Source organism: Lotus japonicus, chromosome 6 (assembly GCF_012489685.1).
Source record: "Lotus japonicus ecotype B-129 chromosome 6, LjGifu_v1.2".
NCBI classification, from domain to species: Eukaryota; Viridiplantae; Streptophyta; class Magnoliopsida; order Fabales; family Fabaceae; genus Lotus; species Lotus japonicus.
Window position 1 is genome coordinate 39,831,359 of NC_080046.1, and position 63,129 is coordinate 39,894,487.

A 63,129-nucleotide genomic window follows, 5' to 3' on the forward strand; every position below is an offset into this window, starting at 1 on the left:
TCCAATCCATCGGATTGAATATACAGATTCGCGCGTGTCGAAAAGTTGCCGCTGAATCGATCCAATCCCTCTGATTGAACATACGGACTCACGCGTGCCTGAGTGACTACCGCCGAATCGATCCAATCCATCGGATTTGATATACGGATTCGCGCGTGTCGAAAATTATTGCCGAATCGGCCCAACCCGTCGGGTTTGGACATACGGATTCGCGCCGCAAAGTCGAAGATACACCCAACAACATAGCTGCTCCAACAGCACAACCACAATAGCTGCTCCAACAGCACAACAACAAACGCTGCTCCAACAGCACCACAACATCTACATACTCGAAGCCCCTCAACTTTCTCAATGCTGGGATCCGACGACACTTCTCGTTTTCCAAAACTATGATTTGCATCCAAAGCTTCCTTCCGAGATTATTACCATTACGTAAAGATTTAGAGGTTGTTTAATGTCTTATGAGTTTTCTTTACAAAATAATTATCCTTTTAGTCTTATCGCGAATCCTATAAGTTCTCGGGATCTCCTAATCCCCAAATGACTCCAGAGAATGTCTCGATCCATAAACATCATAACAAGGCCCGAATCTCATTCGCCCTATCAAACTTTCTCAAAACTCTCAAAATAAAATCGGCATGACCTGCCCGCTTTTCTCACCGTTCAGAAACTCAGATTATAGTGCAAAAGCAGAATTAACTCATCATAATCAATCAACATGTCATATGTCAATATCTTAAGCAATAACCACATAGCACCTAGCATATAAGGCATGCACCACACATCCTAAATTACCCAATTAGCACTTAGCATGTCATTCACTCATCAAAAACATTCAGTAGATGCATCATCTACATTGTCAGCCGAAGCCTCAGAAAACATTTTCCAATCACACACAATTCCAGTGCATAAACAGTAAACAATGTCAAAACATCGACCCTAAGCATTAACTAGAGATTCAGTGAGAAGCCCTCACCTGTAGATTCTCCAGGACGATCTCCTAACACTTGTTCACAATCAAAGGCTTGCTCCTCTGGGAATTCCTCAAAATCACCTTTAGAGCAAAACCACAGAAATACTATCAGAATCTATCGAAAACTAAGTTATCGATACTTACTAAGGTTACTCGAAGTAATCTATACTCTAAGGTACGATAATCTAGCGCGAAAGACAAGTTTTCGGAAAAGGAAATTTTCCTCCTCCTCCCCTATAGGGCTCGGCCACTTTTGGTAATTGTGGGGCTCGATTTTTCTTCGATCAAACTTGGTTCCTATGCTTTCATAAGCCGTAACTAAGGGTATTCTGAACTCGGAAAAATTATCGGATCAAAAACTGTCGCAGGGGTATTTTGGTCATGATTTTTAACTTAGGATTTTCAAAACTGAAATCCCAAAAATAAAATTTTGCAGGGACGTCACCAACGACGTTTATGACAACTAATCCTACTAACACTAAGCTAAGGCGATAGTTTTTAGCCTAAAGGTTGAAGCTTTACCTCAAAAACTCCAAAAATGGGTATTTAAGGCTAAAATTGATTCCGGCGGAATTCCGGCGACATAACGGAAAATCTAATCCGGCAGAAGTGATCTTGGGCACATATAGAAGAGGTTTAGAATCAGAAATGAAAGATTCAGGATAGTTTTGCAAAAACCCATAAACTATCCGCTCAGAAAACTCTACAGAAAAGCTATGGAAAAAGCGATCAGAGGTAAGGATTAGCGACTATACCTCGAAGCCTTGAAGCAGCAACTGATTGATCGACGATCAAGCAAGAAATGAACAAAAGCTCTTCTTCCTTCTTCCTCTTAGCAAATTCGCAGGTTTTGGAGAGAAATGGTGGAAATTTGTGATATTTTCTCATTTCTTGGCTATATATAGAGGTTGGCAAAACGCGGTAAAATGAAAGTTTCGCGAATCTGATTTTTCCGGCGTCATTCTCCGTGAATTAATAGTTATGTTTTGGCAAAAGAATTCCAAAACTATAAAGAGGTCTCCTTGTATTTTTGGCAACTAATGCATAGTCGGTATAAAACTATTTTACCCGATAAGTTGCTTTTTGCATCGGATGTCGGAATGAAAAACTTCCTTCTGAAGAAAGATTGAAATCATCAAGAGAAATGGGTGTATGCGTGTAGAATATTCATTTGAAGCTCTGAATAGAAAAAGTCTTCATTGTCGAGTGATTCTAGGGTTTTGAAATACCAGGGTTTCGGTTTCGGCAAACTTCCGATGATTGGAATCGGACGTTCGTAGATCCTAGAGTTTCGCCTCGAAATGATTGTGATATATGGAAAAAGAGAAGTTCTAATATTTCTCTAAAGATTTTTGGACTAAATTCCTACAGTGTTCCAAAGCTGGAAGTTTGTTGGAAATTATATTCCTATAGTGTTCCAAAGCTGGAACATAGTTTTGTTTCCTAAGGTTCTTGTCCTAGGTTTTAAATGCGAATATTAGTCGTGCTATAACTTAAATCGACTTCGATACAATCCTTTGGCTTTTCCTGAACTTTCTCCTTCATAAATTTATTTCATTTGGTAAACTCTTGTTCAGGTTTCCTTTCACGATACATCAAGCCTAATCGTAAATGGAAATCTCTTCCACTTATTCTAAGCTTAAAAACTTGGGTCTTACACCTTCTCCAGACGATCCAATGCATACTGGATGTTGTTGAGTCTGACGTTAAGGTCCTCCCTCTCCAGACTATCTTCTGTCGTCTTGAGCATCTTTTCCACAACTTCCTTCTCTTCCAGAAATTTTAGCTCAAGCTGGCTGAGTTCCTGGACTTCCTCCACGAAGGCAAGGAATTCTTTCAGATCCTTTTCCAGCTCTGGACAAAGGTCCTCTTCCAGCAGTGTCGTTGTCAGCTCGTGTATTGTTCGTGTACCATCAGGGTGCCGGATATTTAGGAACAAGTCTTCCTCGAAGGCTTTCCTTCTGAGCTCTTCTAGTGCAACCATGTATGAAGCCATTTTTGTTTATGGTATTGATCGAGTTTTGAAGCTTACTCTCCTCTTAATCGCTTTATATAGGCTTCACTTTCTCTCTGTCAGTTAATGCTTTTACAGTTTCTCGAGGATAAGTTCTTGGTAACTGACACTTCTCTTTACTTCCTTGGCCGGTGGTATACGTTCCTCTCTTGCATTAACTCTTCTCTTTAATTCGCATAACTCTTATTCATGCATTGTTTTATTCTCTTCTTTTTTTTTTTTGAAACTTAGACCTTCTCTAAGGGGGAGTACCTTGTACCTCAAACTAAGTTTTTCACACCCCAAACTTTTTGCTTATGACAAAAAGGGGGTGTACAACCCAGTTTTTGATGTGTAAGCTGTGTTAGTGTGATTTAATTTTATTTTGGAGAATTTAAGAGTTCCACCTTTATGACCATAGATTGTCACTGGGCAAATACAAGGAATACATTTCACTTCTTCTGAAGTGATTTTAGTTTGACTCTGATACCCAAGACTCTGATACCTTGTCCGTTGACTCTGAATACTTATGCGCTCTGATTATTCTAATTCATCTATGTCATAAGTTTTTCACTCTGAACTCTTATATTTTTTAGCTCAGAATCTAGACTTTACTAACGTTTTCATCAAGTATTAGATTCAGGGGGAGCTAAGCTCAGAATCAAGCAGTGACTTGAATTCAGAATGAGCAAGATAAACTATTCACATCACGATAAGTCTTATTCTATATCTCTAAACTCTGAGTGAATTCGGTTTATTGTTTAAGAATTGTTCATAAAAAATCTTAGTTTTGTCATCATCAAAAAGGGGGAGATTGTAAGATCAAGTTTTGATCTAGTAGTACAACTCTATGTTTTGATGTTTACAAGTTAACCTTTTGATATGAACAATTATGGTACTCTAACGTGTTTTTCTGAGTGTGCTATTTACAGGCTCTGACCTCTATTTTATCTCACACAAATCAGAAGCACTGTGCTTAAAGAGTGACCCAAGCATCGCTTTCGCATTCTCCATGTTCAGTCTGAACAGTGGAAAAGCTTCAGAAGATCTGAAGTAAATCAAGCTCTGATAAGGACTCAGCTCACTTAAAGCTCTGATGATCCAGAAGATCTGACAACCAAGAGACTCTGAAGGCTCAGAAGCTCTGATGGTGTAGAAGACTCTGACGATCCAGACTCTGAAGAGTGAAGACTCTGAAGTCCAGAAGCAAGATGACTCTGAAGACTGTGTACTTCCCTCTGAGTTCAGAATCAGAAGATACAACGGTCAGAGGATCTGTGCTTCCCTCTGACTCTGATCAACGAGCTTCACAAGTTCCAACATGAAGCATTCCCCTGATCAGAAGTCTACTAGGTTTTAAGGTCATGTCACTATCCAAGTACAAAAGCAAAGTGTACTATCCTGACGACCTACCTAACATCCTCAGCCACAGCAGAAGCTGGAATTTCCAGAACTGCCCTCCAACGGTAGCATTTCCATGCAACGTTCAACCCTAATCCTTGGAGTATAAATAGAGGCTGAAGATTGAAAGAAACGGCTAGAAGCATTCACATACGCGCAAGAAATATTCATATCCTTCTAAGCTTTCTTTCATCTTGAATTTCATTGTGTTTACTATAAGCTTTTTAGAAGCACTTTCTTTGTAAACAAGAACTTCATATACAGTTGTATAGTTTGCCTTTAGGAGATCAAGGTTGATCGGATCCTAGAGAAGACTAAGAGAGTGAATCTTAGTGTGAGCTATGTCAGTGTATTGTTAGTCACTTGTAGGTTTCAAGTGCAGTTGTAACACATACCTGATTAGTGGATTGCCTTCATTCTAAGAAGGAAGAAATCACCTTAACGGGTGGACTGGATTAGCTTGAGTGATTTATCAAGTGAACCAGGATAAAATCCTTGTGTGCTTTTCTATCTCTTATCTTAAGCACTTCATTTGTTTCGAAAGATTTGCTAAAATCCTTAAGGTGGAAGTTTTATCTTGAAAACGTTATTCAAACCCCCCCTTTCTACCGTTTTTCATACCTTCAGTGGTGGTGACAGTTAATTAAATATTTTCATGTGGCTTATACATCACACTCTTATCATGCTTTATCCATGATCTATATGGTGGATTAAATAATCCATCATTTTAATGTATAAGAGGAGTTTGATGTATAAGCTAATACAATACAATATTAGCACCAAACAATGGATAAGTCCATAGTGAATTGTGTGAGCTTATACTATCATGCCTAATACGACGTGCCAAACGAGCCCTATAAGTATAGATGCCTTTGCCCCATTGCATCTTAGTTCAATTTACCAATTTCCTAACCACTCGTGCTTTATACTCTACTAGTATTGATCTCGCTCCATTCACAGATAAAATAAGAGTACTTTGCGAAATACATCATACATTTTCATATTTTCTCTCTCGTTTTTCTTTTTTAAATATGTATATCACATATTTAAGTTTTTGTTTTCTAATCCTAGTTACATTCTAATATTTTTACAACAAAACTTTTTTTTTCTAATCCTAGTTACATTCTAATTCCCTTTTTTTTTCTAATTTTTATGCTTTGAATCAATATACTAATTTTTTTTAATATTCTCGATGTATATACGAAAACATAAAATACAAATTTTTTGAGTTAGTTTTCAAATCAATTCTTTAAAACTATTTGATATCAAGTTTTTTGATGACACATTTGATATTATTTTGAATGTAAGATATTACATTCAGTTATTTATTTAATTTTTATATAACCATAATCATTTAAAAAAAGACTGTCAGCATACATCTTAATGGTAAAAAAGTCACCATTGATTTTTATTAATTATTCTAATATTATTAAATGTCAAATTAATACATCAATTATTTTTGAAAAAAGTTACAATTGACTTTTGTTAATTAGTTTAAAATTATAAATAACTATTAAATGTAATTCTAATACATTAATTATTTTTTGAAATTATGAAATTATTTAATATATAAATTACTAAAAATCAAAAAATATAAATATGAAATCATCTACCCAAGGCTTTTGGGTGGTCCTTAGTTTTTCGGGTGTTAGGGTTCTGGCTTTTAGGGCCTTTTGGTTTGGTTGGTGCCTAGGGCAGGTTGGGTTGTTACTGGTTGGTTTTGATGTTTTTTAATTCCTTATTGAGGAGAGTTGTACATCTCTATTATTTCTTCTTTAATTAATATATTTTTACTTTTGAAAAAAAAATTATAGTATGAGTAAGAAAGGTTATAAGGAAAGACATAGAATAAGAGGATGACACTTGTTGAAGTTATCAGTTTTTATTTTGGAAATAGTATATAGCAGTGATGGATGCAAGTGTAGTGTTGTGAGGGCACTCACTTAATTTTGGAAAAAATATTAGAAAAAAAAATTGAGTAGTAAAAATATGTGATTTTCTATGGCTCTTTTGATAAAAAATGCTCTCACTTATGTCCTACATTGCTAAATGCCCTCACTTGTGTCCCACAATTCTAAATGCCCTCACTTGAGTAGTAAAGTATGTGATTTTTAATGGTCCCTTTGGTAAAAAAATGTCCTTACTTTTGTCCCCTTTGGTAAAAAATGTCTTCACTTCTAATGGCTTATGTTATAGTTTTTTTGGTTACGAATTTATATGTATACCCCACTACAACAAATTTCTGGATCCGTCACTAGTATATAGTGTAGAATGTTGAATGCTGGCGCGAATTGATGGAAGCATTTTCTAATGTTCCATGTGTAAAACTTTTATTTATGTATGAAAATTGTATTTATTTTGTATATATATTGAATTATGTTGTAAATAGAATGACCATCATGGGTCAATGGGCCAAACCCATGTATTTTGCCTCCCTATGTTAATCTAGCTCTATAAATAAAGGAGATTGCATCAAGTAGCCATTACTCCTCATTCACACTATTCTCTCTTCTTTTGCTCTCTTCTTTACTTATTTCTTATCTCTTTGCTTATGTTAGTTCCTCCCTTAATTCATACCAAATTATATATTTCATGTTATTAATCTCTGTAAATGTTGAATGTCAAGAATATCATATTCTATATAAAGATTTTAATGGATAGCCCGGAGTAAAAAAATTTGATATTGACATTCAACCATTCTATATCACATAAGACAAAATATTACATTTCTCTTTTATATAAATTAATTAAAATTATATTATTTATGTTATGAAAAATGATTGGATACAAGTCTAAAAAGAGTTATACCAAGGATATAAATGTGTGGACTTTACAAAAAGGAATTTCTTCATAATATAGAATAGAGCAATAGTTTTTTATGACTGTAATCGATCAATGAATTAATAGTGTATCTTCACGTACGGTAAATAAATTATTTAAATTAAGTTCATAAATTTTATTGATAAGATTTAAGAAGATGACCTTTTTTTGGTTACATGGAGGGCTAAGCCCAAAACAGAAAGGAAACTACACTAAGATAGAGCGAGGGAAAGTAACTCCTATCCGATCAAATAGCAAGAGGTTCAAGAAACTAGGAGGAGGCACATCATAGCAATGCAACCCCAAATCAAGGGTATGAGCAGCATTAGCAAGGCAATCAGCAACTTGGTTGGCCTCACGATGAACATGAGCACAACGGGCATCCTAATCCCTCTCCAAACGAACTCGAATCTGGTTAGCTAAGGATGCATATGGATGTAGAACCACACACCCCTCAGTGACCAATTTCACAACAACTTTCGAGTTGCTTTCCACCATGATTCTACGCACACCACGGTCCCAAGCAAGATTGATCATGGTGTAGATAGCCCACAGCTCAGCCCATAACACGTTCGAAGAACCCATGTTGCGACTAAAACCAAACACCCAATTGCCCATTGAGTCTCGACAAACCCCGCCATAACCAGCTGAATTATCCTCACCTCGGATCGAGCCATCAGTGTTACACTTCATCCATAACGACGGGGGTGGCAGCCAACCAATCTGAACTTCTTGGTAGCGACGGACACCACCTGTAACTGGTTCTTGAAGTACGCGAAGGTTGTGTGAGTAGTCTAGCTTTGTCTTCATCGCCATAGGCACCATGTGGCCTAGGTCAAACGACACATCCTGAAAGACAAAGTTTGCCCGAGCCTTTCAGATGGTCCGAGCCTTCCCGATTGCCCTATGGGGGAAAGCGACTCAGAATGCAGGTTTTGCATGACCCACTCACGAAGGCCACCTGCAAAGAAGGAGCTCACATGACGCGGATCCACCAAACGATGCCACAGCGGTCTCACCCTAACACAGTCACGGAAAAGATGAAGACCCGTCTCATCCTCACCATTACAGAGGGGGCACGTCGGAGTCGCTGTCAAGTGTGATTGCCAATGCCTGAAGTTCACCCATAGCCAATTATTTAGCAAACGCGATAGGAAATTGCAGACCTTAAAAGGGCCCTCCTATCCCCATACCTGCCTCCATTCCCTAGAGAGATGATTATTCACAGAGGGGCAGCTCAAAGCCTCATACGCTGACTTGGAGGAGAAACTCCCCCATCGCTTGTTAGACCCCAAATCACTCAATCCACGCCTATATTTGGAGCTAGTGGCGGCATGGTTAAAATTTCAGAGATAGTATTTGCTGGAAGGAGATTCATGAATTCACCCAGCTTCCAAGAGCCACTACTGTGATCAAAATAATCTGCCACACTCTTGACCGAGTCCACAATATGCACTAGAGATAACGCGGCATTAGCCAGGATTGTGCCAGAATGCAGCAAGGTATCAGTCCAAAATTTGATCAAGCTACCATCTTCAATCCTCCAGCGGAGATGTTGTCGCAGGTCTTCCCAAGTTCCTCGAATTTCTCTCCAAACATGAGATTCTGAGTTTCTCCGCTGAACTGTAGGAATAGATTGGTTACCGCAGCCGTATTTATCATGGATAACTCGTGCCCACAATGCATTTGGATTAGCTACCAGGCCCCATCCCAATTTCATGACTAAGGAACGATTGAAGTCATGCATGCGATGGATCCCCAGGCCTCCCTCTTGTTTTGGACGACAAATCTTAGACCAAGAAATTGGGTGGGCCGCTCACACTCTATCAGAAGAACCCCAAATGAAGTCCCTTTGAATCTTTTCAAGCTTATGACAAACCTCTTTGGGAAGCAGGCTAGTCTGCATACAGTAGGTTGGCAAGGCACTAATAACCGACTTTGAAAGCGTTGTTCTTCCTGCAAAGTTGAGGACATGAGACCTCCAAGTAGACAAACGTTGTTGGGTTTTGTCCAGGATATACTGGTAAGACCTTGAGGTTACACGTTGATGTGCTAGAGGGACACCAATATACCGACCAAGGTCATCTGTCCGAGATATCCCTGTAACTTGTGCAAGTTGTTGAGCTATATTCGGGTGCACATTCGGAGAGACCATCAATTAAGTCTTTGGCGAACTCACCTTCATACCTGAAGCTTGGCAAAAATATTCAAGACAAGCCACTGTGGATTCCATTTGGCTTACCGTTGCTTTTCCAAATAAGAGAAGATCATCAAAAAAAATAGATGTGAAGGGGGGGGGCATTCCTAGACAACTTTATTGGTTTCCACCCTCCATTCCCTAGCTCATCATTGATCTTATGCGCTAGTCGTTCCATGCATAAGACAAATAAATAAGGTGATAGTGGGTCGCCTTGGCGAAGCCCTCGTTGCAGGCTGAAAGTGGGGGAGCAGTCTCCATTGAAACTGAAATTCTGGTTCACGCACACGACAGATGTCGAACCAAATGTCTAGGACATCTGGCACAACGTACAACAGATAACAACACAGTATTAAATCAACAAAAACAGTAAAGAACACAGAGAATTGTTAACCCAGTTCGGTGCAACATCACCTACATATGAAGGGCTTCAGCCCGAGAAAGATAATCCACTATTATAGAGAATCAAGTACACAAAAGGTCTTAATTGAACAACCCCTGTTCACAGCCTTTCCTACTTATTCCTAGCCGTGGTTTATTACTAAGGTCCCCCCCTAAGTATGAGAATCCCCTCTCACCTTCTCACACACAATCACTGCCACAGTGATTAATCTCTTACAATGAGAGTAAAGACGATCTCAAGATCAAACAACTCACAAAACAACTCTCAGCTTAGAAGAATACCATAAAGCTGCTAAGAGAACAATACAAGTGTGTACTGACAAGAGTAAACCCTAATTTACTCAACATGAAGCCACACCTAGCAACTAGGTTTAGGTCTTCTTAAGTAGCAGTCATCCAGGCCTTGTCTTCAATGGGCTTGGGCAAGCAAAGAGTCCACACTAAAATCAGGAAGTTGTTAATGAAACAGATCTGCATAAAATCTTCAAAGATACGTTTTCAGTTGCAGATAAAAACTTCCAAAAATATCTCCAAATCAAACCCCCTTGAACCGGGTTTGATTACACAAAGAATACTCCTTGGCAGCACACAGAAGCTTCCAACAAAACCCTAACTTGATTACCATGTAATCAAAACAACGCTTCACAAATAACTTAGCCAACTCACAACAGATTCGCAGGGACGCATGTCATAGTCAAGATGTTATGACATCGTGTCCGACATGATGGCACACAACATACATTAGCTAAAATGTAGACAATCATAACAAAGGAACAACAATCTCCCCCTTTGTCATATTTTAACTAATACAATCTACTACCATAAAGCTCTTCAGAAAACTTGCAGCTTGAAATATCAGATCAGAGAAAATAGAATTTATCAAGGTAGCTTACACAAACGAACATCTTTAACATAGCTATTGTCAGCAGTTATGTACATCACCAATCTCTTAACCATACTGCAGATACCCATCCAAATGCAGTAACAACCAGATCAGAGTTCAGCACAACAGATCACACACTTAACACATCATAAGCAGCAAGATGCTGCTCGAAAACAACCACAGCTAACCTCTTCACAGTAGCAAGATGCTACCAAAACCACAAACACAGCAGCATAAACTACACATACTATTACTCCCCCTTATTAGCACAATTTGACAAAGGTAGCTAGATGAAACCAGGAATTATGTTGAGACTAAATACACAAATGCTTACCTTAGATGTCCGTTGTAGGCAGCCAAAATGCACATAAGAGATAGTCATAGAGTTATGACAACCCAACATCAGCAAGAAAGTCCATGATATCCTTGCACTCCATAGCTTCTTGACTGCACTCTTTCTCACAGGCAATCTTTTCCTGACAAACATATTTTCACTTCTGAACATTTGCTTCAGGATGGAATGACACATTATCCAGAGGAGCTGGGGGAACATTAACAGGAACTCCCTTGCCACTTATCTGTTTTCTAGGAGAGGGCACAATGTTCTGCACATCTGGTTCAACATTTGTCTATGAATCATTAACATAAACTTTCTTCCACTTCAGAGATCTTGTCTTGGTATGCAGATTCTCATTCTTTCCTTCCTTCTTATCCAGTACAGCAGAAACATCCTTGTTGGTCCTGGGAAAATGACTAGGAGCCTTCACAATCTTTTTCTCTTTAAGCCCTCTTGGTTTCCACTCTTTCCTTGCTTGAACAACATGTGAATTGATCCTTGGTTGATCATGTTGCTGAGGAAATCCATACAAACTGTAACAGTAGGGCCTTATATGTCCATATATTCCACAATGATGACATCTCCAGCTCAAGTTCTTTGCCTTCTTTCCTTGTGGGTAAGTATATGGTATTTGTTGGTACACATGTTCGACACCATGTTGTGGCATCTGGTTTGACATCTTGAATTCAGTTTTTCTTTCTGCAGGAACAAACTTACGAGTGATCGTTTTGGATTCTTCTGGTGCAGAGTCACTCTCATATCCCAAACCTTTCATATCCTTGGCTATCTTTCCTGTTTCTAACATCAGATCAAACATATCAGTACCATTATTCAACATACGTACAGATTTTATCATACCTTCAAGTTTAGATTTCAGCACATATACTTCCTCTTGAAGATTGTTGTTGATATCCAGCAGATTATGTTTTTCATTTTCAAGACCTTTGACAGATCTCTCCAACTTCTTACCATAGTCACAAGCTTCTTGCCATTTCTTGAATAACAACTTGTATGTTTCAGCGAGTTCTTCTTCTGAAATTTCTTCATCACTGGACTCAGTATCAGAATTGTATTTCATAGTAAGTCCCAAGACTTGATTTCTAGTTTTATCTCCTTCAGAATCTTCACCAGACCAAGTGACCATCATCCCCTTCCCTTGTTTCTTCAAAAACGTTGGACATTCTGCTTTGATATGACCATACCCTTCACATTCAAGACACTGGACCCCTCTGCCTGTGCTAGATTTATCTTCATCCATGCCTCTACATTGAAAATCAAAGTTCCTGATAATGTCGGACGACTTGTCTTGAACATTTGTCCTTGATATTTCGTCAAATCTCTTCAAAACTTTGTTAAAATTTCTACCAAGAACTGCTATAGCTTCTGAAATACTTTCACCAGTATCCTTCTCACTCTGAACTTCATCTTCTTCAGCTTTGGACACAAATGCTATACTTTTCTTCTTCTTATCAGATTTGTCATTGAGAGACATCTCAAGTGTTTGTAAAGACCCAATGAGTTCATCAACCTTGATGTTGCTGATTGAGCTTCTTCAATTGCAGTAACTTTCATATCAAACTTCTTAGGTAGAGTACCTGAGGATTTTTCTTGCCAACTTTTCTTCAGACATTTGTTCTCCTAACGCAAAAGATGTGTTGGCTAGATCACGCAAGCGTATATGAAAGTCAGAGATGGATTCATATTCCTTCATTCTAAGATTTTCAAACTGGGTTGTGAGCAACTGAAGTCTTGACATTCGAACTCTTGATGTGCCTTCATGAGCAGTCTTGAGAATCACCCAAGTCTCCTTAGCCACAATGCATGTGTTGATTAGCCTAAACATATTCATGTCTACCCCATTGAAAATAACATTCAAGGCCTTGGAGTTTCCTAGAGCTTCTACATCTTCTACTTTCGTCCACTCTTCTTCGGGCTTAAATTCTTCTGTTGATGTTCCTTCTTTGGATACTACCACTGGATGTTTCCAACCTTTGACAATTGCTTTCCATATTTTGCTATCCATAGAATTATGAAAAACAACCATACGAGCCTTCCAATAATCATAGTTGGTACCATCCAATAAAGGTGGCCTAAGGAGTGATCCTCCTTCTTTAATGTTGTCCATGAAACCAAAATACATATTCCCTGGAACTCACCCAAACAGAATAGGGTGCCTGCTCTGATACGAATTGAAATTCTGGTTCACGCACAAGACAGATGTCGAACCAAATGTCTAGGACATCTGGCACAACGTACAACAGATAACAGCACAGTATTAAATCAACAAAAACAGTAAAGAACACAGAGAATTGTTAACCCAGTTCGGTGCAACATCACCTACATATGGAGGGCTTCAACCCGAGAAAGATAATCCACTATTATAGAGAATCAAGTACACAAAAGGTCTTAATTGAACAACCCCTGTTCACAGCCTTTCCTACTTATTCCTAGCCGTGGTTTATTACTTAGGTCCCCCCCCTAAGTATGAGAATCCCCTCTCACCTTCTCACACACAATCACTGCCACAGTGATTAATCTCTTACAATGAGAGTAAAGACGATCTCAAGATCAAACAACTCACAAAACAACTCTCAGCTTAGAAGAATAACATAAAGCTGCTAAGAGAACAATACAAGTGTGAACTGACAAGAGTAAACCCTAATTAACTCAACATGAAGCCACACCTAGCAACTAGGTTTAGGTCTTCTTAAGTAGCAGTCATCCAGGCCTTGTCTTCAATGGGCTTAGGCAAGCAAAGAGTCCACACTAATGAAACAGATCTGCATAAAATCTTCAAAGATACGTTTTCAGTTGCAGATAGAAACTTCCAAAAATATCTCCAAATCAAACCCCCTTGAACCGGGTTTGATTACACAAAGAATACTCCTTGGAAGCACACAGAAGCTTCCAACAAAACCCTAACTTGATTACCATGTAATCAAAACAACGCTTCACAAATAACTTAGCCAACTCACAACAGATTCGCAGGGACGCATGTCATAGTCAAGATGTTATGACATCGTGTCCGACATGATGGCACACAGCATACATTAGCTAAAATGTAGACAATCATAACAAAGGAACAACAATCTCCCCCTTTGTCATATTTTAACTAATACAATCTACTACCATAAAAGCTCTTCAGAAAACTTGCAGCTTGAAATATCAGATCAGAGCAAACGGAATTTATCAAGGTAGCTTACACAAACGAACACCTTTAACATAGCTATTGTCAGCAGTTATGTACATCACCAATCTCTTAACCATACTGCAGATACCCATCCAAATGCAGTAACAACCAGATCAGAGTTCAGCACAACAGATCACACACTTAACACATCATAAGCAGCAAGATGCTGCTCGAAAACAACCACAGCTAACCTCTTCACAGTAGCAAGATGCTACCAAAACCACAAACACAACAGCATAAACTACACATACTATTACTCCCCCTTATTAGCACAATTTGACAAAGGTAGCTAGATGAAACCAGGAATTATGTTGAGACTAAATCCACAAATGCTTACCTTAGATGTCCATTGTAGGCAGCCAAAATGCACATAAGAGATAGTCATAGAGTTATGACAACCCAACATCAGCAAGAAAGTCCATGATATCCTTGCACTCCATAGCTTCTTGACTACACTCTTTCTCACAGGCAATCTTTTCCTGACAAACATATTTTCACTTCTGAACATTTGCTTCAGGATGGAATGACACATTATCCAGAGGAGCTAGGGGAACATTAACAGGAACTCCCTTGGCACTTATCTGTTTTCTAGCAGAGGGCACAATGTTCTGCACATCTGGTTCAACATTTGTCTATGAATCATTAACATAAACTTTCTTCCACTTCAGAGATCTTGTCTTGGTATGCAGATTCTCATTCTTTCCTTCCTTCTTATCCAGTACAGCAGAAACATCCTTGTTGGTCCTGGGAAAATGACTAGGAGCCTTCACAATCTTTTTCTCTTTAAGCCCTCTTGGTTTCCACTCTTTCCTTGCTTGAACAACATGTGAATTGATCCTTGGTTGATCATGTTGCTGAGGAAATCCATACAAACTGTAACAGTAGGGCCTTATATGTCCATATATTCCACAATGATGACATCTCCAGCTCAAGTTCTTTGCCTTCTTTCCTTGTGGGTAAGTATATGGTATTTGTTGGTACACATGTTCGACACCATGTTGTGGCATCTGGTTTGACATCTTGAATTCAGTTTTTCTTTCTGCAGGAACAAACTTACGAGTGATCTTTTTGGATTCTTCTGGTGCAGTGTCACTTTCATATCCCAAACCTTTCATATCCTTGGTTGTCTTTCCTGTTTCTAACATCAGATCAAACATATCAGTACCATTATTCAACATACGTACAGATTTTATCATACCTTCAAGTTTAGATTTCAGCACAGATACTTCCTCTTGAAGATTGTTATTGATATCCAGCAGATTATGTTTTTCATTTTCAAGACCTTTGACAGTTCTCTCCAACTTCTTACCATAGTCACAAGCTTCTTGCCATTTCTTGAATAACAACTTGTATGTTTCAGCGAGTTCTTCTTCTGAAATTTCTTCATCACTGGACTCAGTATCAGAATTGTATTTCATAGTAAGTCCCAAGACTTGATTTCTAGTTTTATCTCCTTCAGAATCTTCACCAGACCAAGTGACCATCATCCCCTTCCCTTGTTTCTTCAAAAACGTTGGACATTCTGCTTTGATATGACCATACCCTTCACATTCAAGACACTGGACCCCTCTGCCTGTGCTAGATTTATCTTCATCCATGCCTCTACATTGAAAATCAAAGTTCCTGATAATGTCGGACGACTTGTCTTGAACATTTGTCCTTGATATTTCGTCAAATCTCTTCAAAACTTTGTTAAAATTTCTACCAAGAACTGCTATAGCTTCTGAAATACTTTCACCAGTATCCTTCTCACTCTGAACTTCATCTTCTTCAGCTTTGGACACAAATGCTATACTTTTCTTCTTCTTATCAGATTTGTCATTGAGAGACATCTCAAATGTTTGTAAAGACCCAATGAGTTCATCAACCTTGATGTTGCTGATTGAGCTTCTTCAATTGCAGTAACTTTCATATCAAACTTCTTAGGTAGAGACCTGAGGATTTTTCTTGCCAACTTTTCTTCAGACATTTGTTCTCCTAACGCAAAAGATGTGTTGGCTAGATCACGCAAGCGTATATGAAAGTCAGAGATGGATTCATATTCCTTCATTCTAAGATTTTCAAACTGGGTTGTGAGCAACTGAAGTCTTGACATTCGAACTCTTGATGTGCCTTCATGAGCAGTCTTGAGAATCACCCAAGTCTCCTTAGCCACAGTGCATGTGTTGATTAGCCTAAACATATTCATGTCTACCCCATTGAAAATAACATTCAAGGCTTTGGAGTTTCCAAGAGCTTCTACATCTTCTACTTTCGTCCACTCTTCTTCGGGCTTAAATTCTTCTGTTGATGTTCCTTCTTTGGATACTACCACTGGATGTTTCCAACCTTTGACAATTGCTTTCCATATTTTGCTATCCATAGATTTATGAAAAGCAACCATACGAGCCTTCCAATAATCATAGTTGGTACCATCCAATAAAGGTGGCCTAAGGAGTGATCCTCCTTCTTTAATGTTGTCCATGAAACCAGAATACATATTCCCTGGAACTCACCCAAACAGAATAGGGTGCCTGCTCTGATGCGAATTGAAATTCTGGTTCACGCACAAGAAAGATGTCGAACCAAATGTCTAGGACATCTGGCACAACGTACAACAGATAACAGCACAATATTAAATCAACAAAAACAGTAAAGAACACAGAGAATTGTTAACCCAGTTCGGTGCAACATCACCTACATATGGAGGGCTTCAACCCGAGAAAGATAATCCACTATTATAGAGAATCAAGTACACAAAAGGTCTTAATTGAACAACCCCTGTTCACAGCCTTTCCTACTTATTCCTAGCTGTGGTTTATTACTTAGGTCCCCCCCTAAGTATGAGAATCCCCTCTCACTTTCTCACACACAATCACTGCCACAGTGATTAATCTCTTACAATGAGAGTAAAGACGATCTCAAGATCAAACAACTCACAAAACAACTCTCAGCTTAGAAGAATAACATAAAGCTGCTAAGAGAACAATACAAGTGTGAACTGACAAGAGTAAACCCTAATTTACTCAACATGAAGCCACACCTAGCAACTAGGTTTAGGTCTTCTTAAGTAGCAGTCATCCAGGCCTTGCCTTCAATGGGCTTGGGCAAGCAAAGAGTCCACACTAAAATCAGGAAGTTGTTAATGAAACAGATCTGCATAAAATCTTCAAAGATACGTTTTCAGTTGCAGATAAAAACTTCCAAAAATATCTCCAAATCAAACCCCCTTGAACCGGGTTTGATTACACAAAGAATACTCCTTGGCAGCACACAGAAGCTTCCAACAAAACCCTAACTTGATTACCATGTAATCAAAACAACGCTTTACAAATAACTTAGCCAACTCACAACAGATTCGCAGGGACGCATGTCATGGTCAAGATGTCATGACATCGTGTCCGACATGTTGGCACACAACATACATTAGCTAAAATGTAGACAATCATAACAAAGGAACAACAGAAACAAACTTGGAACCTGCAAGAAGTTATACAGTACTTGATAAGAGAGCGCAAATGATCATCAAGGCCAATCATTCGCAAGGTCTCATGGAGAAAAGACCACTTCAAGCGGTCGTAAGCTTTCTCCAGATCCACTTTGATTGCCATCCAGACAACCTTCTTCTTGTGGAACCTCATTGAATGGAAGACTTCTTGAGCAATAACAATATTGTCAGAACTATGCCGCCCTGGTACAAAGCTGCATTGATTAGGAGAAACAAGTTCCATTATTACCCTACGAAGCCTATTTGTGATGACTTTAGTAATACTTTTGTACACCACATTGCAAAGTGAGATGGGTCTATACTAGGTAATTCGCCCAGGCGCATCAACCTTTGGGATAAGCACCAGGAGAGTTTCATTAACCTGCTCAATAAGATTAGGGTTAGGATAACAGTCAGTAACAAAATTTACCACTGATTTTCCCACAATGGGCCATTGGGATTGGAAGAACACCGGTTGAAGGCCATCCGGTCCTAGAGCTTTGAGAGAGCCCATCTCAAAGATAGCATCTTTAATTTCCTCCTCCACAAAAGGGACATGGATTCGCTGGATTTTTTCCTGGCCAAGCGTTGGAAATGTGCTCACGCAAGGGAGAGGATTGCTAGTACCGTCATCCACATAGCTTCGTTCAAAAAAGCTCACGGTATGGGCCAAAAGCTCATCATAATCGGTGATTAGATACCCATTATCATCCAAGAGAGCTTCAATTTTATTCCGCTTGTGACAGATAATGGTTACTGTGTGGAAAAAGTTAGTATTACGATCTCCATATTTGAGCCACATGCACCTTGATTTTTGGGCCCAAAGAAGCTCTTCCTGGATAAGTACAATGTTATACTCTTTCCACAATTGGCGTTGGAGATTATCAAGTCCTCTATCAAAGGTCATATTCAACCTCCGATTAATGCCCTCTAGCCTCTTCATCAACCTCATTTTCCTGTGAAAAATATTCTCAAAAACCTCATCATTCCAAATAGACACCTCCCTCCTAAACTCATTCAAATTGGATATCCAATCTCGGCTCTAGTCCCAAGTGCTCTCAACCACTTTATGAAAGTCCTCATGAGTAAGTCAGCTAGCAAGGAACCTAAACGGTCTTGAACCTAAACGATCAGATTTTAATTAGGGGAGATGGAGAATTGATGATTCTGGAAACTGCAAGAGCCATTGAGTGTTGCACACTCCTCTATCCAGGCGCTCCTTCACGCCTCTGCCTTCCCAGGTGAAAGGAGGTCCCTTGAACCCCATGTCGGATAGGCCACAGCTCAAAAGACACTCCTGGAAACGCTGCATCGAAGACAAATTAAGGTTTGCACCTCCAGACTTGTCAAACGCTGTCAAGTAGGCATTGAAGTCTCCTATAACAAGCCAGGGATCCCCCATGCCAGGTTTAATCCCAGACAGATTACTCCAGAGATCCGCACGCAAAGAGGCTTGGGGGCAGAAAGTGGATTTAATTTTTTTGTAAAATGAATTTATCTTAAAATATTAAATTAAATAATTCAATAAAATTGTATAATTGCTACTCCATCCCACGGGTATAATTCTAGTGAAATACTATTAGACAGACACTTCTTTTCTTTCTCTTATACTGATAAACAAAACTCGAACTATAGCCGAGGTGACAACTTGAAAGAGCAGTGTTAAATGAAAATCCTTCTTTTATGAGTTGAATGGAATAACAATATTATTATTAAACAATCACTGTGATTTTCTTAACTAGTAGCTAGTTGAAAGAGCACAATGTTAAATGAAAAGAAACGTGATCAAGAGCATATTCTCCAAATTTCTGAAATCAGTATAATTCGTAAGCGCATCTTGTTATCTATTTCCTTGATGATTTTGTGGACCGGAAGTATAGAACCTTTTCAGTTTTCAGGTATCACAAGAATCAGTTATACATCACGATTATGCAGCCGCAGGTATCAAATATGAGATGTGATCCATTGTTGTGTCATTGTAATGGTGACACTGAATCAAAGAAAAAAGTGAAGCAAGGAAAACCACCATGTTCCTGTGGATTCCTTTCTGACAAAAAAGATGGTTACCCCACTGCCCCAGCTTTTAATGCCCTCCACGCATGCCACCCTTTTCACTTTTATCATCATGGGTTACGCTCTTTCTTACTGCAAACTATTTTGGTTTATTTAACGGGCTTGATCGATGTAATGATTCAACACTTTTTTCTCTAAAATAGATGATTGGAAAAAAAATGATTTTTAATTTGTGTGAATGAAAAAACTTATTTGGTTGACAATAAATAACTACTTAATTAGCAGTGTGACAATAAATTAATCTCATAGTTATCAGTAGCGAAATACCTTGACTAACAGTAAAAATAATTCTATTTTGGTTATTTATGATTGATTTTCAACTACAAATCAATGTTTAGTATAAATACAACACATTTATTCAATAAAAATAATTTATAAACATAAATTAGTAATTTCAGCTTCGAATCACATATATGCCACCAAATCTTCTCCATTCATAAAAAAAATTAGCACAATTAGTAGATAGTTAAATTTTTTAAACATCTAATTCAGAGTTTGATTAATGGACATATAAATAGAAAATTATTTATTGGAAGAAATCTACACACTTAATATGATCATCGAGTCTCGAGAGATTAATCACATAACTATCGCCCATGCACACATTAAAAAAAATAATATAACAAATATGACATAGTTTTCTTCTTTCTTAAGTTATACATGTCTTTTTCCTTAAGTAGAGGATGCCGTATGGAATGGGTCAGGTTAAACTTCAAAGAAAGAGGATTTTAACTTCAGACACACTAGTAAGGAGCTACCAGGAATATATTCTATTTACTATAGATTGTTCTACCTTTATCTAATATTGAGCAGTAAAATAATAGGAAAAGAGATTTATTACATCAAATAAACTTATTAGGAAGAACAGTTTCAATATATCACAATGATATATTTGAACATATGAAGAAAAGAAAAGACCCTATTCTCATCAGATGTGTGGTATTTGTTGGTGGCATTGATCAACTAATTGATTTATGAATTATGATATTAAACGACACGTGCATCTGTCACATGAGGTTGACACGGTTACACGAAGACAAATTATAATTATAAAATCTTATACTAATTCTTTTCTTTTTGCCCAAGACAGGAAAATAAATGAATGAGAAAGATATTCTTTGAGGTTTGGTGATCACTTTTTTTTTTGGGTAAGTCTTTTTTCACAAATATTTTTTAGATACATTAGTCAGGTTCGAATCATTTCTTACATTATATATTGATTGAGGATGGTAAAACAATTATTTCATGTACATAAATCAATATAATAGGTTTTCTTACCGTGGTATTCCAATAGCAGCAAGAAGGTCTAATCATAAATAAGTTAGATTCGCCTAAGTGTAATGATACAGTTTAATCCTTTGGTAAGGTAAGACATTTAACGAAAGGGACAACTACACTTTCATAAGTCAGTGGAGACATTCGTCAAAGACAAAAGCAAATATTCAACAACTTGCAGTCATGAAACTAATCATCTCAAGCATCTAAGATCACATTAAATGAATATATCTCACTCAACAAATCATTCTCTATACATAGCGCATAAAGATCAGACACTTGACTAATATTTAAAGAACTCAACTATCTACCGATGTGTTATATTTAAAACTCTAAAATTTAAAAATTTAATTAGCATAAACATATTGGATGGCATAGTCCTTGATTTCATAAGTACTAACAATTGGATTGGATGGAATAATCCTTGATTTCATAAATAATAATGACTAAGATGAAATGAAATCCATTTGCTATTGTAATACAACTACTCTACTGTTTTACACTTTTTACTGTAGTCTCCATGTAGTAGCTGCTATTGGTTGCAAACAATAAAAACTCCCTTGAGTGAATCCAATGAATCTGATGGCGGCCATAAGAAGAGTGAAACTGAAAGTCAATTGTGATTTGCAATGAGAACACCCCAAGTCTCCTCATTCCTCCAATAGCAATAAAAAACAACAACAACAAATTTTCACTTCTTTCTCAACTTTATTCACCTTCCTTGTTCAGAAAGTTGCTCTCATTCTCAATCTTCGATCCTCACCCTTTCACACTTATATATAAACCCATAACCTTCCCCTTCTCTCAATTCTCTTTCAATTTTCTCGCACAAAATGCATCTCTACAATGCATGGCTTCCACCGCCTGTGGCGGCTCAGACCGCCGCCGAGAGAGACTCGTTCGCTCGCCTCATCGCCACCGTCAACTCTTCCTTCACCCGCGATGATCCTGAATCCGTCTTCTCCACTCTCAAATACGTCTCCGTCCTTGACCTGTCGGTTCCATTTTTCCACTCTCACCTTCAATTGCTGCTTTCTTCTGCTTGATTTTCCCCTAATTCGTAGTTGATTTTTTGATTTTGCTTCAATTTCGTTTTTGTTTTTGGTCAATTTTCTCTGCTGTGCTGCTTAATTCAGTGAAATGTTTAATTTCATTTTGATTGATTTTGGTTTGAAGTTTTAGCAAATTCAACTGGACTTGCAAATTCAATTGAGTGATTTAATTTCCCATGAAGTGTTGTGATCGAAGGTTTGTTAAGTATTGAAGGTGGAAGTTGCTGAAAGGCAATTCAATTATGAATTTTATAGTGATTCTATGAGTGTGTGACTTGACTGAGAAAGTTGCAATTATGCAGATTACTTGACTGAGAAAACAGTTTGGAGAGGGAGAGTAGGAGAGTAATCGAGTCGCTTCGTTCATAATTGGTCTAATGTGTTTGGTTCAGCTTAATTATGCGAAAACATTGGCTTGCTTGTCTTTCAGGAAGTGTCTAAGAAAAATGACTATGCTCTTAAAATAATAGCTTATCCAAACATATAAAGCCTAAGAATGTTGTCACTTGTCAGTGTCACTCAGCTGCAACTGCATATATTATGTTTAAATAGCTACATTTGTTTAGCTGTTGTGCTAATTCTATTATTAAGCATTTCGGTGCCTGTTATCGAGTGAGAGAGATTGTTATTAGTATTATACTGGCTCTTTTTTTGGTTCTAGAGGTGCATTGTAAGTAATGGACTTGTGGATTGTATATGGATGGAGTTAGTTGCTGGAATGAATTTAACTTTTTATACGTGGCATGCAGTTTCATAAAGGCGAAAAGTGATGTTTCCTTGGAAGATGTCCGCACCCTTATTCAAATGGGACTGGAACTATTTCATATGTCCCGTAGCAAGCTTTATGCCCAGGTGCTGCATTTTGTCTCAGATGAGTTATGGAGTTTTCTTGGTTTAGTACTTCTCTGCCTGCTCTTAAATGATATTACATTTTTTGTTTATTAGGTTAGATGGGGAAATTTATTAATCAGACTACTCAACAAGTATAGGAAAAAGGTTGCACTGACTATTGAGTGGAGGCCTCTGTATGATACACTGGTTAGCACACATTTTACCAGGTAATTTTTATACTGTTACGTTGCTGCTGTTGCCGTAGTTGCTCCAAACTTGCTGTGTTTCCCATAACTTGTGATTCCTAGCTCAGGAATCTGCAGTTGAAAATTATTCTATGTTTTAATTTTGGGATGCTTTGCTCTTGAATCTCTAAATTCTTGGTTAGGTGGATGATAACTGTTAGAAATATAATATAAAATCATTCATGTGACTTCATCTAACAGCTTAAGTTTTTGGGATAGTTGACTCGTGACATGGTATCAGAACCATATGACCAAGTGGACAAGAGTTCAATTGTTGTTACCCCCATCATTCTAGTAAAAATTAGGTGGGCCCAATGAGGTCTTGCATGAGGAAACATGTTGAAAATATAATATTGTATCATTCATGAGTCTTCACTCAATAGCTTAAGATTTTGGATGACTGGTTAATGATAAAAGCAACAGAAAAATAGAAGACATGAAACCCAGTTCTAAGGATTTTGATGGGGATTTTTCAGAGAACAGTAGAGAATAACAAGGATTTAAGAAGGAATTGAACTGGAATTGTATTGATCAGTAGAACAATTACAGAGAATGAAAAGAAGAGATATTGTTAGAGCTAGCTAACAACCCAAGAAGTGCTAACGACTTCCCCTCAACAAGAAAGATACTCTCTCTCCTCAAACAGAAAAACTGATCCTGAATGAATCCTCCCCTCACTCTATTATTCCCTTATATAACTAACTCTGCCAGCTCACTCCTTTCTTCCCTTTTTCCTCACGTAAACCTTCCACACTTTGGGCTTTCCCAATCCCAAATTAGCATTCAGGTCTCTATCAATTCCCTCCTCCTCAGAAACAGCCTTGTCCTCAAGGCGGAAATCAGGAAATTGACCAGCCAATACAGCATTGTCTTCCCAAGTGACATCATCCAAAGACTTGTGAGTCCATTTTATCAGACTCTGGTGCACCTCACTGTCTCCCTGACGAATAGTCCTGGTTCCTATGATTGCTTCAGGGTAAATGTCAGTCAGTTCATCAATCTCCAAGTCCCTAGGCAATTGACCCTGAACCTGAGAGCTGCCAATGGCCTTCTTCAGTAGGGACACATGGAAAACCGGATGTATCTTAGAACCATCAGGGAGTTGCAGCTTGTATGCAACTGCACCAATCTTGGTCTCTATCTGGAAAGGCCCATAAAACCTGGGAGCTAACTTCTGATTAATCCGCTTGACCACTGACTGCTGCCTATGTGGTCTGAGCTTTAAGAAAACCCATTCTCCCACTTCGAAATGCAAGTCGCGCCGTTTCTTATTAGCATAGCTGGCCATTTGTTCCTGGGCTTTCTTAAGATGCTCCCTGAGTTGTTTAATAGCTTCATCCCTTTCACTAAGATCCAGGGCCACAGCAGCTACGTTAGTTTCATTTGAAAGGAACCTCACCAAAGGAGGAGCTTTCCTCCCATAAACTACTTCAAAAGGGGTTTGGCCAATGGAGGTATGGAAGGTGGAATTATACCAGAATTCCGCCCAGGATACCCAGTAAGACCAGGTCTTAGGTTGATCAGAAGCAAAGCACCTCAAATAGCTCTCCAAACACCTGTTGATAACCTCTGTCTGTCCATCTGTCTCAGGATGATAGGCAGAACTCATTTTGAGTTTTGTACCCTGAAGCTTGAACAGTTCTGACCAGAAATGGCTCACAAAGACGGGATCCCTATCACTGACTACAGAACTAGGAATACCATGCAGCCTTACTATCTCTTTGGCAAAGATTTCAGCAATAGACTTTGCAGTGTAAGGGTGCTTCAAAAGAATGAAATGGCTATACTTAGAGAGTCTGTCCACAACTACTAGAATAGCCTCATAGCCTTTAGATTTAGGGCGTCCAGTGATGAAATCAAGAGAGACATCTTCCCAAACTGCATTAGGAATCGGGAGAGGTTGGAGAAGGCCCCCTGGGGTAGTAGCATTGTACTTCTGCCTCTGGGACACCTCACATTCCCGCACAAAATTCCTGACTCTCTTTTGCATTCCCACCCAATAAAGAGAATCAGCCAGCCTCCTATATGTCCTGTAAAAACCTGAATAAAATCGGGGAGGGCTAGGATTGGAGAGGTAGTCATGACAGATTTGAGAAGGGTAAAAGCTTGCTGTGCTTCGGGCCCCCATGAGAAATTGTCTTTCTTGGTCAACTCTGTGAGTGGTTTGGCTAATTTCCCATAGTTTTTGATGAACTTCCTGTAATAGCCTGTCAACCCTAGGAAGCCCCTCACCCCCTTAACATTTTTGGGTTCAGGCCAAGCTTCAATGCAGTGCACCTTGTCAGGGTCTACTGCGACACCATTTCCTGAGATTAGATGTCCCAGATAATCAACCTGACCACAACCAAACCTGCACTTGGACTGATTAGCCACAAAACAGTTGCTCAGTAACACAGTTAAGACCAATTTCAAGTGATCAATATGCTCAGTTAGATCCTTACTGTAGATGAGAATATCATAAAAAAAAACCAATACAAATTTCCTTAAGTAAGGCCTGAATATGTCATTCATTATGGCTTGGAAAGTGGCAGGGGCATTCATCAACCCAAATGGCATAACTAAATATTCATAGTGGCCATTATGAGTTCTAAAAGCAGTTTTGGGAATATCATCTTCATGTACCCGGATTTGATGGTATCCAGACTTAAGATCTATCTTAGAAAACATTGTGGCCCCATTTAACTCATCTAGCAATTCATCCACAATTGGGATAGGGTATTTATCTGGAATAGTTGCTTTGTTCAGTGCCCTATAGTCCACACACATCCTCCAACTCTTATCTTTCTTCTTTACTAAGATAACGGGGCTAGAAAAAGAACTCATGCTTGGTCGAATAATTCCTGCTTCCATCAACTCTGACACCTGCTTCTCAATTTCTTCTTTCTGATGATGAGGGTATCTGTAGGGCCTTACATTTATGGGTCCCTGGCCAGGAAAGAGGTTTATTTGATGAACCTTGGACCTCTCAGGTGGTAATTGAATCTTGGTGGTGAAGACTGCCTGGAATTCTCTTAAAAGAGATTGAAGTTGGTGTGGGCTCTCTTCAACTGCTCTGGTAGCCTCAACAAGACGAAGTTGTGACCACCACCACTCCATGTTTTCTCTGCCCTGAGTGTCATTAAGGAAGGAATGCAAATTGCGCTGCTGGCTGTCCTTGTTCCCCAACCCTTGTAGTTTCACTATCTGACCTCCATACATGAACTGCATGGTTAACGTTTTCCAGTCCATGAGTACCTTACCCAGAGTACTCAACCATGCCACTCCCAGTACCAGGTCTAACTCACCCAATTCCAACACCAAAGCATCAATGGTGATTTCGATGTTTCCCAGCTTGGCTTTAATTCCTCTGCAAATTCCCTTAGTAACCACCTTGTGGCCATCGCCAAGTTTGATGTTCCTGGAATGGGTAGTCGTAATCGTCAGGCCCAAAGCAGAAGCAATCGTAGGAGAAATGAAATTATGGCTTGCTCCGCTGTCAATCAAGACTAACAATTCCACATGTCCCACTTGACCAGAGAGCTTCATCGTATGTGTCTCCTCCATACAGCCCAGAACCCCCATTAGCTTAAACGCCACTGGTTTTGGTTCGTCTTCTTCCTCTTCCTCTGGTTGTTCGCCTTCGAGCATTACAATCTGATGCAGCGGAAGTCGTACTAGGATTGCAAGCGCAAATCCTAAAAGAAAAGGTTTCTGGAATCCACCAGAAAGTAAGGGTTAGCAAGCACTGAACCCTAAAAAGATAACTCTGGAATCCACCAGTAAAGAGAGAAAAATCTCAAATTTGATTATCAATAATAAACTGAATAGGCTATTGCCTTACACGTGCTTAAATAGAGAAATAGGAAAACCCTAATGAAACTAAAAATAATGAAAATCCTAACTAAAAGATCCTAAACTCAATTAGAAAGTAATTAAAAATAACAAATCCTAACAAATTGATCCTAAACTTAATTAAAAACAGAATAGATTCGGAATGATCCTAAATATATTTAAAAATACTAAAAATAATAAATTCATAATTAATTTGCTCCTGCATCAGGCTCCTCTTCTTGTGAAGAACTCGACCCCGAGTTCTAACGTAACAAAAACAAACAAAGGAGGCCTCTGTTCGGAACTCATGAACGACATTAAGAATGCCAGGGTCAAATACCCAAATTTGTGTAGAACTATCTGATGTCCGCATGAATGCGTCACAACCAAGTGCCTCTGATGTCTTTACATTCTCCTCTTCTTCCAAAGAACTTGACCACAAGTTCTCTTCTAAATAAAAGGCTTCAATATGCAAACCAACCAAACGAATAACACCATTACTACAACTTCGAACTATTTTTTCATCATCTCCTTCAACAAATATCTCATGAGCACCATCACTATCTTTAAGCAATTCTAACCTCTCCAGTTTCTCCAAAATAACATTGGGGGCTTTTGAATTATAGGGGATAATGCTTTGTACTCCTGTAGGAAGCGGAGTTGAAGATTTGAATGTAAGAAACTCTGAGGACTTCATGTGGCCAAAGTTTTCATCTTTTGTAACGTCTACTTCCCTTGGTTTCTGCGCAGATGGTACCAAATCATCCACCAACATTTTTGCCTCATCTTCCATGTCAACAATAGAGGATGGCGCAAATGAAATTTGAGAATCTGATTCCGAAGAAGTTGCGTACATAGGTCTTGCAGATGGACATGAATTTGAAATAGGTTTTGGTAGGGGTTGTGGCAAGGAAATTGGATTTGCAGTCGGTGATATGTTGGGGTAAGGATTGATAAGGTTGGATGTAGCAGGTTGGGGGTGTGGAGTTTCGGTGGTTTTAGAGGTTGGGTACTGAACTTGGTAATAAGGATGAGATACGGATGGTGAATGCAAAGATTGGGAAGGTAAAGATATAGCGGAACGATTGTTGTTGTTGTCGCGCGGAAACCTATGTGGTTTCCCTCTCCTGTCTCGTCGCCGGTTACCGTTGTTGGTATTGTTGATCTGCGCCGTTAAAGCCGCCGTGAACGTCGCCATATGTTGTATCATTTGTTGTGTCATATGTTGCGTAATAGCAGTTAGGGCCGCGGTAAGAGCCGCGGTAACATCCTTTAGGTCTGCTTTGGTCATTGGTTGATCTTCCATGGTTGATCAAGCAAAGAAAAGAGACAGGAGAAAGCCTGCTCTGATGCCACTTGATACAGCGGAAGTCGTACCAGGATTGCAAGCGCAAATCCTAAAAGAAAAGGTTTCTGGAATCCACCAGAAAGTAAGGGTTAGCAAGCACTGAACCCTAAAAAGATAACTCTGGAATCCACCAGTAAAGAGAGAAAAATCTCAAATTTGATTATCAATAATAAACTGAATAGGCTATTGCCTTACACGTGCTTAAATAGAGAAATAGGAAAACCCTAATGAAACTAAAAATAATGAAAATCCTAACTAAAAGATCCTAAACTCAATTAGAAAGTAATTAAAAATAACAAATCCTAACAAATTGATCCTAAACTTAATTAAAAACAGAATAGATTCGGAATGATCCTAAATATATTTAAAAATACTAAAAATAATAAATTCATAATTAATTTGCTCCTGCATCACAATCTCTCCCTCGTCGTCGATCATTTCTCCATCTCCTAAGATCAGAACCCGCAACGATCTCTCGGGGCACTTGTGCAGAGTCGGGTGATATTTTCCCCCGCACTTGAAACAGAGCCCCTTTGCTCTTTTCTCGGCGATTTCATCTACTGGGAACCGGCGAACCCCCTTCCACCGCTCCGATGATCCAGAACGGTAGTCGCCACCGGTGTTTCTCGCCGTCGAGCCCAATGACGATGTAGGGTTTGAGGATGTAGAGTTAGACCCACTCAAGCTTACCGAACGGGTCGGAATTGACCCGCTTGATTTAGAGAAACGGTTTAAGTCTTTAGCCGCATAAGGCCCATTTTTAGCAGCAGTGGACCCGGCCCAATCTCCTTGACCCGCTCGTTCGTACCCGGGTTTCCTGATTACCCGTTTACCCTCTTCGTCGTCTTCTTCCTTGAGCTCATCTTCTACATCCTTCGCGATCCGCATCATTTCCATGCGAGTGCTGGGGTTCAGAGTGCGAACTCGCCGGCGAATCGGTGGCTTCAACCCACTCATGAAATATCCCAGGTACTGGTCTTCAAGCAACCTTCCCACCTGAGATGACAACAACTCAAATGCCTCCACGAATTCCTCCACACTCCCTCGCTGGCGCAACGTGGATAGCTCTTCGAACGGATTCTCCAGTCTCCGTCCTCCATAGCGCGCGATTAAGGCTCGCTTGAGCTTCTCCCAGTATAGTTCATCCTCTGTCTCCATGAGCAGATTGAACCAATGGATGGTGGATCCCTCCATACTCAAACGTGCGAGCTTCACCTGAAGTTCATCGGGAGTTCCTTGCACATCAAAATAGATCTCAGCTCTCGTGATCCACGCCACTGGATCATCTCCTTCGAACACCGGTAACTTCACCTTCTTTCCGGCGAGGCGCGATTCACCCGGACTGGAAACGGCCGCCGAGGTCTCCTCTTCGTGAACAACCTTCTTCCCCATCTGCTTGCTCAGCTCAGTCAAAACTAAGCTCTGTTGCTGCAGCTGGAGCGCCAGTTCGTGCAACGTATCGGTTACAGTACCCATCTGAGTCTCTAGAGCTTCCATGCGATCAGCCATCTTGGGTGGCATCTACTAGCACTGGTTCCAGAGGTGCGTGTGGATCCGGCAGGTCGGACCAATTGATGGGGATTTTTCAGAGAACAGTAGAGAATAACAAGGATTTAAGAAGGAATTGAACTGGAATTGTATTGATCAGTAGAACAATTACAGAGAATGAAAAGAAGAGATATTGTTAGAGCTAGCTAACAACCCAAGAAGTGCTAACGACTTCCCCTCAACAAGAAAGATACTCTCTCTCCTCAAACAGAAAAACTGATCCTGAATGAATCCTCCCCTCACTCTATTATTCCCTTATATAACTAACTCTGCCAGCTCACTCCTTTCTTCCCTTTTTCCTCACGTAAACCTTCCACACTTTGGGCTTTCCCAATCCCAAATTAGCATTCAGGTCTCTATCAGATTTACTCCTTCATATGACAGTACTCACTTAAGTTTTGTTATAAACTTAATTTCTCTTTGAATTCTGTGTTATTTAAAATTTTCTTCATGTAACCCCTTTCTTGCTAATGCAAAATATGGAATTGAATATATATTGAATACTTTATTCCTTTTGTACGTCAAAATTCTAAGCTGCTGATTTCGAATTTTATTATTGTTGTAGAAATACTGGTCCAGAAGGTTGGAGAGTAAGACAACGTCATTTTGAAACTATAACTTCCCTTGTTCAATCCTGCCGGAGATTCTTTCCATCTGGTTCCGCCTTTGAGATATGGTCCGAGTTTAAGTGAGTGCTCTGACATTTTTTTTGCACAATGTTTAAATATCATGAGAGCATATCTTTATATGCTTTTATTTATTTTGTGCTTTATATTGATATTGATGCTGAGCAGAAATGAAGAAAATTGTCTAGTGGAATTATGTATTAGGATTTTTTCTTCTGTTCTTTTTTCGACTTCAAGCTTTTGTGTAATTTTTCTTCTTCTTTGGGTCGATGATGATTTGTAGATCTTTATTGCAAAACCCATGGCATAATTCGTCCTTTGAAGGATCTGGTTTTGCAAGACTGTTTCTACCAACAAATTCAGACAACCAGGACTTTTATACACAGTAAGAAGCATAACTTTGTTAGGATTTTAATTTGTGAGATATATGAAATTAGTCCTTATAGAACTAAGTTTTTTATTGGATTGGTAGTGATTGGATAACAGAGTGTATAGATTTGTGGGGATCTATACCAAATTGTCAATTCTGGAACAATCAATGGGCAGATGTTGTAGCTCGTGTTGTAAAAAGTTACCACAATGTTGACTGGGAGTGCTTCTTGCCTCTGCTTTTTGCTAGATACCTCAATATGTTTGAGGTGAGCATATAAATTCCTTTAGCAATGTTGGTCTTATTCACATTTTGATTATATATTTTTGCATTGGCCGCATATTATTGAAAATGATCAGGAAACAGAATATCTCTCTCTTAGACACTAAATTTGAAACTTATTTCTTGTTTTCCTTTTTAAATTAATACTTTTAACTTTATTTGTTATTGCAATGATATTTTAGCTATTACAACATTTTAACAAATGCTTTTCAATACTCATGTCGTGAAACATTGTGAATTATATACTAGTGTTTAGTGGTAATTATTAAAAGAATGAGGTTTCGCCTATAGGGTAATGCTGGATTTTTTTGACATTTATTGATCACATGTTTTTGTAAGTACATTGTACCTGCTGACAATCACTATGAATCAATCATTTGTTTTCACTTTTCACCAAACAACTAAAGCTTTTGGGATAGTTAGCTCATGATATGGTATAGTTGTCTACGTTTCAAACCCAATAGGCTTTTCATGAGGGGGCGTGTTATAAATATTATATAAAACTATTCATTTGTCTTCACCCACTAACTTGAGCTTTTGAGAATCAACTGCTAGATTCTATTATTCATTCATTATTTTTCGTTTTACTTCCCCATGGATACACACAAATAAAGATCCTTGTGATTTGCAGGTTCCTGTTGCAAATGGAAGTGGATCATATCCTTTTTCATTGGATGTCCCAAGAAACACAAGATTTTTGTTCTCCAATAGAACTTCCACCCCTGCAAAGGCCATTGCCAAATCAATTGTAAGAAAATATGCTGTTGACTATTTTTGTGGGATTCTAGCATTGGAACCATGTTGCTGGTACTTTTAGTTAAGTGATATTTTGTAATTGTAACTGCAGGTCTATTTACTAAAACCTGGTAATTCAGCACAGCAGCACTTTGAGAAATTGGTCAACATTTTGGAACAGTTAGTTTACTCACTTTTTTTTCTCGCTTAATTAAGACTGCGTTCCATCAACTCGGTCATTTCGTTAGTTTTTTCATTGGCTTTTATTTTTTGCAGATATTATCATCCCTCAAATGGTGGTCGATGGACTTACTCATTGGATCGCTTCTTGTTTCATTTGGTGATTCAATTTCAGAAGCGTCTACAGAACGAGCAATTGTTAGAATCAATTATCATATGTCATATTTTCTGTTTTTTTCTGTGTCTATTTTATGCAACTGAAGTAGTTCTGTACTACAGGGGAACAAATAATAGCAAACCCACTGAACAGCATCTTGCGGAATCAGATAGGGCTTTCTTTGTTAATTTAGTGCTAAAATTAATTGATCGTGGTCAATACAGCAAGAATGAGCATCTCTCTGAGACAGTTGCTGCAGCAACTTCTGTATTGTCTTATGTGGAACCCTCATTGGTTCTGCCATTTGTGGCATCTCGGTTTCGTATGGCCCTTGAGACGGTTAGTAGTACTGCATGAGTTTTGTTTTGTTTATGGTGAAATTTTGGAAGTTATATATGGTTAATGCAATGTCCAAAGATTAAATTTTCTTGATAGTATGTCTTCTGAAGGATAGGATATTCTTGTACTTCTTGAAGAATATATTTTATTAGTCTACTTTGCCTTTCTGACCAAATTCATTTTGCGTAGCCAGATGACTGCCACCCACCAGTTGAAAGTTGCAGTCATGTCAGTGGCATTTGTTGGGCGTTCACTATTTTATACATCCATATCGGCTTCCTCCATGAAACCAGTGGATCTTGGTGGTGGTGATGAAACATTCATTGATCTTGTGGGGGTTTCATTATCCAATGCATTACTTGGCATGGATGCTAATGACCCTCCAAAAACCTTGGCTACGATGCAATTAATTGGTTCCGTTTTTTCAAATGTCAGCTTGCAACTTTTTGATATATTGAATAAACACCTTGCTCCTTTAGAGAAAGCTTGACCCATTTACCGTGTAAATGCAGTTGGCTTTATTGGATGATAAGATTGATGACTTAACATTAATGCCGATGATCCGCTTTTCTGAATGGTTGGATGAGTTCTTTTGCCGTCTGTTTTCTCTACTTCTACACTTGGAACCCAGCAGTGTTATGTAAGTAATGGTACCAAATTCCCCTCTCTTGCATGCTTATTTGGCAACAATATTGACTGGATTTAATGTGTGTTTCTTATTATGCTTTTATAATTGGATAAATGGTTTATGGTATTATAGAAATGAAGGTCTGCACTCATCAGCATCATCAGGAACTTTTCTAGTTGATGATGGTCCATATTACTTCTGTCTACTTGAAGTTCTTCTTGGGAGGCTTTCAAAACCACTGTATAATCAGGTATAATTTCGCCACTTGATACATATTACAGTTTTGGGCTAATATATCGTCTTAACTTTACTGACTTCTCAACCAGGCGTTGAAGAAAATTTCCAAGTTTGTTAGGACAAACATTCTTCCTGGTGCTATTGCAGAGGTTGGACTACTCTGTTGTGCATGCATTCACTCGAACCCAGAAGAAGCAGTCAGTCAACTTGTTGAGCCAATATTAGCGTCTGTGATATCCTCTTTGAAAGAAACACCACGCACTGGATTTGGAGGAGGAAGTTTTGATGCTTCTGTTTCAACCAAGGTACCTTTGTCAGTGGTGATTAACTTTCACTTAGTGTTGCTTCTGAATTCTCCTGAATGCTGGGAAATTCCATTTTCAGGTTAGATCGACCATTTCACCTGCTCTTGAGGCTGCAATTGACTATCAACTAAAGATATTATCAGTTGGAATCACATATGGAGGTCCAGCGCTCCTCCGGTACAAGGATCAATTCAAAGAAGCTATCTTCTTGGCTTTTGACTCGCCATCGTGGAAGGTCTTATTCTTTGTGCACTTGACCTGTTCTTTCAAATTAGTTGATTACGTTTTCTTGCTAATAAACATAAAGGACATGTTTGATTGCAGTTTTTGAAAACTGTAAACTATTTTTCAAGAAAAAAACTGCTTGAATTAGATGTTTTCCAACATTAAAAAAAATTGTAATTTGAAAACTAAAAACTGAAACAGAGAACATCTTGTAGCTCTTCTGATAACTGTTTTTAAAAACAGTTTTAAAAAACAAACTGGTTTTTAAATTTTCAGTTTTAAAAAACAGAAAACAGTTTTCAAAAACTGTAATCAAACAGGCCTAAAGTATTGGTGGCTAATATTGGTCCATGGGTTCCATATCTAAATTTTGTTATCGTAACTTTCAATCATAGGTTAATGGGGCCGCTGATCATCTTCTGCGATCCGTTCTTGGAAGTCAGATTCATTATTATCCAATTGACCAGTATAAGTATGTATATAGAAGGGATGCAAGCATTTGACTATATTTATTCTGTGGTTGTATATCTTTGTTTGCAAATTTAAACATGAAGTTTTTTGTTTTATAGGTGTGTTTTTAGTCACCCTGATGCTGTTGCTCTAGAACAATGGATTAGCATGAAAGATTTTTACACGGATGAGAGGTTGATCCCAAAGTGGCATGTTCCTAATGATGAAGAAATTCAGTTTGCGAATGAGCTTTTAGACATTCACTTTAAGTCAGCTTTGGATGACCTGTTGAAAATATGCCAAACAAAAATCCATGCTGATCAAGGTAATAACAAATAAGCATGTGTTTAAGTAGTTAGTCAGTTATCCTCTGGCAAGATTACTTATTTAATTTTCATTTTCATTTCTATGTTCAGTATGTTGATAATGCTTATTATTTCTTGGATTTTTCCACTTCTTCTGATATAACAATTTATTGGTCAAGATGACATATCATAAAGGATGTTCCTAATAGGCTAATACAAATGTATGCTTTTCTAACTGTTATATTGAATATAATTTTCCATGCAGGAGATGAGAAAGAGCACTTGAAAGTGACTCTTTTACGTGTCGAGTCAACATTGCAAGGACTTTTTTCTTGCTTGCCTGATTTTGTCCCAGAATCTAGGAATGGAATGGTTGAAGATTCAAACCTTACATTTCTAATTGCTGGGGCAACAGGTTGTACTATTGGTAGCACTGCTCTTCGAGAAAAAGCTACTGAGGTTATTCATGCAGCATGCAAGTAAGACTCACAGTAATGCTACTTTGTACAGCATTCATTTGACTTATGTGCTTATGTTTTTTGTATAAATTCCATTAATATTTGTTCGTTTAACAGATATATTCTTGAGAAAAAATCAGACGACAGCATCCTGTTGATACTCGTTATTCGTATTATTGATGCCTTAGGAAACTATGGTATTGAATTCTCCATCTAAATAAGTTTTCTCATGTTACTCCAAATTCTGTTTGTATATGCACTGTGTAACCTCCTCTGTTGCCTTTTTTCCTACACAGGAAGTTTGGAATATGATGAGTGGTATAGTCACAGGCAGGCTTGGAAGTTGGAATCTGCTGCCATCATCGAACCCCCAATTAATTTCATTGTGTCAACTCATTCTAAAGGAAAAAAACGGTATTAAGATTTTGACAACTCATCTTTCTTAATTACATCACAGGATCATCGTGCCAAACACTTTTTGATAAAAACTTTGATATTTGTTCTCACTCCAGACCTTGGTGGGCTCTTATCGACAAGGCATTCATGCACAATACCTGGAGGTCTTCTCAAGCATCTTATCATCTTTACCGTACAAGTGGGAATTTCTGTCCATCAAATCACGTGACTATGTTGATGGATGATTTGTTGAGTCTCTGTTTACATAGCTATGAAACTGTCCGCCTGTAAGTGTTTGAGAAATCCATAGCTGACTAAAATATAAATGTTTTATATGATCTAATATTTATGTATAAGCAATTGATTTGATATATAGATGATTCATTTCTTTCATATTTGACCTTAGCAAGGTAGTTTAGTTAGCTCTATTCAATGAACAGACAAAGAATCTGGAATACTTTTGAAGGAGTAAAAAAAGCAAAATGAAAAAAGTTCGAAGACTGTTTGTCTCATTTATAGAGTATTACATCTTAAATGATCCAGGATAAGGCTTCTCTAATGTCAGCTTGTGAAATAAGAAAGTAAGGATGTTATCCACTGTTGGTTTAATTTAAAGTATATTAAAATCATAAATTAATAAAAATCCAACAGTGGATACACCCTTGCTTTCTGTCTCTACAAACAAGCTCACTTTATTCGTGACATGGCAAAGACCAGGGTTGTCAATTGCTCACTATTGTGCTGTAGCGGTGCAGTGGCCACTGGCCGCTCCTTGATGCGATGTAGTTCTACATTTTAATGTAGCAGCCGTTTCTTCCACTTAAGCGGCAGAAATAGTGGTTGTCCCAACTCCCGACACTATTTCGCCGCTATTTGATAGGATTCGTGAAAATTAAAAAATGACCTCTGAAAGTTAATGTTGGACCTTTTTTTGTGGGGGCGAGGCTATTTTAGGGTTTTTGCTTCAGAAATACAGTGAATAGGGTCTGGTTTGAGAGATGAGGAGGAAGAGATATAACTGTGATAGCAGTCAAAGTGAAATGAAGGAAGACTTGGACCTAGATGAGAATAATTCATGATTCCTTTCTATGAAATTTTTATTTGAATTTCATGTTTTTAGGTCGTTTAGTTTACTTGTATTAATATTAACTTGTATGCCTGATTTTGAGTAATTTTTTACCATTTTTTCACATTTCAACATGTACGTACTGCATACCATATAGTCCAAATTATCTAAACTGCACAAAAAACATAGCACAGCGACCATTCCACTATGCGATATACCGCTATAGCATTTTTGGAGTCGGCTGCCATGTGCTGCTATCCGTGATTGACAACAGTGGCAAAGACTAACTTTTAAATTGTGTACCATAAAGGGGAAATAGTTTGTAAGGAACAGAGGAGAAAGAAAATGGCATAAATTATTGTTTGTCATTGATTAAGTGTTTAAGCATCAAGTCATGGTATGGTTCCTTGTCAAATTTGATTACTAATATTATAATCGAAGAAAAGATGCTTGTAAGTCAACCACTAATTTATTCAGCCTAGAAAATGAAATAAAACACTTGAGAATTGAAAACCACTAGTCAGAATCATCTATATAGTAATTGTTTAGGAGGATTGTATCACCTATTCTTGCACTTATTTATTTCGTTCTCTATTGAAACTTACTCTCTTGTAAAAATACAATAAAAAAGAATAGTATGGGCAGTGGCATCAGTGTAAAATTCAACGTGTCTTTAGTACTTCTTTGAGGTATCATGCGTAATAGAAGTTCAGTATGTTTTTATTTCTTTTAATTGGTCTATAAATACTTATCTTGATTCTGTTCATGTTTGTATGTCAGCTAATTTCTCATCCAATAATCTAAGATGCGTTGCTTAATACTACAACAGTTTTTTTATATGCCTGACTGAAAATTTTTATATGATCCAGACTTGCTGGGAAAGCTCTAGTGAAGCTGATCAAGAGATGGCCATCAACGATTTCAAAATGTGTGATTACCCTTGCTAATAACTTACAAGAGCCCAACCCCAAGGAATGTGAAGTGTTGGGTTCTTGTTCAGTCCTTGCCTCACAGACAGTTCTCAAGCATTTGACAACGGTGATTGTCAAGGATGGTGTTAAAATTGTTTTTTTTGTATGGTTCATACTTTTATTTCTCTTACATATTTTTTTTGATTCCAGGATCCAAAGTCATTCTCATCATTTATCTTGGCAATTCTTTCAAGGTAATTCAATTTTTGCTGTTTCTCATTTTAGATAAAAGTTGTTGTACCTTTGGCAACATCAGAGAATAATACTTTCCTGGCTTCTTCTTGAAGTTCTCATCATGAATCCTTGAAATCTCAGAAAGCAATTAACGAGGTAAACTTATCTTGCATCAGATTATTACAATTTTATTATTTGCTTCTTATAATTTAACTTTTCCTTACTTTCAACAGCTTTTTGTGAAGTACAACATCTATTTTTCTGGAGTATCTAGGAGCTTTTTTAGGATTTCAGAGAAAGATAATCATACTGGTGGACTGGGTTTTTCAGATTTGGTTTCTCAGATTGGCTCTCTGAGTTTTGAATCTACTGGCTTGCATTGGCGGTAAAATATTGATTCATTTGGTTTGAAAGTTGTTTGACTCTCATGATAAATGAATTGTATGCATATTTGAGTTCTGTCTCTGCTACTTTTTTCATGTTTGTTTTAGTTTACATGCTACCTCACAATTTTTGTTAGGTTAAGCTTTCTGTTCTGAGTCTCATAGTTTCTATTTTATGTAGGTACAATTTGATGGCTAACAGAGTTCTGCTCCTTCTTGCTCTGGCGTCTCGGAACCACCCAAGTTCATCATCTAAAATCCTGAGTGAAACTGCTGGTTAGTATAGCTCCTTGTTGGCTTCTGGATCTTTCTCTCTTGTTATTCTTTGGCTTACCTTTTGCACATGCAACGTCATTATTACTGCACTTTTCTTGTGCAATGTGATAACTCTATTCATGATGTTGCTTATTTAGGACACTTCTTGAAGAATTTGAAAAGTCAACTACCTCAGACACGGATACTTGCAATTTCAGCTCTGAATACGTTGTTAAAGGAATCACCTTATAAGCTGTCTCCTGGTGAGAAATCTGCTGTAGTTGAGGATTTGCAAGGCAATATCAAGTCATCCCTTGAAGGAACTTTAACTCAAACTTTTGAGGAAGAGGGTTTCTTCAATGAGACCCTCACTAGTCTTTCTCATGTTCATATAATAACTGATAGTGAAAGTGCTTCAAGGGGAAATCATGGAGATTCCAGTTTCCAAAGTTTAGCAGACAAATCTATAACCCGTTTTTATTTTGAATTTTCGGCTTCATGGCCACGTACACCAAGTTGGATCTCCTTTTTAGGAAATGATATATTCTACTCAAGTTTTGCTCGTATTTTCAAGCGGCTAGTACAAGAATGTGGCATGCCTGTAGTATTGGCTCTTAAAGGTGCAGTAGATGAGTTTACAATTGCCAAGGAGAGGTCTAAACAATGTGTAGCCGCTGAAGCATTGGCAGGCGTGTTACATTCTGATATTGATGGTCTATCTGGAGCATGGGAAAGCTGGCTGATGCCCCAGTTGAAGAATATCATTCTCACACAGTCTGTTGAATCAGTTCCTGAGTGGGCCTCTTGCATAAGATATGCAGTTACTGGTAAAGGAAAGTACGGAACAAGAGTTCCTCTTTTGAGGCAGAAAATTCTAGATTCATTGATGGAACCTTTACCTCCAACAGTACCTACCACCGTAACAGCCAAGCGATATGCTTTTCTGGCTGCTGCACTTATAGAAATTTCTCCACAAAGAATGCCAGTAGCTGAAATCCAGCTTCACAATACACTTCTGAAGGAGGTCCTTGGTAATATGTGCCACTCATCAGCCCAAGTAAGCATTCCATCTTTTATGTTTAATCAGTCATGTTTTGAATTTTCCCTTATTGTGCTCCTGTATTGATTATCTTCCCCCCTCTGCCTGTTACCAGCCACTTTGAGTCAGTAACACTTTGAAATCGTGAATTGCTTTATAGTTTTAATTCCTTTTTCCTAATGACATATTAATAGATTTTATTATATATAGAATATACAGTGCCAATTAATAGATTTTATTGTTTTCAGAAATTAAGTCTTTTATACTGCTACCACAGGTCCACTAATCTTTATGTCAAATGTAACAACTAGCATCAACAACACTAACTAAATATGCAATGTGAAATCAGATTAAATTCTTGGCCTCCATACTTTGTTAAAATGACAAATATGTTTCCTTAATTATTCATTTCTCATTCATACTGGACTAATTTGATATGCTATGTATTATGAGCGTATGTGGTTTGACAGGAGAATAAGTTGATCCAGATTCAAGATATTAATTTGGTTTGTTGATTCATATGCTAATCAAATGTGGATCAACAACATGAATAGAAACTTAATAATTGAGGATAAGCTTTGGATTTGAAATTCATTTTGAAAGGTCATTCAATGTGTTAAAACTAAAAACACCTGCATATCAGGCTGCACGTGCAAAACTATGACTGATTAACCTGACCTTGTGGAAATGTGTCAAACAAAAATTTATTCTATGTGGTGATTAAGTTTGAAAAATATTTCTTTCACCAAGCTTGTTTTTAAAAGAATGTCTTGTCTTTTCCCATCATTCGAGTTGAGCACAAATGCTTAATGCTATTGAGCTGAAACTACATCATTAATAGGAGGCTATATGTTTAACTTTTTTAATTGAAGATATATAATTTTATGCAATTCTACAAGAACTTTCAACCTAAAAAGTCACTAGGAAAGAGGGAAATCTCTACAAGAACTTCTATCAAATTAATGAATCTTATATATTAACTAATGCATGGTCAGGTTGCATGTGTACATATTAGATCTCTATTTCTTTTTCAACTCATCCATGTTTTAAATTGGAGAGTGATTGGAGCAAGAGGTAGACACTGGACATGATTTATTATTTTTTTCTTTGTAGGTAACTTGAATATATAAGTGGATACAAATTCTGTATTTTGCTTATGGTTCTAACGTTTTTCACTTTTTCCATGCTACAGGTGAGGGAGGCTCTAGGGGTTACCCTTTCTGTATTGTTCTCTAACATTCGGCTATGTCATTCAAGTTATAATGCTAATGCATGTGATGAGAGAAACAACAATGTTGATAGTTTGATGGAAGATAAAAGCTGGGTTAAGTTTCTGACAGAGCGAGCAGCTGAAGCAGTTGTGAACATTCAGACTGCAACCCAATCAGATAAAGCGGTGAATCCCATGGATACAAGTTCACAAAATGGGCATTTAGATGGTGATTCACAAGATGATATGAAATGGATGGAAACGGTACTAATGGATGTATATAGCTCAATAGGTTTTATTTTGCTTCTCGAAAATCAGTCACTAATTGTTTACTATTTCAAACAAATGCAGCTACTCCACTTCATCATCTCATCATTGAAGTCTGGGAGATCCTCCTATCTACTTGACGTAATTGTGGGGCTTCTTTATCCTGTGATTTCCTTGCAGGTTTGGGCTATATATTTGACTGTATTTATAATAATTTGAATTTTTACTTTTTGTTTGACCGACCGTATTCTTAACTATTATCTGATTTCCTTAACAATTGTGTGATTTATATCAATGTTTGCTTCATTTTGACAATTTATATAGTTTGTTGTGTATTCTGACAAGAGTTTAATAAAAAAACAGTAGTCAAGTCTTGTTAGGGTCCGAAAATCCTAACGTGGTGAAACATAAGGGAAAAATATAATAAAGGCTAATATTTTTGTATTTTATTATAAAAGACTGGAAAATAAAGATAGATAAGAACTAAGAGGCTGGTTCCTCTTAGAACCAAGAGGCTGGTTCCTCTTCAATAGGGCTGGTTCCCTTTACAAACTCAATAATCTAATCCATAACCCTAACCTAAGGAGGGCACTCCTATTTATAATAACTAATCCTAATATCAATAACTTAATCCCTAAGAAATACAGAAGATATACTACTAGAATAAGAGATAACATCCTAATATAAAAGATACTATAAAGATAGATTCCTAAATTAAATCCTAATATAATTAATCCTAACAAGTCTCATCATCTTTCAGGCGTTAATTTGTGGATGCTATAGCTTGACTTGGTCTTCTATCAGCTTTAACTTTCTTCCATGTTAATGGTTCTGATGAAGTAGTAAAAACAATAATAAGGTTGTAAATAACCATATAATTAATATTGAATACAAGCCCTTGAAATCTTAATCTCTTAATTGAGCTTATTAATGTGTACTTGTGCATGACCCTGCTTTGTACTGTGCTTGTATAAAATATTAATAGACGGTTTTTCTTGCTATAGACAAGCCTTCATGACTTCTGCTTATGTTAAATTCACTTAACGACTCTTTGATTGAGATGTAGCTTTTTTAGTTGCATAAAGTTCACAGGTTAAACAGAAACAGTAGTGTCAAACTATGAAGGCTAGAATGCTTCCTTTGACATTCCTATACCTTTTGAGAAGCTCTATGTAAAAAATATAAAATATGTTATTTTCATTTCCTGTTTATTAGATTATGTTTTCATTCATGTATATTAGTAATCATACTTCTGAGCGATTTTGTTTTTTCTTTTGAAGGAAACTTCAAATAAGGATCTGTCGACATTAGCCAAGGCTGCATTTGAATTGCTAAAATGGATGGTCGTTTGGGAACCTCACCTCCAGAAGGCCATATCTGTGATTCTTTCTGCGGCTAATGATTCCAATTGGCGAACTCGGTCTGCCAAATTGACATATCTGCGTACTTTCATGTACAGGTATGATGATCCTGCTATAGTTTACTTTCCGCATATTCAAATAATTGCACCCAGAATTTTTTTTGCATATAGCTTCATACAATAATATTTTCCTTTTTCATCTTATTTGCACCCATGTTTTGAAATGTAAGCAACCTGCACTTAGGAGAGTTTTTCCTTTGATAATTACATTCTCATTTATTTGAGGTTTCCCTTTTCAGTTTGTAGTTTAAGTGTTTTACTTTTTTTGTCTGTTACGAAGCGGATGCACATAAAGTTTTGTTGCTTCTGTTACAGGCACACTTTCATTCTCTCAAGTTCAAAGAAACAAGAAATTTGGAGTACGGTCGAGAAGTTACTAATAGACAACCAAGTTGAGGCAAGTACCTTCTTAATTTGAAAGTTATTTCAATTTTCAATAAAGTGCAAAATACTGTTCTTTTTCTTTTTTTGTCCGTCTTGCACGCGTGTCCGAAACCTTGACACTCCCTTTCCCAAGCATGTCCGTGCTTCAGAGCTATTTAGGATGAGATGCCTGTACTTTATGAAAATTGCTCAACACATGGAGAAGGTTTCCCTTAGCAGACCCTGTTCGTTCGATTATTAGCACACCACCTTTTTGGCCTTTCCCCCCTTGGAGATCATGGTTGTGGACTGGATCAAGATCTTACACTAAACGAGAGTTTATATGGCTCACCTGTTAAAGAAAGTTGTTTTATACCTTAAAGTGTTTGTATTGTTACCAGTGGCCGGTGTTCTTTGTGCAAACAAGATCTGTATCAACATATATTTTAGGAAACCATGCTCTGACTCGTGCCATGTTGTTTTTCTTGTGCTTGCACCCATTATTGATGGTTTCTATTTGCATTTAGGTTTACATGATTCTGATTGTTTCATTTTAAATCATCTCAATTGGGGGGACTTTTAATCTTTGGTCCAGGTACGAGAACATGCTGCAGCAGTTTTAGCAGGTTTAATGAAGGGTGGAGATGAGGATCTAGCTAAAGATTTCCGTGATAGAGCTTATTTGGAAGCAAATAGTGTACACAGGAGAAGAAAATTGAGGTTATACTTTTCCTCATATTTCTGAGAAGTTTAGTTTTTACTTTTGCTGAAAAGTGGAGCTCACAGAAAAGCCTAAAATGTTTGTCCATTTCTTTGAGTTTCACATCATCGTCCCTTGTGTATGCTCATTTGAAGTTTTATCAATAGATTTTAGTTTTTGACCTTTATAAAAATACTTTTAAGTAATAATGGCAAAGTTTATACTTTTTTCTCTGCTTGGAGAATAAGCTTAGTTGTTTAACGAGAATATTTGTTATTCCTGAGAAATAAGTTTTGATGCATGAAGTTATTGTCATAAGTTGATGCAAACTGGATCAAAGAATCAAGAAAGTAGTTTTATTGATGAACCCTAATTCCCCAATTCTGCCGTGTGTTTATTAGGTCGGGAATGATGAATTACACACACAAGTCCCTGTAGTTTCAAGAGCCCAAGATCTCTCCCTCCCACAATTTACAAAATTCCTTACCTCTTTCTCTCTCCCTTCTCCTATTTTGCCACCTAAGTCATTTAGTATGTAACAAACTGTCCTAACAATCAATATGACTAAAAATCAATTAATAGTTTAGTTACACATTCAGAAGTTCCAGGGGTCTATTCCCCTACTTCTCTCGAATCCTCCTCCTATGCACTAGTAATTGGGGCTTAGGTATATCATAAGAATATTGTGTAACGTGAAGGCATGAAAACAATATGTATACAGGGCGATATTTGCGAGCATTGTTTTTTATTTGTTAATTGGACAGCTGATATGATCATCTAGCTAATCCTCTCTTTTTTTCTTTTGTTATTTTAACTGCAAAATATGTCGTTTGATAAAGTGTGCAAATCTTCTAATGCAGAAATGCAAGTTCTGGTCCATCTGTAGCATCTGTTCATGGTGCTGTACTAGCTTTGGCAGCTTCTGTATTATCAGCCCCATATGACATGCCCAGGTTTGTCCAACAATAATTTACTAGTATGCATGTAATGTCGGTACCCCGATGGAATTGACTTGTGAAATATTGAGTTAGTATTAGGTCCATAATTCTTTTTTTAGTTGATGTTACAAAAAAAAAAAAAACTTCATGTTTGCACATTATGCAATTCCTACATCATGTGCTAATATTAGTACTGCCATCTTCAAGTTCAATTTATGCATCACAAGGAAATGGAAGTTCATCTGGGTATAAAAGGAGCAATATATCAAACATCATAAGTATTGATGCTCCTATCTCCTGAGAAATATAAATTATTTAAGTGGTAGTGCACTGCCGTAATCTTATAGACCAGCATTTTTTTCTCTAATTGATGGATTGATGGTAATTAAATTTGACTAGAGTTCAGTGAACCCAGAAGAAATCCAGAAGATTTTCGTGAAATCATAGGCACTAATATTTACTTTAATTGAACTCTTGATCTACAAGCCTCTGTGTGATTAGCTCTATACTATATTTATTAGGATCACAGACATGATCTTGTTTTTAGTTTTGGAGACATTTGATAGTATAGTTTATGCATCTTTTTTATTCTTTCCCCATCGTATTTTTTTCACTTGTCATTATTTGACAGCATTAGCTACGTTTTTTTTCAGTTGGTTGCCCGAGCATATTACACTGCTAGCTCGCTTTAGTGGGGAGCCATCTCCTGTGAAATCTACAGTGACAAAAGCAGTTGCTGAGTTCCGGCGGACACATGCTGATACATGGAATGTTCAGAAGGAGTTATTTACTGAAGAGCAACTTGAGGTAGCTTTCTAAAGAATACAAATATATTGTGCCCTGTAATTTGGAAAATCTGATTTTTACTTCCGTTTTTGTTTCTTCCTACTTTTTCCTAATTTTAATATTATTTTTTTCCATATTCACAGATTCTGGCAGATACATCCTCTTCATCATCGTACTTTGCGTGATCTAATGATCCCAGGACATTGTTGGGTATTGGAAATATTGGTTAGGGAAAGTATGATTTTCATTTTTTGTATATCTATAATTGGTAAAAATAGCTCTTATTTACATTTGGTACCATTGATTAGCTTCATAAGAAGTTTATTCCTTAATCATATATCACAAGTTGAGCTTCTATTCTAACCTTCCTCTGTTCTAGAATCTTTTTTATACCATGGGGTTAATCAAATCATCTGCTGGTAAATCCCACATGACACAGTCTGAGTTGAATATATTGGATAGGTTTCTAATTTCTTTTGTAGCCTCAGAATCATCCCCATTTTCCTCTTCAAGTTTTTCATGTAATTGGTGGCTTTGCTGATCCATGGCTGTGCCTGTGCATGTGCTTCCTGTACACATACTTTGGCTCCATGGTGATGCAGGACTGAATTGAAACCCAGGCATTGTAGGGAAAACACTGTATGGCATCATGAAACTTGCAGATGTAGTTGCAGTGGAGTCCCAAGGTCTATATGTCGGTATCATTTCAGGTTCTTGTTGTATGGCCTTCGACACAGAGTCGTCCTTTTCTTCTGGCTTACAGTTAAAGTAATCAGTGATGTTATTCCCCAGTGTTGCAGCAGAATGTTGGCCCTGGTAGTTAACTGGCTTCTTGGTAAGAAGGTGGAGCACCTCATCTTTGAAGCAGCCAAGGGCTGCTTCAGCTAGGTGAGCCGCCTGAGGAGGTGACAATGTTGTCGCGATTTCAGCCATTAGGTGGGAGAATGGTTTGTGGGTCACAGGGTCTATACCCATGCCTGACAGTTTCTTTTTCAGCTTGGTGTTCCAGTGGTTTTTCACATCATTGTCAGTGCGTCCCGGCAGTTGTGCCGCTATCAGTGACCATCTGAACATCCATTTAAGAAAATTCTTTAAGGAACAATGTGGCAAAAAAAACCCCCCAACCCCGTGGCTACAAATTAACATTTAACATACCTGTTACCAAAAACTGAATGAAGCTTCACAATGGTTTGCTCTTCTGAATCTGAGAATTGACCATGTTTAAGGTCAGGACGAAGGTAGTTAGTCCACCTTAGCCTGCAGCTCTTTCCACATCTCTGGAGACCTATTTAATTTCATAACCAAAATCAAGTATCAAAGTTTAGTTTGTTAAAATTTATACGAATGGTATACATTTATAGACAGGGAAATGAGATGGACTAACCAGCATTCTTGGGGATGAGACGCCAGTTGCGAGTGCCGTGTTGAGCAATGTAGGAAGAGAGCTTGTTATCTTCCTCGGGTGTCCACTGTCCTCTTTTCACGTTGTCCTTCTCACAGCATGGAATACGCCCCATTTCTCTGCCCTTTTGTTTGTTTTACCAATATGTTATGTCTTCAATCCGCAAGAAATGCCAAAATAATGGAGGGAAGTGTCAGTATAAGAATAAGAATTGTCTTTCTTTCTTCGCTCTCTCTACCAGTCTTGAAATTCTTTGAGGCAAAAAGGGAAGACGTGGAATATTTCTTTGTGTTGGTTTTTGTTTATGGTATTAGCTCACTATTCTATTCTATATATATGTATATTTGGGGTTCCAATTGGCATTGCATGGATTACATGGTAAAGGCCAATTGGCATCAAAGGCGCATGATTTTATTAAAGAATTCAACGCCATTGAGCGTGTGAGAGAGAGGCAGGTAGCTCACCCACAAGATGCTTGGTCAACATCTCTCTCTCTCTTTGTTGACTGCATTACTCATAGTTTGTGCGCTTAATGCATATGTTGGGTAGGTTACCTCACCTTACTTCAGAGGAAGAGTGGCAGGGTTAGATCCTATCTAACGTTGCAGAAGTCAAGGTTGTTTCACGTGCGGGGTCTTTTGTCTATCTTGGAGCAAATTCTAATGTAGTTATGGATTTCAGTAGCATAACATAACTAAGGTTGAGTGAGGTGAATCCCACAGGGTATGATGCATATCGTTATGATAATAAAGGATTAATGAATAAGGTTTTTGTTTAACTTATCATTGAATGATTATAATATAAAGTACAACTTACATTTCTTTTTTATTGGAAAATTCAAATATATTAATATATTAATAATAATAGAGAAGAGAGCGGTTAAGCTCGAGAATAGGACAAAGAGGAATACAAAAACAAAAGTCTTCAATCATCCACAAGAATACACAATCACTTAACCATCCCTGAAAGATATAAACAACAAGAACCTCCCTGAACAAAAAGAAAAAGAAGACCCAACTGACGCAAAAGCGAAGACCTAAATCAGATTCAAAAGCCAACATCAAGAGCATATCATCGCTCAAGGCGACCACCACTCCTCCATTTCTTCAGCCAGACCGCGGATAGCCGCCTCGTCCCCACCGTCAAACGTACAACCCACAAGATTACCAAGCACCACGCCTTCGTGGCCCGCATCCAATAGCGACCACGGGGAGTGCTCCCTGAAACCAGCAGAGTAGGACAAACCGAGGGCATGACCGCACTCGAGGAAGGACCTCCACCATCAACCGCAACCAAACCCACACAACCCTCCGGAGGCTCCTTATAAACCTCAAAGTAGACGATTAATGTAAATAAAATCTTATTACCCCATTTTTAACGCATCAATAGATATTGGTAACTGGAATTATGCTATTTAGTTGAATGGTAATGTTTTGCGTACACCCTTTGGGTGTAGATCACTAGAGAGATAAGAAGAGATGAGAGATGAGTGATAACTATAATATATGATATGATATGATCAGAAGAGAGAAGTAAAAAAAGAAAAAAAAAAGTGTCACAATATGTATACATTGTTTTGGTGGCACACGTACCATTCCTGATTTAGTTGATGTCTTGAACCCTCTTGCTAACTAGGTAATCCTTATCCCTTATTTTCTAAAAATGGCTCTTCAATACTCCATGATTTGATTAGTACTTTATCCACGTTTTGGGTCTTTTTTTCTTGTCAAAATCCATTTTTTTTTTGTCAAAGTTGCTATGTCATTAATTTAGGCCTTGGCCAAAGCCAAGAAGCTAATACAAACATCTTTAGATACAAGGCTTTTACAAATGGGTCAGTTAAGCAAGCCCACAAGATGCAACTAACAAGAGGTGAAAACATAAGCTAACACCAAACTAGGAAAACCTAGTTACAACGAAACTGGTTGGGGAGAGCCCTCATTAATGGTAGCAATTAAGCCAAATCAAAAGCTACCTATCCTCAAAAAAACCAAAAAGAGTTTGTAAATCTATCCACAGTAAGCTTGTTCAAGTGTGTTTGTCCTGTTGTAGTCTCCTCGCTAATTCTGGTGGGGGATGCCTTGAGCTTGTTGGGCAATTTGGTGAGCTGTTTCATTGCCTGATCGATCCACCCAGGAAAATCCCCAGTATTCCTTTCCCTTCACGGAGCTTGTTGGGCAATTTAATGTTCAATCACAGAGCTTTGGTTTGATCTTATTTGGCCTTCTTAGTTTTTACCCACAATCCCCAAAGTAAAGGAATGTCCTTATAATCGGTTGCAACTTCTACTTCTTGACATGGTCAGCTTAGTGAGTGTTTGGTTTAACTCCAAAACTTAGCTTCCATTTGAATGACAAATCACACTTTCCAATGGCGAAAATGTGACGGCAAATAATTCGAGCACTTATGTTGAACGCTACTCAACTATAAACCAAACAGACTCTTAGTCTTAGTCTTTTGAGTAAGTTATCTAATTGGTAACTAATTCACAGAATAATTACTTGGTTTATTAGTTATATTAAGTCTATAATGAGGTTCAACAAATTCAATACTTTAAAAATTAAAAAATTATTCTAAAATGATACTTTAAAGGCTTAATTCCAGTTTGGGCCCCTGATGTTTCAAGAATGGGCGATCCGCACCCCCCGTGTATAAAAGTTGCGGTCAAGCTCCCCTTTGTTACAAAACTGTGCTAACGAAGCCCTTCCGTTAGCTTCCGTCTGTTGACCAAACGGAAATTGGTTGCAGTAGTTAGAAATTTGGTTTGTTATGAGGAAATTCTCCAACCGTGATGGCTCAGGTAGTGGCTTGAAAATGGGGTTTGAAGGATCTTCCTCAGGCAAAGGCTCCTCCCCAGCAGCTTTGTGTGCCATGTTCTGTGTCCTTCTCTTTTTCATCTTCAACATCTTTCAAAACCCAGATTTCAGAAGCATCACCCCCAACCACCAGATCTGACCCTTGTTTAATGAGAAAAAAAGTTGAAAGCTTTAAGCTTTTCAACCCAAATTCAGATGAGAAGAGGGATTTGAGGAGGCAAAAATTATTCAATTATTCATCATCATCTTCAAAATGCAACCCATCAGCAACCCATCCCCACCCAGAACCCAGAACTCACCCCACCCCATCCCCAAAACTCACTCCATCGAAACCCACCCCCACCGATCAAAATCCCATCGAGCCCACCACCACCATCGCCCCCAACCACCAAATCCCAAAAACCAACCCCTCAAAAATCCATTGCAACCCACCCTCACCATCGCCCCCAACCAAAGCTCCATCTTCAAACCCCCAAATACAACAGCCAACCCACAAAATCATACACCCTGAAATCTAGAAAAATCAGAACAAGAATAAGAATAGGAGAAAGAGACCCACCAACCCCCCAAAAACCCAGAAGCCCTCACCCACCCACCATACACCATGGGCTGGATCTCGTTCAGCAGCTATGACTCCGATCTATTTCTGTCACACCTTTTCCTCCTTCATCTCTGGGTTGTGGTGTTTACTGGGGTGGGGTTGGGTTTATGGGTGGTCGCGGCTCAGTTTGCTGGGGGTGGGGTTGTTGGGGGAAAAAAGAGGAAGAGGTTCTCTGCGGGTGGGGTGAGTGTGTGGTTGTTGGGTGTGGTTCAGTTTGCAGGTTAGGATTTTGGTGGTGATGGGATTGGTGGTGGTGGTGGTGGGATGGAAGACGACGACAAGGAAGAAGAATAGCGTTAGGCAGAAGGTAAATGAAGAAGATGGTGTTGTTAGGGAGAGGAGAAAAGAGAGTGAGAGGTATTGGGTGAAGGATTTTGTGACGGATTATTTCCGTCACCAATTAGTAGCCTATATTTTATGAATTAAATAAGTGACACGTCAGCATTTCCGTTTGGTCAACTGACGGAGATGGACGGAAGGGCTTTAATCGACCGTTTTAGAAACATGAGGGAGTTTGACCGCACATTTTAAACACAGGGGATGCAGACCGCTCATTTGTGAAACATCAGGGGCCCAAACTGGAATTAAGCCTACTTTAAAAGTGAATGAAGAAAGTACTTAAGGGTTCACGAGACTCAAATGCTTAATATATTTTGATAATAAAAAATAGAAAAAAAATTAACTAGAAAGTCTCAATTTTTGTGTAGGAATAGATTATTCATCTGGTCTTACAAAACATGACAAAACCATATACAAGTAAATAGAGGTAAAAATATATTAGGCTGGAGTAGTTTTTAAGGCATAAGTCTTATTTAGTTTTCAAACTTGTGTTGATGTAGTCATTTTTTCATGGTCTGGTATAACATTTTAGTAAAATATCTAAATATGTTATAAATAGATTTCTAAATAGGCTTATAAATGAAATATTTAGACAATCGTTTCCAACCATTAGGTTCATGATTTAGATAAAACATAAATATCGACGGCTAAAGCTCGTCGGTAATGATGTAAAACCGTCGATAATGAGAAAATATTGACTGTCGACAGTTAACATTCTTTCATTAAATCACTTGTTGATAATATGTACAAACGACTTCTGGGGATTCATTGATTAGTTACCGACGGCTATAGCCGCAGTAACTTACTGCCAGTCCAATCCGTCAGTAAATTACCTGTTAGAAGGTTACGCACGATTATGGTTCTCAGTTTTTTTTTAGATGAGGTTCTTTTTCATTTTCACTTAGTGTTATCTTTCCCATCGTTCGCCTATTTCTGGTCATCGTCCATTTGTGCCTTCAAAGATGCAAACTTAGCTCTAAGACCGACGATTTCTAATTGTTGTTGCCCGCCCATTTAACGAAACAACAAATGACGGCTCAAAATTTTCTGCACAATTAGAATATAATATATGTTACAATTAAGATAATGCATAATAATATCAAGTCAAGTAATACTCGTACTTACGTGAGTGATTGTAGAACACTGATTTTCCAGTGATTCCTATTAGTATATCTCAGCTGCACAATTAGAATATAATATATGTTACAATTAAGATAATGCATAATAATATCAAGTCAAGTAATACTCGTACTTACGTGAGTGATTGTAGAACACTGATTTTCCAATGATTCCTACTGGTATATCTCAGAGGACCGTTTGAAAAAAAAGGCTTAATTTTAAAGATCAATCATATCGAACAATATAATACACGATTAAATATAAATGCAATATACTACTCAACAAAAATGACATGAAGAAATAACAGTCATACAAAAAATTAATTCATAAAGCAAAATTAAGTTACAACACAATACAAAATATACAAATTATAAATAGAAATAAATACAAATAAAACAAAGAGGAACTTACATGAATGAAAACGCTGAAATAAGGATTCAATAAGAGACAAGAGGTCAGCGAGCCTATATATAGTTTACCGACAATATAGGCTATCAGTATTTACTGACGACTTTTCAACGGGAACTTATAGGTTGCCGATGGAGATATTAGTCAGTACTTTTGGGAATTATGATTTCTTCACACCTCATTTTGAGGTGGAAGGAGGTGGAGGAGGAGAGAGATAGGAAGAAAAGAAAAAGTATGAGAGAGAAAGTATGAGATGTGATAGATGATAAGAGGAGAGAAGTAGAAACAAAAATAGGTGGAAATGAAGTGTTTAAAAGATGAGGTGTGTATATATCATGACTCGTACTTTTGGCGGCCAACTGTCCCACTAAAAACAATTCTCAAATTCATTCAAAAAGATTAAAAAAAAATCCTCGGTAATGGGCCCTAAATTTTTCCGCCAAAATTAAGAGGGCTTATGAGCGGTTAATTTCTTTTTATTTTTATTTTTCAAAATTCCTTTCTGATAGCTAAGCTGCCGGCAATGGAGTCTACTACTGATGACTCCATGACCGTCAGGCGCCAGTAAATAAGACCTTTTCTTATAGTGAGATGCAGGGATAAATTTGCACTGGAAGCCGACTTGCGAAGTATTTTTTCCTTGGTAATCAATGGTTCTTTCAGTCCAACGTTGAAGCGAAAAGTCTGGGTATGAGTGGTTTGATCTAGGAAGCTTTGGGCACTTGGGTAAAAAGTTTACAAGTTGGTGTTGCTGATGGGGATCCTTTAATTGAAGAAGTGTATGGGGCGAAGTATGGCTTGGATCTTTTATAAGGTTTGAATACTAGACAAGCTTTTTGTGAAACATATTGCTTAGAGATTGCGGAGACTCTGTTGGAAGACAAGTTTAAGTCCCATGTGCTAAGGAAGAGTTTCTGGAGATTCATCAGCTGTTATCTCGTTTTTGAAATATCCGTCTTCAACATATCTCCCAGAGTGCCAATAATTCAACTAGTCTTGCTAGTATAGGAGCAGTGTTCAATGTGCATTAATTGTTTTGAGTAGACCACCTCATTGAGTTGAGACTTTATTAGCTATGAATCTGTTAGTCTTGTAGTTTGTTTTGTATTCTTTCCCATAAAAAAAACCAACATATTTCAATCTTTAAATAATTCAATTAGCATTTAATTTCAGGACATTGTAAGAAAAATTAGTAATATACTACCTCTGGTCATATTTATAAAAACAAAATGAAAGGTTTATAAGAACCAACTTGGAGTTTGTGGTGCATTGATTAATTTTTGACAAGAGTACGCTTATTTAATTGAATCTTCTCCCTATTTAACTATTTGGTAATTATAGTAATCTTTCCCGTTAAATTAGCCGAACCTGGTATGAGAAAATTAAATAAATAATGAAGAAAAACAAACCGTCAAAAGGTCATGTAGAGCTGAGATTTTTAGCAACATTGTAAGTGAAAGTGGAAGTGTATGTGTAGTTCATTTATTCAGGTATGGAAAACCTACCCCAGGTCTTAAGTTGGAAGTGAACTCAAGATATTCTTCCACCTTCGCGAAACTGGACAAGCTCAACTTTGTTGTGCTTCCTTGGCATTAATTTGCATCTCAACAACTACTTTTCAGTATTACAAAGATGAAACTAACTAGTTTCTCAAAATCATTCTAAGAAACAAATGCAAGTTTAAGCTCCAATGACATCTTCCTGCAACAGTCTTATAAGACACGAATAGACAGAACCAAAGACAAAGGAGTAGTTACACGATCCAAAGCCAAGGAAGCAACCGTTGAGTGGTTTTTTACGTTAAGTGATACATGTGAAGATCTTATAACTTAACAGTTTATAATTAGTATAGAATTTTCTTTATAAATAGTAGTAAGTTTGATGCAACAAGGATTCACATATTACTACTCGAAAAAACTCCATAAAAAGATACACGTCTATCTTATTCAAGTGACATATAAGAGTACCTACTTCGTGAACAACCTTTTCAATTCTATGTGATTTTCATTTTCATTTGATTTTCCTTTTAATCTTTATTTTTTTTATTTACTACTTTTCTTTACTGATCCAACGCTCTATTTACATAGTTTGCAAAACACAAACGTTTTTATTGAAAAGAACCCGGGCATACGGATCCAGTCCCCAAATTGTCCTATGGATTCTCTTATTTTTTTACAAAAAAACTGAATAAACAAGTATGTATGTGGTGTTTTATGTGAATGAGCGAGAAAGAATGGAGTTTAAAATGAGTAAATTGAAAAAATATCTCATGCTTTCGCAACTTGTGAGGGAGAAAGTGGGAGGTGGGAGAGAATAAGTAGTTTGTGAGGTGAGGTACGTATGAGGTGTCTTATGTAAAAGAGTATAAAGAGTGAAGTCTAAAATGAGTTATTTAAATAATTGTGTCTTGCTTTTGTCATCTTGAGTGCGGAAGTGGAAGATGAGGTAATGGGAGATGAGAGAGAATAAGTGGTTTGTGAGGTGATGTGTGTTTGAGGTCTTTAACGGTGGATGAGTGAGAAAAGTTAGAGTCTACGATGAGTCGGTTGAAAAATTATCTCACGGTAGGTCACTGAAAATTTGTGTTTAGTGTCAATAATATCCTTAATAATTTTACTTTCCCGTAATTCACGGTAAAATCAAAATCAGAAAAATGACTTTTAAGACGGTCTTCGTCTCTCAAGGAAACTAAATTTGACTCATCACACCCTCACAACAAGTGCATTAATTGGCTTTATTATTGAGATTGGAAATAAAAAAGATAGCGACTACAATGGTTTAGTGGATGAGTAGAATAGACTGTGAGGAAAGGATATCTCGCCAGAAGTGGTGGTGTGGGTGGTAGGCATGACGAATTGATATTTTAAGTATCAGTAAATCTAAGTCATTCAAATTCAATAATATATCTATTAGTGTATAATAAAATTGGACCATGTGGCTCTTTAATTACACGATACAATAGGAGAAAGTAGTAAAATAGTCAATGACAAAATAGTAGGTGAAAAAAATGAGATATTTTGTTTGTCTTCTGTGATTGCAAGAGAGAGAAAATTATAGTTTTTTATTGATATCTTATCTTTATATTTTTAAGTTCTATTAAATCAAAAGACAAATGAAATTGTTTTATTTATAGAAAATTATACTTTTTAATCTGGATGTGAACAAATATTTGAATTTTTAAATATTTATATAATTTTAATTAAAAAGTAATCAAACAAAACACAAACACAAAAGAAAAAAACATTTTCACAGAAAAGAAGTATGTGGGCTTAGTCAAAATTGCAATCCGCATTTAATATTTTATTTTTAAATTAGTGTTACAATAAATCGTAAAACATATTGTAACGAAAAAAAAAAATCATAAAACATTCACTAAGTGCTTTATAGTGCTCCTTATGCTATGTATAATTTTTAAATAATTTTTGTGACAAACTAGTCATTAGACCTCCCTACCCATTAAACAAAATAAATTTAAATGAAATATTTATTGAATTGGTAAACATGTTATTTAAGAGCTCGTAGTCAACTCTAATTGCAACAGTCCCATAAGAAATTAATTAATTAAAATTTAATAGTTATCCTTTTAAATTTATATAGTGTATTTTTTTTCGAAAATAGAAGATAATATATAAGATATGCCAAAGTTGTTTTAAAACTGAGAACATCCTTCTCAGCAAGGAAACAGGAAACATAAAACAGCAAAGCAAGAGAAAAGAAAACAACAATATCAAACATAAGGAGCATAAACAAAAAACGTATAACGAAAAGAAGAGCACAAGACTATCAGAGGCAAAAACCCCTTAAACACGGAACAACAGGCTAGTGTAAGCAGTCTTATAAGAAAATTAAAACCAGTGTAAGCAGTCTTAAGTAATAGATTAAATGAAATATGATTTAAAATCAATTAACATTATTATATATTCAGCTTTAGCATTTGATGTAATAAATAATCCATGTGGGTCCGAATGAGTTAACCTGAAATTTTATTAAATTTAATATTATAAAAAATTCATTTGAAGTATCTTAATTACTATTATTCTTAAAATATTCTTAAATAAATATTTAATATGCTAGATGAAGATTATTTAGTAGTCTGAGTGTGAGAAAAGATAACTTCTGGTCATAAAGATTAGAACGTACAACATATTATTTTGAGTTAGGAATACTCTATCAAATTACCTAATATTTTTTAAATTATATGATTTGATATACAAATAAGGCATTTTGGATTGAAAATTTTAAAATTATCACAAATATATCCCTCAATTAAGTTCCACATCTAAACACATTTTAAGCTTATAATTGTTCCCTAAATTGGGGACCATGTTTGAATATTGTTTATTTCCCTTTTTAAATAGTTTTATGTGAGAATAACTTTATTTGAATTCATATATATCAATTTTACCTAGATATTAATGATCTATATCAAAAGGCTTAGTTTCATAAAATTATTTAATGCTCTTGTTTGAATAGTTTGACTGAGCAGTTATGTTAGGTGAGACTACTTTATGGTCTCTTCGAATTTTAACACATGAAACAGCTACACGAGACAAACCAACTTATGTGTCAAAATCAAACTGTGGGTTGTGTTTAATGATATTCGCACTACCTTTCAAAAATACGTTCCACTCAAGTTCTTAATTTTCAAATTGATTTAATTAAATTATAAGCCGAATAACAATTTGGCCTGAAATAATGCATAATAGTCATTCTTGTTTGAATATATAAAGGAAAAGAAAGCTCATTTTGTATCAGATTTTTTTATCTGCCATGTTCTAGAAACCTAAAACCTAATGGTACTTGTCATCGTTTTGTATCAATGATAACAAGTAACTGAAGCTACTAAGTCAGAAGATGCTTCATACGGTCACACGTCATTTACACGGTTACAATATGAAAAACATGTGTGGTTCTAGAATTCTCCTCTTATAATATCTCTGACGTCACTCTTATTTTTTGCATTTATTGTCCCTTTTGTCATCTTTCTTTCTTCATATTCTTTCTACCTTTCTTTTCTTCTTTCTTTCAGCAACTGCTTCCATTTAGGTCAAAGGCTCATCAATGGTGGGTAAGAATTGGTTGGCCCTCGTTGTTGACAGAAATGCAACTTTAAGGTCTCACTAATTACATATGATTTGAAATTAACTTGAAAAGATTGTCAGGTATGATCACTCTTATCATACATGCACATTCATCTTCTACACCAAAGGTTGTAGTTTCCTTAATATTTATGAATGCATGTTAATAATAAGGAAACTCTCCCACCTAGAATTAAAGAGGCTCGGTTGTGCTCCTGAATACCACCACCGAGCCTCCTCCCCATCGCAAATCGCAACCTCTACCTCCTTCTCCCTCCTCTCATCATGACTATTATACCCACGCAGTTCGAGTTTCTATATTTGAGGATCTTAGTTCTGTGTTTTTCTCTCTCTTATAGTAGAGCCTTCTAATCTACGAATTGCAACCCCAACCACCTTCTTCATCTTCTCTTCATCTATTGTATCCACAAGGCTGGGGTTTCTGGGTATGTGGAGCTTGGCTTGGTGTTTTCTTTCCCAGTGATGGTTAGGTTTTGAATGAAAAGAGGGAAAGGAGGAAGATGAATGGGAAAATAGGTAAGAGGAGTGGGTCTAATGTTCTAAGCCGGAAGGGAGATCAACGATGTCAACGTTGCCTGCAGCTGCGTTGCCATCTTTTTTTGTGTGTCCAATGTTATTTTGTTTGGCATATTTTCTAGGTTTGAAGATTCTGGGTTGTTTGAGGGTTTGAGTGAACATTGTCTCTTATTTGGGTTTGATGTTATTTGGTTTTATCACTTCCAGAACAATGATCAAGTGTTACAAAAAGGGGTAAAAAGACAATGTTTCTGGTGCATTGTATGAAAGAACAATGCAAAAAATTCAACATATTAAATATATATATGTCTGATTGGCCTAAATAGCAAAGGAAGCAAAGTTTATCATAATAGCCAGAAATGAGAAAGACAGAAAAAGAAAATAGAAGTTGAGGTTGGTGCATGGTTCTAGTATAATTGGATTTTTGGGTTTGAATGAGTTTTTTGGTTTTGAATGTTTGGATGTTTTATGGGTCTCATTGAGTTTCTGGTTTGATAAAGATTTTTTTGTGAGAGGTGGTGATGTGGTTTCCACTTGTTAAATATGACATCTAGAAGGACAAAAAATGGAATTGGGGAAAATTTGATTCCAAGATTAAAAAACAAAAATAGAGTATGTTGCAGGGACGGAAAAATTTTCTTAAGTCAAATTTAACGTGTCATTTTCATTTTAAAAGACAATAAGCAAACTAGAAAAAGGGAAGATGATTAATTTCTAACATGATTTTTAAGGATTCAAATTCTCTTTCTAATTTTATTGCATCTGTTTCATGGGATTTTTGTTAGAAAAATTTACCAAACATAAATAATAAGTATTCTTGATTACAAGAGATTCCTTCTCCCCAAATTGCGCCATAGATGAAGTTTTTTCAGGTTAAAATTGATCTTGTAAAATTTTATAAAAATTGTTTATGAGAAAATATGTGTAAGACCTTATTTCGTTAAATCTGAATTGTAGTTGTCGTTGTCGTCAGGACTTGACATGAGAAATGATTATACTCTCAAAAGAAAAGATAAGAAAGTTTTGTGAGTTTCAATGTTGGGGTAAATGGTCACATTGGTCCCTGAATGTTCGCACCGACTTCAGAATCGTCCCTGGATGAATTTTATTAGGCTCGCGGTCCCCAGATGTGGCAAAAAATAGTCATATTAGTCCCTGACGTAAAAATCCCCTAACGTCCGTTAACCCAATTAATAAAAGTCAACATTATCTTTCTAATTTTCATTCACTTTGGTCCCTTTCTTCTTTCTTCCACCCTCTTCACCCCCTGCTTCCATCATTTTCACCAAAACCCACCCCCCATCATGCTTCAGAAACCCAGAACGTAAACCCACAATCTTCACCTCCTTCATCTTCATCTTGTTCATCTTCACTTTATTCATCTTCATCCCCTTCTTCCATCATCTTCACCAAAAACTCCTCCCCTTCTTCATCAACCCATTCCCTTCTTTTTTTCTTTTTTTTCATATCATCATCATCAACACTCTTCTTCTCCTTCTTCAACCAACCATGTCCAAACCTTCTCTCCCAGATTTAACACAAACCCAACTCAGATTTAACACCAAATTTACCTTGGTGAAGTGTATTGCCAAGTCTTGTTGATTCCTGAAAGTGAGGTGAGGTTTTATTTATGATTTATGAACATCTGATCTTTACTTTTGTTCTGTTTGGGTTGGGAGAAATTTTTGAGAAAGAAAGATATCTCTAAGCTTCTGAGATTGTCATGTCTCCAGATACCATGCTAGAGAAAGGTGAAAGTGAAGTGGATAAGCAATTTCTTTATTAAGATTGAAAGTGAAAGGAAATAGGCTTATTAAATGAAGTGTCTTTATTAGATGATTTTAATTTTGATTGTATTTGAACTTGGCCACTTGATTACAGCAAGTGGAGAAAAACTTAGGGGAAGGGGACACTGATGCTGATGGTGAAGAGGATACTGAAGCTATGGTGAAGTCAACAACACCTCACATGTTCTGCAAGACTCTGACAGCTTCAGACACTAGCACTCATGGTGGATTCTCTGTGCCTCGTTGAGCTGCTGAAGATTGCTTTCCTCCCCTGGTAATTACGAAATATGGCATGATGGGGGGTGGGTTTTGGTGAATATGATGGAAGCAGGGGGTGAAGAGGGTGGAAGAAAGAAGAAAGGGACCAAAGTGAAAGAAAATTAGAAAGATAATGTTGACTTTTATTAATTGGGTTAACGGACGTTTGGGGATTTTAACGTCAGGGACTAATATGACTATTTTTTGCCACATTTGGGGACCGCGAGCCTAATAAAATTCATCCAGGGACGATTCTGAAGTCGGTGCGAACATCTAGGGACCAATGTGACCATTTACCCTTCAATGTTGAGAGCAAACAATTTCAAACATTTTTTTATTAGTGTTATGTCAAACAAAGCTCCTAATTAGACTGACAGACGAATTTTAATATTTATGAGTTTATTTAAAATATTAATTATGAACTAATGTCTTGTGCTTTCTCAAGAAAATAAAGATAAACAAAATATTGAAAGGTTTTTTGACAATAAACGTAAACTTCATCTGATGTCTTGTCATTAGTGCTCACATTTTAATTTTATGTACGTCACTCATTGACGAATTTTAATATTTATGAGTTTATTTAAAATATTAATTATGAACTAATGTCTTGTGCTTTCTCAAGTAAATAAAGATAAACAAAATATTGAAAGGTTTTTTTGACAATAAACGTAAACTTCATCTGATGCCTTGTCATTAGTGCTCACATTTTAATTTTATGTACGTCACTCATTTCACTTATTTCTTCTTTACATTATTATACGTTACAATTGAAATCAAAGATATTTATCTTCGAGATTTCTCTCGGATGTGGTTTTATCGCATCTATTTGCTACAAATAAATGCAAAGCAGGTGCAATCTTTGATGTAATAAATAAGTTGATAGTTGAATAATTGTTAAAATTTTGGAGTCACATATAAAATTGTTTGCTTACATCAATTACTATATCTTTGTACTTTTATTGTCTCTTTTGCTTAATAATAGTTTGTTGTCTCCTTTATTTTCATAAAACTATAACTACCTTGAACTAGTTTGTATCTCTCTCTCTATGTAAATATTGAACAATAGTTAATTAATGAATACATCTATAACTATTACAAGGATAATAAATATTTATGACAAATCATATTAAAAGCTAAACTTAATAGTTATAGATGTGGATTGGGCGAGACCCCAGGGGCCCTCGTCCAGGGGCGCTTGCCTCAGGGCGGTGCGCGAGCCAGGGAGTTGGGCCTCCCCCGAGAGGCCCAACTGGCCCACGAAGGACGGTTGGGGACATTACGCCCAATCCCGAGCCTATAAGTAGGAGGCAGTTACTAAATGTAAGAGAAACTTAGCTCATTTGAGAAATAATCAACTTGAAATTTAGTTACATTCTCTCTCTAGCGGTTACACGCTCTCTCTCTCTCTCTCTCTAAATTCTCACACTACAATCCCTTCACTCTAGGTACCATACCTCATCTCTATGTTTTTAGCTAGAACATTTGGCGCCGTCTGTGGGGATTGGTAGATTTTGATTCTCGGACTACGTGGATTGTGATTTCATTGAGAGAAGTTTGATTTTCTTTGGAATTTTCTTTGATTTTCGTATTTCCGGTGAAATTCTCGGTTTGCGATTGGAGTTTGATGGAGACACGTCGTCGACGACGCGACGGAGAGCTGGAGAACACGCGCGGTCCACCACCGTGTCGCATGCGGAGAAGGCCGCGCAACGAAGAGCAGGAGACCCCAGCGCTCTCGCTGGAGGTCTCAGAAGGTGGATAGCCAACACCTCGGGCGCCGGTTGCTCATAGGGATTGGAGACGTTTAATCCGCGACGTTGACAGCCGTCTGGAGCAGCAGGGTGGAGAGATTCGGGAGGCGGAGGTTGTGACGGAACTTGAGTCGTTTAGGAGGAAAGACCAATGGAAATCGCGACAGAAATGGCAACTTTCCCCTCAAGAAGGAAGACCGATGTCCGTGAATACCCCGGGCCAGACGGAAATCTTCCAAGTAATGCAAGTGACACGAATGGTCGGCGAGCCAAGGGCACCCATGCGACCAGGTGAATGGTGCGAGTACCACCGGGCGACGGGCCATGCTACAGAGGAATGCCGCGCTTTGCAGCGCGAGATCGAGAAGTTGGTGGCGGCGAGGAGGCCAATGAGTGCTCAGGGCGGTAAGGGTTCAACGTCTAAAGATGTGGGAACGATCGCGGAGGGTTCGGAGGAGGTGGAGTCACAAATGCGGCGAGGAAACGATACGCTAGGGCAATGAATGCGGTTACGGAGGTTCCTTTCGGTTTTCCGTATCCTGACATTACAATTTCATTTGCTGACTTTTTTGGAATAAAGCCACATCTTGATGACCCGATTGTAGTCCTACTCCGTGTAAACCAGCTAAGCGTATAACAAGTGCTTTTGGACCAGGGGAGTTCGGCAGACATCATTTACGGCGACGCGTTTGATCGGTTCGGTTTGGACGAGAGAGACCTCACTCCCTACACAGGTTCTCTTGTGGGGTTTGCGGGCGAGCAGGTGTGGGTGAGGGGTGTCCTCGACCTTGATACTACATTTGGCGAGCTTGAGAACGTTAAGATGTTGAAGGTAAGATACTTAGTCCTGCGGGCGGTGGGATCTTACAACATGATAATCGGTAGAAATACCTTGAATCGGCTGTGTGTCGTGATCTCAACAGCACATCTGGCGGTCAAGTATCTGTTGGCGAGCGGGTGTATCGGGAGAATTGGTGTGGACCAGAAGATCGCAAGAGAATGCTACTGCAACGCAGTGGATCGGTACGGACGGAAGAGTGCCTCGACAGGACACTGATGCCATGAGGTCGATGTGCCAGAGGAGAGCCTGGATCCGAGAGGCGAAGGCCGCGTTAACAGGCCCACACCGATCGAGGAAACTAAGAAGCTGAAATTTGAGACAGGGTCCTTAAATTCGGAACTAGGCTGACTGAGAGCCAAGAACAAAGGCTATCAAAATTGTTGGGTGAAAATCTAGATCTTTTCGCATGGAGCCACAAGGACATTCCGGGAATAGATCCAAACTTCATTTCCCATAAGCTAGCATTGGACCCCGGGATTAAGTCGGTAACCCAGACACGCCGACGCATGGGCGATGAAAAGGAGAAAGCAATTCAGCAAGAAGTAAACAAATTACTTGCGGCGGAATTTATCCGTGAAATCAAATATCCTACATGGTTGGTGAACGTGGTGATGGTGAAGAAGGCAAACGGGAAATGGCGCATGTGCGTGGACTACGCGGTCTGAACAAGGCATGCCCAAAGGATTCTTACCCATTGCCGAGTATTGACAAACTGGTGGACGGAGCGTCCGACAATGAATTGCTAAGCCTAATGGATGCCTACTCAGGTTACCACCAAATCAAGATGCACCCGTCAGACGAAGACAAAACGGCCTTCATGACCGTCAGGGTGAATTACTGCTATCAGAAAATGCCTTTTGGATTGAAGAATGTCGGGGCGACATATCAACGACTGATGGATAGGGTCTTCGCATATCAGGTAGGAAGAAACATGGAGGTATATGTAGATTGTAACGCCCCGATTTCTCGAGTGCCACACAGTAACGAATTAATCCAATTTTTGTAAAGAATTTTCGTCGATTCAATTATTAATCTTTGATTAATGACAAAGGTTTATTAATTGCAAAACTCTTGAAAGATTAA

General features: G+C 37.7%; 3 protein-coding genes across 4 annotated transcripts; 1 reads left to right on the top strand and 2 right to left on the bottom strand.

Moving 5' to 3' along the window:
• Positions 1 to 17,984: 17,984 nt before the first annotated feature.
• Positions 17,985 to 19,064, bottom strand: LOC130725290 (uncharacterized). Its single transcript, XM_057576533.1, has 2 exons — positions 18,862 to 19,064; positions 17,985 to 18,618 (listed from the first exon to the last, which is right to left on the bottom strand). Exons 1-2 carry the CDS (start codon positions 19,062 to 19,064, stop codon positions 17,985 to 17,987), a joined length of 837 nt encoding a protein of 278 aa, XP_057432516.1.
• Positions 19,065 to 21,657: 2,593 nt separating this feature from the next.
• On the top strand, positions 21,658 to 45,472 carry LOC130722906 (proteasome activator subunit 4). 2 transcript variants are annotated; one of them, XM_057573790.1, is made up of 35 exons: positions 21,658 to 22,004; positions 22,812 to 22,914; positions 23,008 to 23,120; positions 30,410 to 30,532; positions 30,754 to 30,855; positions 30,943 to 31,108; positions 31,754 to 31,870; positions 31,970 to 32,037; positions 32,134 to 32,235; positions 32,317 to 32,533; positions 32,727 to 32,963; positions 33,046 to 33,173; positions 33,294 to 33,411; positions 33,488 to 33,703; positions 33,783 to 33,938; positions 34,324 to 34,400; positions 34,498 to 34,703; positions 34,949 to 35,162; positions 35,259 to 35,338; positions 35,438 to 35,555; positions 35,654 to 35,824; positions 37,473 to 37,641; positions 37,725 to 37,768; positions 37,862 to 37,904; positions 37,982 to 38,133; positions 38,313 to 38,407; positions 38,545 to 39,443; positions 40,618 to 40,899; positions 40,987 to 41,082; positions 42,183 to 42,361; positions 42,638 to 42,719; positions 43,281 to 43,405; positions 44,246 to 44,338; positions 44,977 to 45,130; positions 45,253 to 45,472. In XM_057573790.1, exons 1-35 carry the CDS (start codon positions 21,844 to 21,846, stop codon positions 45,292 to 45,294), a joined length of 5,448 nt encoding a protein of 1,815 aa, XP_057429773.1. In that variant the 5' UTR covers positions 21,658 to 21,843; the 3' UTR covers positions 45,295 to 45,472. The 2 variants fall into 2 exon arrangements, with proteins under 2 accessions (XP_057429773.1, XP_057429772.1); XM_057573789.1 differs by having other exon boundaries at positions 32,134 to 32,533.
• Positions 45,473 to 45,483: 11 nt separating this feature from the next.
• On the bottom strand, positions 45,484 to 46,768 carry LOC130722907 (transcription factor MYB80). Its single transcript, XM_057573791.1, has 3 exons — positions 46,494 to 46,768; positions 46,265 to 46,394; positions 45,484 to 46,175 (listed from the first exon to the last, which is right to left on the bottom strand). Exons 1-3 carry the CDS (start codon positions 46,624 to 46,626, stop codon positions 45,497 to 45,499), a joined length of 942 nt encoding a protein of 313 aa, XP_057429774.1. The 5' UTR covers positions 46,627 to 46,768; the 3' UTR covers positions 45,484 to 45,496.
• Positions 46,769 to 63,129: the final 16,361 nt, after the last annotated feature.

Coding starts and splice junctions, on each gene's coding strand:
- LOC130725290 (XM_057576533.1), bottom strand. CDS start 19,064: ATGGGGGATCCCTGGCTTGTTATAGGAGACTTCAATGCCTACTTGACA. Junction 18,619..18,861: donor GAGCGCCTGGATAGAGGAGT/GTGCAACACTCA, acceptor TATTTTTCACAG/GAAAATGAGGTTGATGAAGA.
- LOC130722906 (XM_057573789.1), top strand. CDS start 21,844: ATGCATCTCTACAATGCATGGCTTCCACCGCCTGTGGCGGCTCAGACC. Junction 31,109..31,753: donor GATACCTCAATATGTTTGAG/GTGAGCATATAA, acceptor TGTGATTTGCAG/GTTCCTGTTGCAAATGGAAG. Junction 34,704..34,948: donor AAAAATCCATGCTGATCAAG/GTAATAACAAAT, acceptor TTTTCCATGCAG/GAGATGAGAAAGAGCACTTG.
- LOC130722907 (XM_057573791.1), bottom strand. CDS start 46,626: ATGGGGCGTATTCCATGCTGTGAGAAGGACAACGTGAAAAGAGGACAG. Junction 46,395..46,493: donor TCTCATCCCCAAGAATGCTG/GTTAGTCCATCT, acceptor GAAATTAAATAG/GTCTCCAGAGATGTGGAAAG. Junction 46,176..46,264: donor CATTCAGTTTTTGGTAACAG/GTATGTTAAATG, acceptor ATGGATGTTCAG/ATGGTCACTGATAGCGGCAC.